A 65,060-nucleotide genomic window follows, 5' to 3' on the forward strand; every position below is an offset into this window, starting at 1 on the left:
GATTTGCTCTGCCTGTTGCACCGCATAGTTGCATAGCCAAAAAAGTTGGACAAATTCCACGTGTTCAGTTAAAGGGGTGAGGGTGGGTTGCTTCTCTGTTGATATTTGCTGCCATTTACTTTCCAAGCAGCTAAACCAAATAAGTCAATAAACAGAGCTTTTGGAGTACTTTTAATATTACTCTAATTGTTAGATTTATTTACTTATTTAAATTGTTTACAGCTGCAATTGAAGGCAAGATCCTGCTCTCCAGGTAACATATAGTAAAATAACCTCCCACCTTGAAGAAAAACAATTATAATCAATTTTTAAAAAACAACAGCAGCAGCAAGATACTGCTGGATGCTAGCTGGTGTGGATTATTGGTATATTATATATGAAAATCTCTAATATATTATATTTCTGGGGTTTCCCTGACTCTTTTTTCTTTTCTTTTTTAAAATTAGAAATAGTCATTTTGATGCTGTGATGCTACTTTGACAACTGCTGCAAACATGCCCACCAATTCTGCTCTTCACAGAGAGCAATGGCTCATAACTGGAATTTCCTGGCACACTCTTGCACCAATGTGAGGCAACCAAGGCTAACTGGACCACCTTTCAGATGCTAATGAGGAATAAGTTGGCACATCTTCCACGTTAATAAAATGTCTTGGCGACTCTACAAAAATTTGTAGCCCTGCTCCTACCTGGACTAGTCAGATCTATAAAATCCACAGAACTATCTAGCCATTTCATAGGTCTATGGTGCTACTGAGACTATAAATCTATAGGGTTTTGGTTTTTTTAATCTATAAGTCAGGGCAAGTCATATCGGGCAATTAAACATGGTGGGCGACCATCATGAGTGGCACCTGAACATGGCTTCCATTCAAAAAGCAGGAGTTCTGCCTGCACACAGCTCAAATGACTCTGGGGCATGACAAGGAGGGTGATGAGTGGCAGCCTGGAGAGAAGGGAAGTGGTAGTGTTGCTGCCCCTGCAGACAGTGGTGAGCAGGACAGGTGTCCTGCACTGGTTGGAGGGGGTGTTGGGAGTGGAGCAGCCAGGCAGAGGGGATATGTGTGATGGCAGGCAGGGGATCTGCCTTGGTTGGGTGGGATGTGGGTCTCTTGAAGTTCGGCACTGATCCCGGGGGAAAAACCTACTCTTTAGTGCTCAATTGGAGCTAAAAGGAATCTGGGTTTTCCCCGGATTGCCATTTGTTCTGATATATCACTAAAGAGTGGGTCTTCCCTTGGAAGGGAGTTGGGCAAGGGGAAAACTCATTGGACCTGTTATGTACTGAAGTTCTCATCCTGCGCCAGCAGGGGGATACTGTAGATAGTTTTCACTCAGGTCCACATATGCAAATAAGGAATTGAAAGTGACGTTCAGTGATTGGATAGTTACAGAAAGTTGTTACTGTTGTGTTGTAGTGGAGCTCTATATAAGCAGGCTGGCTGAACCCTTCAGTTCAGTTCTGTTCTGGCCTGTGAATAAACAAGAGCTGTCTGAAGAATCGCTGTGTCGTCTGATATGTTCACCCACAACTTAACAGGACCCATGCTTAGAAAGCATGGGTCAAGCGGGTAACTGCTAGGACTTGTGCTTTCTAGGCACAGCACATGTGGAAGTGTGGATGAGCCCTGTATACACACACACACACACACACACACACACACACACTTTACAATTTTTTATGTGCTGTAAGCTGCCCAGAGTGGCTGGGGAAACCCAGCCAGATGGGCGGGGAATAAATAACAAAATCATCATCATCATTGTCCAGGCATAAGAGATGGCGTTGGATCCTTGTGGTGGGGCAAGCTCTCCCCTTGCACCATGCCACAATCTGAGCACCGTGAGGCCTAGTATCTCAGAACCACAGAGTGAGAAGGGCCTTGTAAGCCATCCCACCCAACTCCTTTCTTGATTCAGAAGTTCCTGAGCTACAGCACCCTCCGACAGTTATAAGATCAGTGCATCTCCTTCAGATAACATCTCAAGCATCTCAACGCACACAAAACTAAAGCAGCATCTTTATTTCATACATAACAATCAGTATAAAAATGTTTATTACATAAGAGCTGTTTTGTGTACACAATATATTATATTGCTATAAGCCGATGCAAAGACTGCGCTCATACTTCATAGTTCCACTTTGTTTCCAATATATTATATTGTTTCAATGCCACAACTACACCGTATTCAATAGAGCATGCTGCAGAAATGGGAATTGGCTTTAAATTAAAAAAAGCTTTTGCCTTTATTAAACGGAACATGTAAGACTGCATCATGCCAAAATAAAAAATTGTTTTTTAAGGTATGTAGACACAAATCCAGGAAAAACTGTGGGTTCCAGGCCAGCGTTTTCAAAATCTCTCCCCAATTTTGGATAATCAATTTGTTCTGAGGAATTCCTTACAAGGAAAGGGGGGGGGGGGACTCCAAGTCAATAAAGAATTGAAATATAGTACAAAAAAGAAACCGGTCCAAAAAGCACTGAAAACAAGAAGCCTATATAACTGTGCTAGAGAAGTAAAACTTAAAAGGGATAGTAAATATCAGCTCAGTGGTTTATAACGAAGCTAGTAAAATTCAGGCCAGTAATCTTAAAATGTAATGAACAGCGTTTTAACATTCAACACATGAAAGGTTAATGAAGGCTATGAACTTTGTGTAACATAAAACGTTTCAGATGTTGGAGTTCACCAGATATAATTGGATTCAGGGGGCGCTTGCTTCTCCTCGGCCCTTTTCGGTGAAGGCGTGTATTGCCTGTGCTTGGTGCCTGTTGGCCTCAGGCCATTTGTCAGGTTGGCTCCATACCCTGAAAAACAACCCAGTTCAAGAGTGAGGAAACTACAAATGCAGCCCCCCCCTTTCACTGTGAATGTTTCACATGGAAATTTCAATATGGACTTTGCGCCGGACTTCACACAGTACTACCATGAGACAAACATTTATTTCCGAAAGGCGATTTTTCTTGTTATATCTATGGATCTGCCTTGACATGTGTACCCTGCAGTAAGGTAAAGGTTAAGGTATCCCTGACCATTAGGTCCAGTTGTGGCCGACTCTGGGGTTGTGGTGCTCATCTCGCTTTACTGGCCGAGGGAGCCGGCGTACAGCTTCCGGGTCATGTGGCCAGCATGACTAAGCCGCTTCTGGTGAACCAGAACAGCGCACAGAAACGCCATTTACCTTCCCACCGGAGCGGTACCTATTTATTTAATTGCACTTTGATGTACTTTCGAACTGCTAGGTTGGCAGGAACAGGGACCGAGCAATGGGAGCTCACCCCGTCACGGGGATTCAAACCGCCGACCTTCTGATTGGTAAGCCCAAGAGGCTCAGTGGTTTAACCCACAGTGCCACTCGCGTCCCAGTACCCTGCAGTACTTGGTCGCAAATCTACAGACAAGTAATCAAGAGGCAATTTGCTTGATTACCGCATTGGCCTGAATATAAGCCTCGCTTTCCCCCCAAATACTGACCGTGAAAAGTTAAAGTGCAACTTATGTTCACGACCTTATGGTATGCAGCCAGGAGCGCGGGGCAAACAGCGCCAGGAGTGCGGCAAAGCAGCGCCTGCCCCGTGCGTAGGCCCCCGTCCTCTCCCCCAAGGCTGGGAAGGGAGAGAGTGAAGAAGGGAAAAGGCCATCGGCAACGCAGCACATCTCTCTCCCCCCCCCAAATATGCAGCCAGGAGCAGAGAGGAATGGAGTGGCTGACATTTGGGTATTTTTCTTTTTTCTCTCCCCCCCCCTCCAATTTTAAAGGTGCGGCTTATATTCTTGTGCGGCTTATATTTGGGCCAATACAATATTCTACAGGGGTGCCAACTAGAATAAAATATTGGGGGACCCCAGGTCAGCCCCTCCCTGCATAATCAATCACATGATTGATTATCACTGCAATGCGCTCAAATGCACCTTTGTGTTTTTTTGTTTAAAGATTTTTTATTGATACAACAAGAAAAAAGAAACAAACACAAATGCCAAATTACACACAGGAATAACTATAGACACATAATTTTCTTAGCAAACAATATAACACATATTGGTCTTAACACTAAAGGCCCAACCTCCTGTCTATTCCATATTTCAATTTCATGATACTTACTGCCAATACACAAATGCACCTTTGAAGGTGACCCGGAAACTACAACTAATCCAGAATGTGGCATCTTGACTGGCGACTGGGAGCGGCCGCCGAGACCACATAACACTGGTCTTGAAAAACCTACACTGGCTCCCAGTACATTTCTGAGCACAATTCAAAGTGTTGGTACTGACCTTTAAAGCCCTAAACGGCCTCGGTCCAGTATACCTGAAGGAGCATCTCCACCCCCATCATTCTGCCCGGACACTGAGGTCCAGCGCCAAGGGCCTTCTGGTGGTTCCCTCATTGCGAGAAGCCAAGCTACAGGGAACCAGGCAGAGGGCCTTCTCGATAGTGGCACCTGCCCTGTGGAACGCCCTCCCACCAGATGTCAAAGAGAACAACAACTACCAGACTTTTAGAAGACATCTGAAGGCAGCCCTGTTTAGGGAAGCTTTTAATGTTTGATGCATTACTGCATTTTGATACTTTGTTGGAAGCTGCCCAGAGTGGCTGGGGAAGCCCAGCCAGATAGGCGGGGTATAAATAATAAATTAATATTATTATTATATTATTATGATGTGTCACCCCCACCCATTTGAATGGCAAAGTCCATCAGCGTTGGGAGGCCCCAGCCCCATCAGTTGGCTCCTATCACTCCCTATAACAGTGGTAGCCATCTTTGTTATTGGGATTGACTCCCATCACCCCTGAGCTTTGGCAGGGGCTAATGGGCGTCGGAGTCCAACAATGTCTGGAGGGTACCATGCAGGATATTCCTGATCTATATGGTGACAGCAACACCAGCTGATTCCCTGAGTGGATTCTGGTAAAGTAAAGGAAGACGTAATCTTAAAGTTGGGCTTTGAATGGCGGAGGGGTACCTCCCTATGGCTGTTTAGCATGACACAGGAAAAAGACAAAAAGACAATGAGACAACTAATGAATTGCTCTTAATAGATGATCTCAGGAGACTAACGTTTAAACTGTAGTGTATTTATTATATTTTTATCTTCTCCCACTTTATCCTCACAACCTGTGAGGTTAGTTAGCCAGAGAGAGAGAGAGAGAGAGGTCCGCTGCAAGCTCACATAAAAAGCGGAAATTATCAGGTAAGGAAATGGGTGGATTAAGTGCTGTCTAAGTGCAGCCAGAGTCTGCTAAATCATCTTGTATCTGAGTACACAGTGCCTAGTAGCAACCCTGTGCAATGGGATTGGTGGGGAAAGGATGTCAATAAACCCACACCACACAGATTGCATATTTTATGGAGGCGAAGAGTCATATTTTGTCAATGCCACTTACTTTTATTGCAGTGTCTTCCATGCCAGCCTTCTCGACACTGGCATGTGTTAGGTTCAATACAGATCCCATACGATCCACAACCAGGTTCACATACAGCTGCAATAAGACACCTACAGTTAATATCTAAACCAAGTGTTTCCTTTTGTTGAAGGGTCTTCCACAGTGGCACACTAATGGATACCCACTGTTTAGCCCAAACATTACAAAATCCCGAATCTGCTGCAAAAGCTTTTTTAGGAAAAGGTTGAGTTGATTGAGCACTTACGCTTTGAACAGAGATCTCCTTGGTAGCCTTTGGAACACTTGCATTTATTTTTACCGGTACATTTGCCTCCATTTCTACATGGCTGGTGGCATTTGCCTAGAAATGATAAAAAAAAAAAAAAAAGGATGATAGCACTGCCTTTATTGCCTTAAGTGAAATCCGGCCCAGCCCCATTAGAGTTGATTACAGATTTAACAGCAGTTATTACCTATGAGATGCAAATGGGACCACCCCTGTGATCAACAAATACTGACATCCCATACTCAATAGACTTTGTACCCAGAATATAGGCCTGGCTTGCACATTGTATTTATACCACAGCTTAGCAGGAGTGTGAGGGCTCCAAGAAAAGGGATCATGGCTGCTTTGCTCTTCCCCAGGTCATTCAGCATCTATATGCCCTCACCCCATGACTTCTGTATCCTTAGTAAACACCAATCCATAAACCAACAAACCAGACACCAGGCAGCCCAGTGTTGTGAAACCTAAAGCTCGTTTCGGCTGCCTGTACCATCTTTTGGTAGTTAGGAACCTCAAGAAGAATCTTTTCAGTCTGCTGAAAATGGCATAAAATCAGGACTCACTGATTTCACACTGATCCCCCTCAAGTCCTGCAGGACAAATACATTTTCCTGGATAAAAACATGTTCCTCCATTGAAGCAGGTCGTTGTGCAGTTTGCTGGGGAAGACAAAGCAAAAGTATGGGGTCTTTTCAAAAGCCAATTAAACCAAAGCCCCAAGGAAAGGATAATACTCTGATTTAATGCACTCAAATGTGGATTTGGAGGTACAGCATCTCTTTCACATGCAAGAAACTGCCATGTTCAATAAAAGGACAGCCTTGAACGAACTGTTCATCAGAGCCATAACTGTGACGGCAGGAAAATATAATTTTTGGTGCTAGGAATGGTGCTCAGGCTTCGCTGAGGCTGGCATCCTAAAGGGCAAACGACAAGAAAAATGAAACTGTCCCAGAATCATTGGGGCACATTCTAGGGTTAAGCTTTGCTGAGACTCGGGTAGGATGTGCTAATCAGTTATGGTTTCTCTCAGTTTTTCATTTTTCCAAACTTAATTTCAGTTCTCCATGTTTCTCCATCAGTTTGAGATTATTTCTTTTAAAGTCCTCATGAAAATTCAGCAGGATTTTAATGCGAATTTCTCCTAATATACACATTTTTGTATGCAATCTTCTTCCCCAACTATACTGCATTTTTTGTATGTCATTTTCATGAACATATGCATTTTAATGCACATTTTTTCTCAGTATATGCAATTTTTTTTCAGGCTAGAGCACAGTATCACTAAAATCAGAGAAGCGCAGATTTCGAAAAATGGCCATGTTTCCAGCTCACATATTGTTTCAGAAAGTGTGGGTTGGGCAGAGCTGCCTTTAAATGCTAACTGAATCAAATTCCTCCCCGTCCCTAGACTGTCAGCTAGGCTGTCCTGTCTGCTCTTCACTTTTCCTGCTCAAATGTTCTTGTTTGCAGTTCTCCCAATTAACTGGAGGTGAATTTTTTTTAAAAAAATCTGCTGTGAAAGCTTTGGTGGCTTAGCCTACTGAGTGAATGGTTAAAGCTCACAGGTCTCGTTGTAATCCTTTTTTTAAAGCATACCTTTGTCGCAGTTGATGCCATAGAAACCAGGTGGGCAAATACACAATCCAGGCATGACGCAGAGTCCACCATTCATGCAGTGCGGAGTACACAGAGCTGAATGGAGAGAATCAACACTATAGTGAGATGCTGGTACTGATGCAGAGACGAAAAACCTTCAAAGCATAAAGCACATTTTATCTTGCAACTCATACGACTCCTTAAGATGAACTGTCTCTTCTGCAGGCAAAATGAATTCAGCAGTAGTAGAAGGTGCCTGAAATCGGGTGTAATAAAATCCTTGAGTTTTGATTTTCAGACACCTGCAAATTACATTTTAAAATACTAATATTAATTTGTATTGCAGATTTCTTAGTTTGCAAAAATACACGCATTGTCGCTTTTTTCAAGTTGCGTTTTCTACAGATCAGTTACGTTTGTTGTGAGACATTAGTGTTGCATGCAGTATTAGGTTGGGAAGATAAGAGGGGGAAAGCGGGGAATGGTGATTGGGGTGGGGTGGCAATGCTTTTTTCTACTTAGCATATGTGTGGGGTCAGCGTCACTTGTGTGGGTTCTCTTTCTATTTGCTTGTTATATTTCCTTGGTGGTGAGAGAGGTTGGGGGTAGCCTAGTGTTAAGTTGTGGGTGAACATATCAGACGACACAGTGATTCTTCAAACAGCTCTTGTTTATTCACAGGCCAGAACAGAACAGAACTGAAGGGTTCAGCCAGCCTGCTTATATAGCGCTCCAGTACAATGCAACTGTAACAACTTTCTGTAACTATCCAATCACTGAACGTCACTTTCAATCCCTTATTTGCATATTTGGACCTGAGTGAAAACTATCTACAGTATCCCCCTGCTGGCCCAGGGTGAGAACTTCAGTACATAACACCTAGGGTGTGGTTGGTTGTCTTTGGTTGGCTGTAGAGAAATTTGTTTATGTGTGTGAGTGTGTGAGGAGGTAGCCATATTGATTCATATGCTGTCGTGTAAATAGCATTTTAGGCATCATGCTGCCATGGAAGAAAACTATGGGCTATATCCAATGTTAGCTGCTCGCTAACGCGAAGGCTAACAGGTGAGTTTTAATGTCGCTCCACAGGGGAATCCAATGCAGCAAGTTTGCCAGCGGAAACTCATTGCTCAACAGATGGCACCGTTTACCGTGCAACCAAGTTACTCTCAACCTGCTTGTGCATTTTATTGTGTGACTATGTCCTGCAGGCACAAAACCTTTCACCAGAGGAACAAGTATACCACTAATTGACTTTAACTTAGCACTGCATTGGATATAAACCGGTCAATTCATACTCTCCGACAGCAAAATCTGGTACATCATCTTCCTGGATGTCACCTTCTCATTTTCCTCACCGGACATTTAGGGAGCCATGATTTTGTACCACAATTTGTTGGGGGGGGGCATGGAGCCGCAAAACATGCATTTTGGGATGCCGCACGAGATCGCAGCCCAACCAAAAGCACTTTTTCATGGGGGAAATTGCATTGTGAAATTGAACAAGATCACAGCTCCCCAAATGGCTGCTGTTCCCTTGTGAGAGAAAAACAGGACGTCCCATCCACCCCTCCCCCGGACACTTGCGGGTTGTGTAAATTTGCTCATCCTTGTGCCCAAACACAACCAATGTGCGAAATGGGAGAAGAGACTACCGGCCCCCAATGCATAGATACCTTCAATGCTGTGAAGAAGAGACCTTTCTCATTATTATCACAAAGACCACCTATCTGGAATTTTTAGCTATGATTCCAGGGCCAGCTTCCAACTCTACAATTCGATTATTCCCTACAGTTGCTGGGAATCGTGGTCAGTGAGTGTGGGCTGGTTTGGGGCAAGTGTAGTAGGTGTGATTCTACTTCCTCCTTCTGGCATGTGTGAGGGAGTATGTGGGTCCAGCCATGTCGCCCTGAGTCTATAGTGACATGGGCCTGGGCGTGGTTAATCTTTTCATTTTCATTTCATTTACATATTTATACCCTGCTTACAGTCTCAAAGGCAAACCACTTCAACCTCGAATAATGATGGAAGAATAACTCTAGGTGCATGAGTGCTTCACCTAAAATAAATAAATATTGAGATACCCAGAATTGCCTGCCAAAAGCAAAACAGGGACAAATTACGGGCAGGGATTTACAAGGCACAGATTTGAGGAAACCCGAACTGATTCTGGCAAACAGGGCCCGCTGGAAAGGAGGAAAGGCTATTGCGCTCTCTCTCCCAGGCAGGCTGTGCCTCCGCACAGATGGAGACGCTTTCATGATCAAATTGGGACATTCTCTTCAGTAACAATAGCTGAGTAAAATAACTGTGGTACTTTTACAGCTAGTGTTCATTAGCAACAGCCTTTTACTTAATGTTTTGCCAGATGGACGCTCATTCAGTTGTTGGTCAGTCCTGTTCCGTCCTTTAAACCATTCAGCGGAGACTTCTTTATCTTTTTGTATAAACAATCTATGTTTTCTGAGAAGCCACAGCTCGTAAAATATTTTTCTTATGCGTTTAGATTTAATTTTTGGAAGCGGCCTAAGCCACATCTGAAAATCTCTACAAAACAATATTTTGAAAGGCAGCGACTGCTTGGCTGTTCTCGCAGTGTAAATAAAAGCGCATGAAATAATTGAAGCCTTTCGATTACCTTTTTCGCAGTGAGGACCATAAAATCCATCTGGACATTCGCATACATGCCTTTCATTGCAAAACCCGCCGTTCCTGCATCCTCCAGGACATTCAGCTTCAAAGAAGATGGTAATAATTATTGGATGAATTGAATATGTGTTGTGTGAACAGTCTGATTACAGTCTGAGGTAAGAGCATCATAGTCTGCTTGAGATGGAGCAGTGGGAGATGCCCAGAAAGTTAATCCCAGTGTCCGAATGATGGACATTTTGGTAGTATAAATTGACTGAGATGCTCAAATAAAATGTACAAGAAACTAGATATTCACAGGCTGAGGCAGCAATCCTAAAGGAGGAGAACTGAAGGCAAATGAGCTGCCACACCCAACACCCTGCTGGGCTCTTTGACAGGGTAGAAGTGAAAGGAGAGTAGTGTTATAAAAAAAAACCAATCCCTTTCCCGGGCTTTTATTTTCCCTTTAATGATTCTCCTCACATTGGAATGCCCTGATCCATTCCCTTTTTGCCCCACCAAAGTAGGAGTTCAGATATTGATGAGGCTAGGGCCAGTGGTGGGATTTCAAACTGTGTGAGACCAAAATTCGGGTGCCCCCTGCCTCTCACCTTCTGCTCTGAGTCATTGCTGGGCACCTCCTGTGGCAACCCTCTCAGCTTGGTGCCCCGTGTGGGTGAACTGGTTGCACTTCCCTAAATTTGCCTCTGATAGATCCAGAGACATTTCCATGGAATAGGATATACAAAGTCAGATTACTCTCAAAGAGAGAGGTCAGATCTATCCTATTGCTCCGGCGGGGCCCATCTGCCCATGGGGTGAGCTGAGACAGTCACCTCAAGTGGTGTAACACTAAGAGGCAGTACCCCTGAAGGTTCCACAGCTTCTCCACCATCTCCAGTGGTGAGGAGAAGTGGTGGTAGCAGCGGCGGCGGCAGCTTCTGGCGAGATTTCACCAAAATCTCACGAGATGTTGCTGGAACCTACCGCTGCCTTTGGGGGAGGGGTGGAGTGGAGGCACCTTCCTATTAAGCCTCTGGCTGCCCCTGACCTCCTGAGATGCCCTCCTAAAGACCGTAGAATTGTAGAACTGAGGAACTTTCCCCCTTCCCTCCCTCATCCCTGTAACCCTCCCCCAAAAAACTCTCATCCTCATATGTATTCATAGTAGAAATTGCATCTCAGGTTGTTTCTGGTCTGACAAATGTGACCCGCTATTCCCCAGATGTGTGAGGACAATGACAAGACAGACAAACTTCCCTTCCAAGGGCAGGTTCTGGTTACCTTGCTGACATGTCTTAAAGAAGATGGCGTTCTGTGGCGTTTGGAGTATGGTATTGCCTTCCGAATTCATGATAATGACCGTTACATCAAATGCCGCCACGCCATCTTGTTTCCCAAGGCAGGGAAATCCAACCTGGACAACTAAAAAAAAGGGAAGGGGACAAAGTGCGAAGAAAAGAAAAGATGGTCTTACTGATTATCTGTGAAATCCGGAAATTTTTAAAAAAGACATTCCATACCAGTGATAATCTACCGATAAATAAGCAAAACAAGTACTATGAATAAACAGCTGATCATATTGCAAAAGTGCTACAATAGGTGCAAATGATTAAATTATCTCGTCCAATGCACTGTGGTACCATGGTGATTTTTGAGTCAAACAAGCTGCATCTACACAGTTCACGGAACTTCTGTCTCCGTCCGTCCCCCAACTAATTGTACCAAGGGATGTCAGTTATCAACAAGACATGTTAGGGTAGTGGCACTGCTTTTAGGCACTGTTTTTGTGGCACTTATGTGCTGCTTATGTACACCTAACCAGTGTCAGAAACAGGTATCGGTCTGATCAAGGAGAGCTTTCCTTGTGTTCTTATGACTGCCTTGTGCACCAATGTGAGCAAACCTTGGAAGCTACAATCAATAGGGTAACCCTATAACTGGATAACTGGATTCTTGCTGCCCACCATTAAATTATTCTGAGTTCATACTCCCATTCTTAAAATAAAGAAATGGACCGGTCAAGTCTCCTTTTAAAAATAACATTTTCAACAACACTGACAAAATTCTTCACACTCTGCACTCATTGAGTGAATGATCTTAGCCTTCCATGTCGGGACATTTCCAATCTTGTTTGCAGCTGGGACTTGTCTTTGGCTGTGGCTGACAGATCATTTTCTTTTGCTCTGAGTGATGCTTAAAGAGAATTGGTCAGGGCTGCAACATAAGATCCTTCCTATGTCCCCGGATATCCAGGCAGCTCTGTCACATGTGGATATAGATCTTTTCTAAAGTACAGTCCTATACGTAGCAGAAGAAAGTTCCATTGAGTTCAATGGAATATACTCCCATTGAAGTTTGCAACTTTAGTTTCTTCAGTGCAACCATGGTTGCAGGGCAATGGTTTGAAGATGCAGGATGCAGCCACTGGCGGTAGAAGAAGAGTGCGGGGGGAGCACACCACCCCCGGCAGCGCGAACCTGGTGGGGTGCCATCACAGCTGCCCCACCCACCCACGCTGGACACTATGCCCCTGCAGGCAGCATGCCACGCCCCTGGGACGCATGCCAGCCCCCCGCCCCCCCCCCCCGATGCCAGAGCATGAAACTCCGCCATTGGATGCAGCAAACCTTGCTAAAACTAAGCAGGTCTGACTGGTCTGACACCAGGATGGTACACAGCCTAGAAATCCTTTGTATGACGCCCTGGGTTGCATCATGGAAAAATAAATAAATGCAGTAACATAATCCACACTTTGCTTTAAATGTAAATCTCAATGTAACAACAACAATTTTATTATTTATACCCTGCCCACTCTGGGCGGCTCCCAACAGAACAGTAAAAACAGAATAAAACTTCAAACATTAAAAACTTCCCTAAACAGGGCTGCCTTCAGATGTCTTCTAAAAGTCGCATAGTTGTTTAATTCCTTGACATCTGATGGGAGGGTGTTCCACAGGGCGGGCACCACTACCGAGAAGGCCTTCTGCCTGGTTCCCTGCAACCTCACTTCTCGCAGTGAGGGAACTTCCACAATGTTAATAGAGAAGAAGCACCAGTGAAGTCTAAATGTTTCTATTTCTACTCATTGTTGTTGCTTAGTTGTTTAGTCGTGTCCAACTCTTCGTGACCCCAAGGACCAGAGCACGCCAGGCACTCCTGTCTTCCACTGCCTCCCGCACTTTGGTCAGACTCATGCTGGTAGCTTCGAGAACACTGCCCAACCATCTCGTCCTCTGTTGTCCCCTTCTCCTTGTTCCCTCCATCTTTCCCAACATCAGGGTCTTTTCCAGGGTCTTTGAGGTGGCCAAAGTATTGGAGCCTCAGCTTCAGGACCTGTCTTTCCAGTGAGCACTCAGGGCTGATTTCCTTCAGAAAGAATAGGTTTGATCTTCTTGCAGACCATGGGACTCTGAAGAGTCTCCTCCAGCACCCTAATTCAAAAGCATCAATTCTTCGGCGAACAGCCTTCTTTATGGTCCAGCTCTTACTTTCATACATCACTACTGGGAAAACCATAGCTTCAACTATACGGATTTTTGTTGGCAAGGTGATGTCTCTGCTTTTTATATCTTTTAGCAAAAAAAAGGCTACCGGTACGTTAAGCAATAGTTCTGTCATTTCCTCAAGGAATTGGAGAGAAAAACTATAAAAGATACCGGTTTAAACCAAAGGTGTTAAGTGTTCTAAATGCAACAAATAGATGGGGATGGCTGCCTTTAATGCAAACTTTCTTTTAACTACAAAGAGCCAATGGAAGGCAGTAAATCTGGAGTATTTTAATGAGGAGAAAAGCCTGGTAACCCCAAAGCCTTGGAATGCTGTTTTGTGGTTGTTTCATTTGAACGCTGCTTGAGATTAATAGTGACATTTATCTGCTTTCTTTATGACCAGCTTCTCATTGATGCTTTTTGGAACTGCACCTATTAGGTCCCCCTCCCTCCGTACAGCACATTTTGAGGATTTTACTGCAAAATACTCTGCTAATAAAGATATTCTGCTAGTAAACACCAATCTATTTTTTTTGGGGGGGGGGTGATCAGCTCACTGTTTCTGCAAACAAATACTAATTGCAAACAGACACAATAGCATCATCATATGAAACGTAAACCGTTCTTCATTATAGATGCCATTTTGTATCAGTTCCATGTCATACTTTTATTTGGCTCAAAGGAGCCATGAGGTAAAGTGGTCATAGCTGTCAAATTCTTGGGTGTTTCTTTCCCACTCACAGGCCACAGAAAACGTTATTTGCTGAGCTGCATTGTTTCAGAATAACCGGCTCCGCTGAGACCTGAATGACTAATGTGTCATGTTGATGCACACACATACATTTCAAACTCAGCTTACTGAATAATACTACTGCAAGCCATATGTATTAACTTAGCGGGCGCTTATTATTCAGCGCAGCCTGTAAGTATATTTGTATGTCTGCACATGCTCGCCATATGGAAACAAAGTCTACATCTCCAAAGCAGTCTTGGAACTCAAGTCACCAGAACTACAATTAGAGCGAGCCTACTTTCATTCCATTCAGACCTCCCAAAAGGAGAGGAACAAGGAGCCTCTTTCCAAGACTGGACGAGGAAGAGAGCTGAGACTGAGCATTCCAAAATGGTCAGTTGCTGAAGCAACTTCAGAACGCACAAAACCTGATCCTTCCACAAGTCTTGCCCGATTTGCGTGGGAAATCGTGTTTCACAGCTCCGTGATTTTGCTGCTCTGCAGGCCTGAAGCTCGCTCACTCCTTCTTTCATCCCTTTCAGATGTGGAACATGAGATAACTTTGACAGCAAAAGTTCAAGAGCTTTTGCGGTTACCAAGCTATCAGATCATCTGACACAAACAAGTTTGTGGCGGCAGATGCAGCAATCGCAAAAGACCTTTCCCATATGTATCTCTCTCAATAACTTGCAATTTGAGGGAAAACGTGCAGTCTACACAAACAAACCAGCACTGTATGGATGCATGCAATGGTTGAAACACCAAGTTAATGGCTTGCTCGTGGGGAAAGGGCTCTGGTAGATCCGACACCAGACACAGACCTTTCCCAGAATCCCAGACACAAACATTTGCAACTGGAGGCAGTTCCCACATTCAGCTGAGAGCCATTAAGTGATATAAATCATGGAGCGATGCAGTTTTAAGCGATATACATGTATGTGTAGGGACGCAGGTGGCGCTGTGGGTTAAAGCCTCAGCACCTAGGACTTGCCGATCGAAAGGTCGGCGGTTCGAATCCCTGCGGCGGGGTGCGCTCCTGTCGTTCGGTCCCAGCGCCTGCCAACCTAGCAGTTCGAAAGCACCCCCGGGTGCAAGTAGATAAATAGGGACCGCTTACTAGCGGGAAGGTAAACGGTGTTTCTGTGTGCGGCTCTGGCTCGCCAGAGCAGCGATGTCACGCTGGCCACGTGACCCGGAAGTGTCTGCGGACAGCACTGGCTCCCGGCCTCTTGAGTGAGATGAGCGCACAACCCTAGAGTCTGTCAAGACTGGCCCGTACGGGCAGGGGTACCTTTACCTTTACCTTTACATGTATGTGTGAATCAGCCCTTGTGGGATGGCCACCAAGAGGGAATCTGCCAGATTCCTCCTGAGGGGGCAACAATTCTATGTAGCAGCTGCAACATATGAGATTCGAGATATGGGTTGTCTCCATTGCAGATACAGTTTTGGCCTCAGTGCAAGACGCATTGTAGCTTCTGCGCATGGCAACTTCGCAGAAGCATAGCCAGTATTGCACTAGTGCAGTCTGCAGGTTATGTGCCTGACCAGTATTGCTGTTGTATTTTTGTATTTCATTTTAGATCTTCTTGTGATTTATGTGGAAATTGTTCAATTTGGTTGTGTAATTTTTAAAAAATGTTTTATTCATTGCTTATGACTCCTTTTGTTTTGTTGTAGTTACGTATTTTATCCATGTTCTAAGCCGCCTTGAGCATGGTTTGAACCAGGGCCAGATTTAAGTTTGATGAGGCCCTAAGCTACTGAAGGTAATGGGGCCCTTTATATGTCCAGCTGTCCTTTGTCAACAACAAATTGCCGCTGTTTTTTGTGTTGAATATGTGCTATATGGTAATTTATGGACCTAATGGGTATCTAAAGCCATTTGCACATAACAAATAGGAGCCTACACAACACAAAATACTGTTGCTGTATGTAGGTTTTTTATCTTATATTTTGGAAATGTACATCCAGGTTTTTTTTCCTTTAGTTTTTTTCCCTTTAATTTTTTTTTGGGGGGGGGGCAAGAGAGTGGGGCCTTAAGCTATAGTTTGTTTAGCTTATACGTAAATCTGGCACAGGATTGAACTGGGGAAAGATGGCACGCAAATAAAATTATGTCTGTTTGTGTGTATTTCCCTTCAATCACTTGCTTGACAGTGTGATCATTTGTTTTTCTTACAAAAATACTATACAGTAAGAAAACTAATCTTTTCCCTTGAGCACTTCTCTCCCCCCCCCCCCCCCGGGCCCATGAAGAACCTTATTGGTTGCCAAAGTTTACTCGTTACTGCCTTTTTAAAGTTTGAGGTCTTTGCCACCTGGCAATTAAATACTTAATCTCTAATTTTGAAACACACACACACACACACACACACACACACACACACACACCCTTTTCAGTCTGGTACATCAGTAAAGTGGATAGAAACCACCTTGAAAACCATTTTGCTCCCGTCATCGTTCATGTCCGCTGACTGGAACCACCAACTGTTATTTGGCTACTGCTACGGAGATGCCGAAAGCTTATAATAGTAACGCCTTTGTAAGCATTGAGAGTAGGAGTCACATTTAACTTACATATATTTTATGCTTTGCACTTTGGACTGGCTTTTGCTAGACTGCACCCATTAGCAATACTAACAAGGTTAGCTTGTACAGAGAAAATACATAAAAGATGCTATTCATTAGCTGTTTCAGAGGAGAAGTTACATTCTCTTGATCACATATTATTTATACAAAATAAATATTCAGCATTATGGCAAACCTTTCCTCTAACAGATCAGTTTGACCTATAATATTATTTTTTATTCATTATGAACCGTAAAATTACCATATTTACTCGAATGTAATGCACACCTTTTTTGGCCAAATTAGGGTGTGCGTTAGATTTGATAAGGGTGGCGCTGTGGGTAAAAGCCTCAGCGCCTAGGGCTTGCCGATTGAAAGGTCGGCGGTTTGAATCCCCGCGGCGGGGTGCGCTCCCGTTGTTCGGTCCCAGCGCCTGCCAACCTAGCAGTTCGAAAGCACCCCCGGGTGCAAGTAGATAAATAGGGACCGCTTACCAGCGGGAAGGTAAACGGCGTTTACGTGTGCGGCTCTGGCTTGCCAGAGCAGCGATGTCACGCTGGCCACGTGACCCGGAAGTGTCTCCGGACAGCGCTGGCCCCCGGCCTCTTGAGTGAGATGGGCGCACAACCCTAGAGTATGTCAAGACTGGCCCGTACGGGCAGGGGTACCTTTACCTTTTACCTAGATTTGATGGTGCATTAGGTAAAGGTAAAGGTACCCCTGCCCATACGGGCCAGTCTTGACAGACTCTAGGGTTGTGCGCTCATCTCACTCTATAGGCCGGGAGCCAGTGCTGTCCGCAGACACTTCCGGGTCACGTGGCCAGCGTGACATCGCTGCTCTGGCAAGCCAGAGCCGCACACGTAAACGCCGTTTACCTTCCCGCTAGTAAGCGGTCTCTATTTATCTACTTGCACCCGAAGGTGCTTTCGAACTGCTAGGTTGGCAGGCGCTGGGACCGAACGACAGGAGTGCACCCCGCCGCAGGGATTCGAACCGCCGACCTTTCGATCGGCAAGTCCTAGGTGCTGAGGCTTTAACCCACAGCGCCACCTGCGTCCCTTGATGGTGCATTAGATTTAAGTAAATATGGTATTTCCTTGCAAACCCCCCATCTTTGAACTCATAAATGCATACAGATCCACAAACCTGATGCCTGGTGAGGTATTGTTCCAAGCAGAGGGATGTTCACAGTTGGGTCAGCCATTATGCCTTTATCCAATGAGCGCAAGGACAGGAATTCATAAAAGTATTCAGCCTGCAAGAAAATGAATGCATAAGAGAGGTTCATTTTTATCGCATCGGGCTATCTGTTCTTCATGTTCATCTAAGGTGAGCAACACAACTCATGCTTGCAATCATATGTATCAACGAGTAAGCTCCAATGAGCATAGGAAGACTTACCTCTGAGTAATAGAACTGGAGATGGAACATTGGATTGGATTTTGGGCTATTTACAGATATTGTAATTTATTTATTTATTTGCATTTCTACTGTTTTGTTTTCTTTAAAAAAAAAATCACACATTTAACGTACGAGTACAAAGGAACAGAATAACACTTACACGAAGGAAACTACTCTGTTCATCACAAATTATATTCAACCAAGTCCTTCTCAGACTAGACCCTTTGAAATCAACAAACCTAAGTTAGTCATGTTGGTCATGAATGTTCTGTTAAGTGAACTTGTAAGGTCAGTGGAGATATCAATCCTCAGTTGTTGTTGTTTTTGGTAGATTGAAACAGATACTTGAAGGGTCTTAAGAGACTGAGGGGTCCACCACTGCATCTGTAGCCTCATGCCAGCCGGGACAGATAAATCAGCCGGGAGCTGTGTAGCAGGGCCCAAATCGGGTCCCAAGCCATCCAGTGGGGCCAGCTCAGAATCCAGCAGATCCCAGGCAGACTCAACCCTCCCTATCCCCCCCCCAATGTCATTTTGCCATTCATATATTGAATAAAGTACTTCAAAATTGTAACGAGACATTTCCTTCCTCAAAATTTTTTTTTTCATTCACCCTTCATTGTTGTTATTTTGGTAGGGATCAAATAAGAAATCTGATAAGCTGACAACTGTCAGAGGCTGCAATCCAAATCCCTTGTGCTGGGCAGTAGCAGCACTATAATAAAACAGGGTGGAGCACAGCAGGGGCAAAGTATATTTCTAAGGTAAAGGTAAAAGTAGAGGACCCCTGGATGGTTAACTCCAGTCAAAGGTGACTATGGGGTTGGGGCGCTTTCAGGCCGAGGGAGCCGGCGTTTGTCCACAGATAGCTTTCTGGGTCATGTGGCCAGCATGAATAAACCACTTCTGGCACAACAGGACACTGTGACGGAAACCAGAATGCACGGAAACACCATTTACCTTCCGCCACAGCGGTACCTATTTATCTACTTGCACTGGTGTGCTTTTGAACTGCTAGGTTGTCAGGAGCTGGGACAGAGCAACGGGAGCTCACCCCGTCGTGGGGATTCGAACCGCCGACCTTCTGATCAGCAAGCCCAAGAGGCTCAGTGGGTTAGAACACAGCGCCACTTGTGTCCCTATAGTATATTTCTAGGACCCAGGTCCTAGAAAACAAGGGCAAATGTTAACGACAGGAGTTCAGAAATGAGGGGGGAGCAGGGAAAGCTGATTGTTTGGTGTGGCACTCTGGTAAAGGAGAACTAGACAGGACAGGGGTGTCCCTTTGTGCAGCCCTGCAGGGTTCTACCCATGAAGCTACGCTGCCCCAGAGCTCCTATTCCACAAAATGTTGGGTGGGAAGAAATGCTGCTAATGGGGTGCCTGCTGCTGGCAGTACACATCTAAACAGGACATTCTGGGGGTGGGGGTGGGGAGGGTTGAGTCTGCTTGGGATCTGCTGGATTGTGAGCTGGTCCCACTGGCATCACTGGATGGCTTTGGACCCAATTCTGGCCCTGCTGCACAGCTCCCGGCTGATTTACCTGTCGCTGCCTTCTGCCCAAGCTGGCATGAGTCTACAGACACAATGGTGGACCCCTCAGTCTCTTAAGCCCCTCTGCTTCCTGGCTGGTGTGTGGATTGCAGTGAAAATGCCACCAAATGCCAACTATTAAGTACTGTTGAATTTCAACCATCAGATATTAAATACTGGTTGATGTCCCACCAAGTCATGCTCAGAATGGCTGAAGTCCACCGATTTTAATATGTCTACTCTAAGTATAATCATCAGTTATTGAAATACCAGATATTCAATATCTGGTGAATAGTTGGCAAGCAAACTGCAGAGGGATTAAAAAAAACTATACGGTGGTACCTCAGGTTAAGTACTTAATTCGTTCCGGAGGTCCGTTCTTAACCTGAAACTATTCTTAACCTGAAGTACCACTTTAGCTAATGGGGTTTCCCGCTGCCGCCACGCCGCTGGAGCACGATTTCTGTTCTCATCCTGAAGCAAAGTTCTTAACCTGAGGTACTATTTCTGGGTTAGCGGAGTCTGTAACCTGAAGTGTATGTAACCCGAGGTACCACCGTACAGAAAAATTGGCACATATTGAAGTGGAAAAGGGAAATAAAAAAATAAAATCTGTCAACTGTCTCTCACTCAAAAGATCTACTCTTTTGCCCCTATGTGTAGCACTGAAGCCCTTAAACCTTTTGGTACTTGGTAAGCAAGTGAAAATTTGCCTAATGGAGGCAGAATGCTCCACTCAGTAAAGGACATTTGAGAGAAATAAAGTGAAGAATAGGAAGGTAGCAAAACAGGAGATAAGAGGTGAAAACTACAGCTAAATTTCAGGGTAGGTTTTAATACAAGGCATGCAGTTTTTCCATGCAATGTGGAATAAGCAAACTATCCAAATGGTCTGTACAACTTTGTTTATGAACACTTGTTTTAAAAACAAAATAGTCTGCTCAGAAGAAAAATAATTGTTTTGTTTCCTGTCGATCCCTACGAAGCCATGGCATCAGAGCTACGGCCGTACTGTCTGTTTCTCATTGTTTCAGCTTTGATGTTTTAATTATATCAAAACCCAGGTTATAATGGGCTTTGTGATTAAAACAATGTGTTCTTCATAGTTTGAAAACAACAATTGGTGAGTCAAACCAGCAGCTCTCTCCATCTTAGCGCTGCTTTCCACTGTGCAATTCTGCCGTAGCATTTTGGAAGGTAGCTGGGAGACCCGACATAGAATAGGTGAAGATCTGAGCTGAGTCATTCTTAAGGGAGAGCCATGGGACTTATATGAAGTTGCCAAGCTTATCTGTACAACAACCCTGTGAGGTAGGTTACACTGAGAGCTAGGGTAACAGGATGATGAGTTTCAAGGCTGAGTGGGGATTTGAATCCAGGTCTCTGTAGTCCTAGAATCATAGAATCATAGAGTTGGAAGAGACCACAAGGGCCATCGAGTCCAACCCCCTGCCAAGCAGGAAACACCATCAGAGCACTCCTGACATATGGTTGTCAAGCCTCTGCTTAAAGACCTCCAAAGAAGGAGACTCCACCACATTCCTTGGCAGCAAATTCCACTGTCGAACAGCTCTTACTGTCAGGAAGTTCTTCCTAATGTTTAGGTGGAATCTTCTTTCTTGTAGTTTGGATCCATTGCTCCGTGTCCGCTTCTCTGGAGCAGCAGAAAACAACCTTTCTACATCCTTTTATGTATTTGAACATGGCTATCATATCACCCCTTAACCTCCTCTTCTCCAGGCTAAACATGCCCAGCTCCCTTAGCCGTTCCTCATAAGGCATCATTTCCAGGCCTTTGACCATTTTGGTTGCCCTCCTCTGGACACGTTCCAGTTTGTCAGTGTCCTTCTTGAACTGTGGTGCCCAGAACTGGGCACAGTACTCCAGGTGAGGTCTGACCAGAGCAGAATACAGTGGCACTATTACTTCCCTTGATCTAGATGCTATACTCCTATTGATGCAGCCCAGAATTGCATTGGCTTTTTTAGCTGCCGCGTCACACTGTTGGCTCATATCAAGTTTGTGGTCAACCAAGACTCCTAGATCCTTTTCACATGTACTGCTCTCAAGCCAGGTGTCACCCATCTTGTATTTGTGCCTCTCATTTTTTTTGCCCAAGTGCAATACTTTACATTTCTCCCTGTTAAAGTTCATCTTGTTTGTTTTGGCCCAGTTCTCTAATCTGTCAAGGTCGTTTTGAAGTGTGATCCTGTCCTCTGGGGTGTTAGCCACCCCTCCCAGTTTGGTGTCATCTGCAAATTTGATCAGGGTGCCTAGTAGTCCTAAGGGAATGCAGCCCTCAACAGAAAAAAAGTTTGCCTACCTCTGTAGCTTGGGCTAGTGGGTGATCTCAGCAATTGCTTTATTCCACACTTGTGGTTATTGCTTCCTAGCTGTAAGAGGAATGGTGCAAGAATCTTCCTGCTCCAGACTATGGGCAATAGATTCTTTCCACCTGAGAGGCCTGTATTGCAGATCAGGAGATGCTGTTTTCTGGATATACCCCCAGCCACTCGCTGTTCCTTTCAGGCCAATTGAGACTGTATGCACTACAGATGTCTACAAGCAGGTTTGAGATGTTGTTGGGAATTAGTGCCATGCCTACTGATATCACAGTATTGAAGGCACCCTACTCAGGCTGCCTCACAGAGTTTTCATTCTACACAATTCTTAAGATAGAGGAATGTCGGAAGCTGCCTTATAATGAGTTAGACCATTAGCTAAGCAGCGTCTGCACTGACTGGTGGCATCTCTGGAGGGTTTCCCGACAGGGATTTCCACCAGTCCTACCTGGAGTTGCCAGGACTTGGACCTGGGATCTCTGCTTACAAAGCAGATTGTCACTCCCTGAGCTATGGCCCTTGAAAAATAAAGGAGATTGTAAGAAGTTGCTTCCTCCATCAAAGTTTGTAGGTTTCTCACACACAATTAAACTATCACTTCTTTTGCACATTCCAGATTTTCTTCCGACTAGGTGCTCCAATAAAACAGTAAAAGAGGGAAAGAAAAGACTCATAGGCACACAGAACATTTTTTTTCTGGGAGTGTACCAAATTGCAGTTTTATTTTGAAGAACAAAAATACAAATAGAGATTTTATTCTGAAAGGCAGGGGAGATCATTTTGGGAGATTGCAGCTGGGAAGTAGTTTATTACTAAACAAGCACATGCCTGTCTACACAGACGGAGTCCCATTTATTACCACAGGGCTTACTCCCAGGCAAACACAGCCTTAAGGATTGCAGCCTTAAGCCAGCAATGTTACTCGAAGAAGATGATGTACAAAACCCAAAGGATGGATTCTCACCTATTTATTTATACTTTTTCTCTGCTGTGGAGAAAAACAAATCATGTCAAGCCTGCTGCAATTTTCTTTTCATTTGCAAGATTAAAGGGAACGAGCCTTTGGGGCAAAATAAATAAACACATCTTTAGAACCGTGTGTAAATATACAGGTTTCCGAGTGGCATCGCTGTAAATTAAAAATGTATACTTAAAGATTTTCATCTGTCAGAGGCAGAAGTTTACCTGATGTGATGAGAGAAGAGTTCACAGCCGATGGAGAGGAGCCCCGAACCCTTTGAATGGTAGGAAGCACAAATTGAACATGCAAGGTCATTTTGGCCATGCTTCAAGCTAGGGAGGCCTTTGTTCTTAAGGCTCAGAAGACAGCTTTGAAGTTTGGGATAAAACTCCTCTAGCACACCATTACCAAAGAACAACCTTTTGATTATGATCTCATGAAAGTATAATCAATAACTTACATAAGTGAAAAGTGTGGCTAGAAGCAAAGGTTTTGTAATTGGACCTTTATTGGTTCCACGTGCTGCCCTACAGCTCGCTGCCTTGCACTGCTTTATAATAAATATCTACCTCCCAGGCCCTGCATTTTTAAAAAACTCTCTTTAAAATGATGAAACTTCAGCAGCTACTGTCAGCCTTGAACATATCCAGGCCATAAGTGCAAGGCGCTTTTTTAAGATGCGAAATACCCTTGTCAAAATCTAACCTAGAAAAGATAAATAAAGAGCAAAATGTGGGTACTGTATTTTTTACTCTATAAGACTCACTTTTTCCCTCCTAAAAAGTAAGGGGGAATGTGTGTGCATCTTATGGAGCGAATGCAGGCTGCACAGCTATCCCAGAAGCCAGAACAGCAAGAGGGATCGCTGCTTTCACTGCGCAGCAATCCCTCTTGCTGTTCTGGCTTCTGAGATTCAGAATATTTTTTTTCTTGTTTTCCTCCTCCAAAAACTAGGTGCGTCTTGTGGTCTGGTGCGTCTTATAGAGCGAAAAATACGGTATTTTCTCCCAAACATTGGGCATGTATTATGTCACTGAAGAGGTGCTCTTGTTTTGTGAACAGACATTTTGATAGATATTATGGGCATGATCCAGTCCACCACGAGCACAGCACCCAGGCATGGAGGATTCTGTTGCCTCAGCAGAGCCTCCCTTTTCTCTTTCTTCCACCTACAGGTAGACAGACAGCTTTGGGGGGGGGGGGTCATCCATCTAATAAGGGAGCAATGGCAGGTAGCTCAGCGGGGGGAGGAAGTGGTGGATGGAGCAGTGCAATGTGGGAAATGGAGTCAAAAACATGAACCAGAGGTAAAGTATTCTTGTTAGGATGGAAAAGAGCAGAGAAAACAGGGAGACGAAGGATGATGGACCAGGGAGACAAGGTGAGGGAGGCGGAAGAAAGGTAGCAAATCTTGAGATCCAGAGAGCTACATGCTATTTTGCAACTGAGTTTCAAGCCTGCACCCAAATCAAAGGAGGCTGCATATGTTAGACTAGTGGAAAGGTTAAGAGCTATTTTTGAGAAGTTGTTCATCTCTTCCTTCTCTTTCGACACCTTTTCTCGACTATGCCCTGTTTCGTTTTTCTTGTTTACAGTTGCCGCCATGGTCTTAGACAGCACTGATTCAATCCACCCTGCCAGTTGAGGTGGTAGCTGCTCTTGCTGTAATTTTAATCCTTCCCCAAGTAATAGGAATGATAAACTTGATCAGCTCGCCTCCATTACTCTGAAAGCTAATGAGCAATAACCATTTCACACACCCAAACAACACCCTGAACTCAGCTAGCAATAATGTGAATCTGTCCAGCGACACAGGCAGAAGAGCCTTTCTTTCATGGGGACCTGCCCTTCTGCCTTACTTAATCTACACCTATGGTGCAATTCTGTGGTGATTTAAGAGGGTTTTCTCCATTGTCTATGACTCAATAAGTATTTCTTTCATGATACTAACCAATGCATCAGCACACAGCCACAATCTTCCCTGCACACTGCCATTGACTGCACTGACTACACAACAAACATGAATTCTGAATGGATGTCTTCCAGATAGGTGTTCATCATTATGTGGGTGATACCAGCTCTACCTCTCTTTCATATCAGAACCACTGAAGGCGGTGAAGGTCCTGTGTGAGTGTCTGGAGGCGGTTGGAGGATGGATGGTGGCTAATAGACTGAGGTTGAACCCTGACAAGACAGAAATACTGTTTTGGGGGGACAAGAGGCGGGCAGGTGTGGAGGACTCCCTGGTCCAGAATGGGGTAACTGTGCCCCTGAAGGACCAGGTGCACAGCCTGGGAGTCATTTTGGACTCACAGCTGTGCCCAGAGCAGCTGGACTCACAGCTGTGTCCAGGGCAGCTGTCTACCAGCTCCATCTGGTATGCAGGCTGAGACCCTATCTGCCCGCGGACCGTCTCACCAGAGTGGTGCATGCTCTAGTCATCTCCCGCTTGGACTACTGCAATGTGCTCTACGTGGGGCTACCTTTGAAGGTGACCCGGAAACTACAACTAATCCAGAATGCGGCAGCTAGGCTGGTGGCTGGGAGCAGCCGCCAAGACCAGTCTTGAAAGACCTACATTAGCTCCCAGTATGTTCTGAGCACATTTAAAGCCCTAAACAGCTTTGGCCCAGTATACCTTAAGGAGCGTCTCCACCCCCATCATTCAGCCCGGACACTGAGGTCCAGCTCCGAGGGCCTTCTGGCAGTTCCCTCACTGCGAGAAGCAAAGTTAAAGGGAACCAGGCAGGGGGCCTTCTCGGTTGTGGCACCCACCCTGTGGAACGCCCTCCCATCAGATGTCAAGGAAATGAACAACTATCTGACTTTTAGAAGACATCTGAAGGCAGCCCTGTTTAGGGAAGTTTTTAATGACTGATGTTTTAATGTACTTTTAATCTTTTGTTGGAAGCCACCCAGAGTGGCTGGGGAAACCCAACCAGATGGGTGGGGTATAAATAATAAATTGTTGTTGTTGTTGTTGTTGTTGTTGTTGTTGTTGTTGTTATTCGGTTTTTACAGACGGTGTTTCAGCCACCACACTGAAACTGAGGTAATCATCAATCAACATCAATTACCACATAGTCTCAGTCATGCAAAGTATGATGCCACACACAGCCTCCAAAAGAATACTTTTGTCATAGTTAAAAAGACCAGCAAAGGAGACTCTGTCATCACTGGGAACAAATCCGACTACATACAGGAGGATGAGGAGAAGCTCTCCACCACATTTTACAGGGCCCTGTCCCCAAGAGTAACTGAGGGAACTCCACAATGTCCTTCTACATTCTACACAGGACAAATCTGACATCAGAAATGACAACATTCATTCTCCAGTGGTGGAACATTTCAACCATTTCCAAGATTCTGCAAGTGACATTTAAGTGGCCATCCTGGAACAAAGAAACTTCAAAAGGGAACTGCAAAATGAAACCACTGAATTACAATGCACACAGGGGTCTATTGCTATCACATGTAGACAGAACTGAGGCAAAGGATTTTCAGCATATTGTGTTAACAGGTCGATCATGATAAACTGGTAGATCGTGGGGTGTTCCTGGTAGATCCTTGGCCCCTCAGTGATCTCCCCTCCCCCCAAAAAGGGGGGGACACAACTGTGGCTTCCTTAAAAAAGCTCAACCATTTTGCCTTTCCCAAAAATGCTCAACAACTTTGGTCCACCCAAAGACAATGGGTAAATCATAGATCACTGCCAGTTTTTTTATACTGTAAGTAAATCGCAGTCTATTGGGAGTTGTATGTCCCTGGTCTATGGCATCAATAACGGGTGGCGCTGTGGGTTAAACCACAGAGCCTAGGGCTTGCCGATCAGAAGGTCAGTGGTTTGAATCCCCGCGATGGGGTGAGCTCCCATTGCTCGGTCCCTGCTCCTGCCCACCTAGCAGTTCGAAAGCACGAAGTGCAAGTAGATAAAGAGGTACCGCTCCGGCGAGAAGGTAAACGGCTCTGGTTCGCCAGAAGCGGCTTAGTCATGCTGGCCACATGACCCGGAAGCTTTACGTTGGCTCTCTTAGCCACTAAAGTGAGATGAGCGCCGCAACCTCAGAGTCTCAGAGCAACTGGACCTAACGATCAGGGGTCCCTTTACCTTTAAGTATCTAATTATCACTGTTTGTACTACTGAGTATTTCATTTTCCTCTGACACACCCTAACCATGCATGCATATACAGTACCTGCAACTCAGGATAATGTTTCATACATCTGATAAAGAGGACAGTAATCCACAAAAGCTTGTGTCATAGCAAATGTGTTAAGACTTTAAGGTGTCACAAGGCTCTTTGTTGTTTAGGATAGCTGTAGTCAGCACTCAACAAACATGATTGTGGGAAGTGGCTCTTAGAGCAGAGATAGGCAACCAATTGTTGTTGATCTACAGCTCTCACCAGTGCCAGCCAGTATTGCCCAATGGTCAGGAATTTGAGCAGTTACAGCAGAGTAACATCTGGAGAGCCACATGTTCCCCATCCTTGCCTTCAAGGCAACAATCCCATAAGCCAGCCTCCCCCCCCCCCTGGCTAAATATAATAGTCAAGTCCAGAAACAAGCTGGGTTTCAGCAAATGATCTCAAAGATGGAAAAAGCCTGTTTCTCAAGGTGAAAACTCTAGACATGGAGGAATGAATGTGCGTTTGAAAAGGAAGACTATTTATTTCGTGCCAAAAAATGAACTTTTGAAATATGCCAACTAGTCTGGATACTGCATGTTTCTGTCTGCTTGCGAGTCGGAAGAAAATTGAGGAGAGGATATGGTGACTCAAAATCATTGCAAGCTCCTCAGCCTTTCGTGAGACTTTAACGAGCTTCTGATAGCGCTAGAAGACTGAAAAGACCTGTGAGTAAATATGCACTGAAGTGTAATCCTTTTCATGAATGGCTAGATGAAAACCTGCCCTATTCTAGGATACTACATTCCATTCCCCTGCCTCCTTCCACCCTTGCCAGTTTTCTGGTCTCCCCCAACATTCAGCCAGCATTCCATGCCCCCTGAGCATCCTCACTGAACTATTTTGAGGTTTCCACCAAAGAGGGGTAGTTCTGAAGATGCCTTGTTGTTGTTGTTGTTGTTGTTGTTGTTTAGTCGTTTAGTCGTGTCCGACTCTTCGCGACCCCATGGACCAGAGCACGCCAGGCACTCCTGTCTTCCACTGCCTCCCACAGTTTGGTCAAACTCATGCTAGTAGCTTGGAGAACACTATCTAACCATCTCGTCCTCTGTTGTCCCCTTCTCCGTGTGCCCTCCATCTTTCCCAACATCAGGGTCTTTTCCAGGGAGTCTTCTCTTCTCATGAGGTGGCCAAAGTATTGGAGCCTCAGCTTCACGATCTGTCCTTCCAGTGAGCACTCAGGGCTGATTTCCTTCAGAATGGATAGGTTTGATCTTCTTGCAGTCCATGGGACTCTCAAGAGTCTCCTCCAGCACCATAATTCAAAAGCATCAATTCTTCGGCGATCAGCCTTCCTTATGGTCCAGCTCTCACTTCCATACATCAGTACTGGGAAAACCATAGCTTTAACTCTGCAGGCCTTTGTTGCCAAGGTGATGTCTCTACTTTTTAAGATGATGCTGTCTAGGTTTGTCATTGGAAGGTGCCTTACTTTGGCGTTTTTCCAAGCCTGCTGGCGTTTCCATTCCCTTGTGCATGGATGTTGCCATTTTGGCTGCAAAAGAATGGGCAGTTGGAGAACAGAGATCACGGTTAGTATATATTATGGAGCAGCCAACATGGTGCTTTCTGAATGTTGTGGGATTGCAACTCCCATCAGCCACAAGCTCACTTGATTGGAGAACAGCTATGAGTGTTGAAAATGGAGTCAGACTGCAGAAATAAGTTGATGTTTATCTGAAGCCCCCTGCCCCATTCCTCCCCTGCCTGCTGCTTGACTGATGTGTGAATATAGGGAGATGGGAAAGGTTTCTCTCAATATTTTCTGTGTTTTGTACTCTGTACCTAAGAAATCTGCACCTATGCTCTCTACCTTGTACCTAAGAAGGATTTTCTATATTCCCTGTACCTTGGATCTAAGTAAATTTCTGAGCTAATTTGATTTCTGCAAAAGAGGGCCCCTCGTTTCTTCTTATTTTAGGAATGCAAGGTCAGCTAGCAGCTAGCAAGAGATAACCAGACCTGTAAGCCAGAGGCCTCTCGCTTTCTATTTTAGGAATGCGAGATAGCAAAGGAGACAATGCAGGACGCTTAGCTAAAATAGGGAGGGCTGCTTAGAAGGCTAGCAATAATAGACTTACTGTTTTATATGTTGGTAGTCTGGAGGGCGTTTGGGGGAGGAGGGAGGGAGTTTTCTCAAGGTATAAGAAACTCTGCAGAGGCGTATTTCGGGGCAGCCAGTCTCAGACGTGATTCTGCTGGCTGTCTCTCTGTGCACAAAGAATAAACTGCTTTCCTCCAAAGAAGAATCTTTCCTGGTGCTTTCTTTTGCTCTCTCTCTGGATCTGGGGACGCGGGCTAACATTCCCTGGCATGGACTAGGCTCAGCCTACATCTTGGTTCCCTGAGCGGGAATCTGCCCCACCTCAGAGGGCTGGGGAGAGCCAGGCTCGACCTCGGTGGACAGCTCGGATCGGCAATTGCAGGCTCCACGCGCACCCTGCCAATTTGTGGGGGGAGCCAGCCATACCGCTCCGGAGCAAGGACCCAGGTCGAGGGAGGAAAGAGGACGGCGCCGAGGGGACAGGTCCGCAGCGGAAAAGGTAAGCTCCACAGGGTATAGGTGGGAGCAAGCTCCACAAGGATAGGTGTGAGCAAAAAGAGAGCCTGATCAGCTCCGCCAGCAGGGTAGAAGAAGTGCCACTGGTTTTGGTGTGCCCAGAAAAAGCAGCAAAGGGTGCTGCTAGGGCCCCGGTCGAAGTCTAAGCGCTGCCGGTTATGGTTGGTTGTTGGTTTTGTGCCCAGAAGAAGCAGTAAAAAAGGTGCTCTTGGGCCCCGGTCGAAGTTGTGAAGCACTGCCGGTTGTGATTTTGGTTTTTGGGAAAAGAAAAAAAAAGGGGTTGGGGGAGGTGCATGGGTTTTTCTGAATGTGCGTGTGGGGACACTCCAGTGAATGTTTTGAGTGTGTGAGACGTTGAAAGCAACGTCTGGCCTGTGACTGAGTGAAAAAAATAACGTTAGGAGGAGGGAGTGTCCCAGTATCCCAAGTGTCCAAGTGTTCCAGGGTCATGGAGAAAAAGCAGTAAAACAACTCCCATGACCCCCCTGCAATGCTTCCCTGAACAAATTGAAAAGATGCCACGAAGGGAGAAGATTGGGGATTTTAAAAACCTGATGAAAAAATAGACTCCAACACTTATGTGGAGTTCCTAACCGTCTCCCATGGCTTAAGAAAAGTAGAACTGTGATTACCTGTGCCATGCCAAACTGTGCCCAGTATGGCAGCAAGTACAAGTTAAAAAGCCAGCAGTTTTGCCAGTCCCAGAAGAGAAGTCCCAGAAGAAAAGGAGGAAGGAATAATTAGCCCCCCTCCACCCTATGCAGCAACTGCACCAGGGCTAAATGAGGTTTCCCCTACCCAACCCCCAAGAAAAGAGACTGAGGGAGAAAAGAAAGAGAAGAGGAAAGTGAGGAAGAAGGTGGTATAGAGAATGAAGAATTCAGAAGGTGAAGTGGACAAGTAGTCCAAAAGAGTGTTTCAGTATGTAGAACCATGTGGCTTCTTGAGTTCTAGAAGCAGCACAATGCAAGGATGTGAATTGGCAGACAGAAAGAAACAGAGCAGAAGGCTTTGAGAGCCGCATGGGACAGAAATGTTAAAAAAAAAAAAAAAAGAGAGAGAGACAATTAAACCCGAGGGATCAAAGAACCCTGGGATTACAATACTGACCATTGAGGAAATCTGCAAGATAAATGCCCTCAGGGCAGCGGACAATACTGATGTTGCAATTGAGGCAGCTAATAGTTGCAATTGAGGCAGCTAAAACTCCACTTTGATGGCCCCACTCCACTGAGTGTACGACCCCCTGGAGTCATCCGATGCCCAGGACCACAGACCTCCAAGCACCTTAAATCAGAATCCTTCTTTCGAAGAGGACCTGGCCAAAATAATTAGGGGTTTGTCTTCAAACAGCCAGAAAGCCAAAAATGCAATCTCAGAGCGAGCGAGGGTGTCCACGGGAGGGGCAGAGAACGCTTAGGGAAAAAGCCAGTGCGCCATCTGCAGGCAAGAGGGTCACTGGAAAATGGAATGCCCAAAGGCCCCACGCCCGACACACCCCACTCCCCACAGGGTGGGAACAGTAACCAAAGTTCCGATGCCTATGTACCCAGCCATGAGCCTCAGCATTACAGCCACAAGCCCAGCTCTGAACTCCAGAAAAATCAAGGCAGAGGGCAAGAACAGGGATCAGTGCAGGGATACCCCATGGCCTGAACCCCACCTCTCCAGTCCTGAGAGACGGAAAAAACTTACTAGGATAAACCAGGCCCAACAAACGCAGGTTCCCAGAAGCTGCCTGGCCCTGGTCCAACAATGGTTGCTCGGCACACAGAATGAGGTTTCTGAAAATGATTTGCTCAAAGACTGTTGCAGAAGCAAGTGAACTAACTGTTTCTCATTCATGCAAGTAACAGGACATCAGCCCCCCCCCCCTTTGTGCCAGGCGCTTGGAGGTAGCTTCAGAGCGTTATCTTGAAGGGGTACAGTTAGGGTTACCCCAGAAAGCCCTAAAAACTGTTTGTGAATCCCCCCCCCCCCCCGCCAGGCCTTGGCGTACGCATTTTTAAAACTGCATATTCCTCTAAGACAAAAAGCATGAGCTAAGCAGTCTTCTCTGTAACAAAAACGCTGTAACAAACCCAGAGCTGAGAACAGAAAAGCTTTTCGCTTCCCAGATCCAAATAACCTTGGTCCTGGTACATTGACTTGCAACATACTTCTGGGAACAGAGCCAGAGAACGAAAAGCAACATTTCTATGTAAGAACCTGTAAAGGGGGAGAGGAAAAAAGGGGTTTGAAAAAAAGGATAAAACCTGCTTGTAAAATGTTTTCGGTGCGGCCTGTCTTTTGTGAACTGAATCACACAGGTGCCTTCTGCCCCTTCGGATGGCAGAATAAAACGCTCTTTCTCTGGATTAACCCCTTGGTGTCGTTTGGCTCCTTTTGTCTCTGCTCGGGTGCAACAATTATTCCTACCCATGGATTAATAAGGCTACAATCTCTTGGCAGCTATTCCAAGAAGGACACTGCTGCATTCAGCCAGCTACCCTGTTGCCGGTAGGAGAAGGTGAGGAACAGATGCACGATCGCATTGAAGTGATGGATGAAGTATATTCCAGCAGACCTGACCTAAAAGATGAGGCAAACCCCCACTGGCCTTCATGGTTTGTAGATGGAAGCAGCTTTGTTGAGACTGGACAGCGGAAAGCAGGCTATGCAGTGGTAGCCCTGGAAGACCAGGTGATCGAAGCAAAGTCACTCCCACCTGGAACATCGGCCCAGTTGGCAGAGCTAACTGCGCTTACCAGAGCCCTGAGCCTGGCAAAGGGACAGAAGATAAACATTTATACAGATTCTAAGTATGCATTCCTGACTTTACATGCCCATGGAGCCTTATGGAAAGAAAGAGGTTTGCTTACCTCCAGAGGAAACCAGGTGGCCCACCCACAAGCCTTATTGAACCTTCTGGATGCTATATGGGAGCCTGAGGCAGTGGCAGTTATCCATTGTTATGGACACAAGACTGGACCAGGGGAAGTGGCCAGAGGAAATCGATTGGCAGACAAAGTGGCCAAAGAAGCAGCCCGGGAACTGGCCCCCGCCTTGGTTATTGGAGCACTGGTCCCAGAAGAGATTTTAAGCACTACTGACAAGCCAGCTTATACGAAGCAGGAAAGGGACACTGCAGACGCTCAGGAGTTGACGTTGTCCAACGAAGGATGGTACCTTACCCCTGATGACAGGATATGGATTCCAGAGTCCCTTTCTCGGCAGGTTACTCAGAGATACCATGATTCAACCCACATAGGACCAGATGCTACAACCAAGCAGCTGGAAAAATGCTTCTATATAGCCCACCTTTACCAACTGGCAGCCCAGATCTCCAGGAAATGCCTGCTGTGTCAAAAGAATAATCCCAGAGCCGGACCACTGGCTCCCCCAGGGATTCAGCACAGTGGAACTGCACCTATGGAAGATCTTGTCGTGGACTTTACTGAATTACCCCGTTGTGGACTGCACCGCTACCTGCTGGTGGCAGTGTGCACCTACACCAGATGGGCCGAAGCATGGCCCACAAAGACTGAAAAGGCATTTGAAGTAACCAGGTGCCTGCTTAGGGAAATCATCCCTCGCTATGGACTGCCAAGGTCCATAGGATTTGACAATGGACCAGCATTTGTTCATGCAGTCCTACAGGGACTGGCAAAAGCGCTCCAGATCAACTGGAAGCTGCATATTGCTTATAGACCCCAGAGTTCTGGAAAAGTAGAGAGAATGAACAGAACTCTAAAGAATCAGCTGTCCAAGCTGACACAGGAGACCGGGTCTAATTGGGTGACCATGTTGCCCTTGGCGTTACTCAGGGTCCGCAGTTTCCCGTCAAAACGGACCCATCTGTCACCCTTTGAAATTGTATTTAGGAGACCGGTCCCATATGTCAGAATATGCAACTGAATAATTAAGTCCAGATATTTTTCCGAGTTTTCTTTTGTCTCGACAGGTGGACCCAGGCTCGCAACCCCTGTGTGTTGGCTGCATCAGTTCGAGCCAGGTGACGAAGCGTAGGTGAAAGACTGGCAGCAAGCCCCCCTACAGCCTTGCTGGAGGAGACCATACACTGTGCTACTTTCTACACCTACTGCTGTGGAGGTTGCTGGCATCACCCCATGGGTCCACCCTACTCAGTAAAGAAAGCCATTTCAAACTGGACAGTTACACCAGATCCTGAGAACTCCCTTCGGCTGATTATCTCCAGATGCCTGGCAGACGACCGCCCTGCTGGTGTCACTCCGGAGGCTGATACCTCTACGCACGGCTGAAAAATTGGATGGGAGGGGCGCCCGCGGGCAGCGTCCCCAACGTAGAAACTTGCTCTCCAGCAAATTCAGAGGCACCAATGGGACTTTTGGTATTGGATCCAGAACCCCTTGATATAGTCACCCCAAGTGTCAGGCCATTGCAGGGGTGGACATATTCCTGTGGGTGCATGCTGATATATGAAGAGGGAAGAGCCCCTTTTGGGTATAATATCTTGAAGAGACAACACGAGAGCCCAGTCCACCCACAAGGGATTGTAGGGAAATTGCTCCATATAGTAGGTGCCTCAGCAGAAAGGTGGAAAGTTACCCCTGAGGCCCAGGAAATAGTTGAATACGAGTATCAGTGGGCCCTTCAGCTGTAAAAGAAAACTAGAAATGACCGCCGAGTATTGGTGGGAGGAACCATGGAGATATTGGGTTTGGTGGGTAGGAGTGATATGTACCGCTCTTGTCATATGTATGCTCTTGTATTTCTGTTGGCATGAACGGTATCGTATTTGTGGGAAGAAACGTAATCCATCTATACCTTTGATGATTCTCCTTTTCTTTTTAGTTGGAGAACCCACATGTGTATTGGCACAGGCAGGAAAAAGTCCCCTGACCTCCCTTGCCGACATTTCCCGTTTGATGATTGAGTGGGGTGCCCATAACTCCTACAATAGGTGGTTACAAATGGCTGAAATGGAGCATGTTGTTTCAACATTTCAGACCATGGCGAGGCTATCCGTGATCTGGCAGCAAGCATTGAAAAGGTGGCACATGTCCCTGTACAAACTTGGGAGGGCTGGGATATGTCTTGGTTGGATAGCATCTTCCCAGGTGGATGGATGGGAAGGATATTTACTATGGTGATAGGCCCAATAATGCTTTTATTGCTTCTTTGCTTTTGTATACCCTGCTTGATGCAATGCTTGCAAAATATGATGGAGAAGATGATGTCTCGCATGATGGGACCTCGCGTGATTGCTTTCATGAGAGATTATAGACCCCTTCCCCAGAACGAATCTAAGTAATAGATTGTTCAAAAGAAGAGGAGGGAGTATAGGGAGATGGGAAAGGTTTCTCTCAATATTTTCTGTGTTTTGTACTCTGTACCTAAGAAATCTGCACCTATGCTCTCTACCTTGTACCTAAGAAGGATTTTCTATATTCCCTGTACCTTGGATCTAAGTAAATTTCTGAGCTAATTTGATTTCTGCAAAAGAGGGCCCCTCGTTTCTTCTTATTTTAGGAATGCAAGGTCAGCTAGCAGCTAGCAAGAGATAACCAGACCTGTAAGCCAGAGGCCTCTCGCTTTCTATTTTAGGAATGCGAGATAGCAAAGGAGACAATGCAGGACGCTTAGCTAAAATAGGGAGGGCTGCTTAGAAGGCTAGCAATAATAGACTTACTGTTTTATATGTTGGTAGTCTGGAGGGCGTTTGGGGGAGGAGGGAGGGAGTTTTCTCAAGGTATAAGAAACTCTGCAGAGGCGTATTTCGGGGCAGCCAGTCTCAGACGTGATTCTGCTGGCTGTCTCTCTGTGCACAAAGAATAAACTGCTTTCCTCCAAAGAAGAATCTTTCCTGGTGCTTTCTTTTGCTCTCTCTCTGGATCTGGGGACGCGGGCTAACATTCCCTGGCATGGACTAGGCTCAGCCTACATGAAAAGGCAGGTTTGTGGGCCATGAAAGATTGGACAGTGGGCCAGAAAAAGCCCAGGGAACAAAGACCATACCTTCTGAACAGGAAATAGAGAAAAGCCATTGAAATCATGGAGTTCGAGGAAGGAACATGCAGGGATCGAACCTGCAACCTTGACGTTATCAGCACTACACTTTTACCAAATATGCTATCCATGCAGGGCAGGTTTCTTAGTGACTATGCATAATGACTGGAGAATTTGCACATTGCCTGGAGAACTCAGCAGATCTAATATGCACATTCCCCAAGGCCTGCCAGAGGTTATGTATGCATTTTCACCAGGAAATGTGCACAATTCCTTCTTTGTGGAAGGGTTTTTTGCACATTCTCTATGAGGCCTGGTGAATGTGTACAATGGATAGTTGTGGTGCACATTATTCACTCAACTTGCATCCCCCTCTAACTATATATAGCATAGTTTTTTATATATATATGCACATGTACACACAGTGGGAAATGTAAATATTGGGACTAAGGAGTGTTCTAGTTATTGATATATTGAGTGTTCACTATCCTTCCCTTGTATACATTTGTGCTTTGCATAGAATTGCCAGGGAGGGAAGCTGTAAAGATTTAAGGAGGACATTATTATGAAGGGGTGTTTGGGGTTTTTTTTTAAGTACTAAATAAACTATGCACTTGGGAAAACAGCAAAAGTTCTATCCATTTGTCTTCGATACATTCATCATAAAAGCTACTTTACTATCATTCTTATAGACTATCGATATTTGAACACAAAAAGTCAGTTTAGGGTTCTTGTAAACATCCAAATAACTAAAAACATGTATCAAGCTACCATTTGACAAATCTACACGGATGGAGTTTTGTTTTTTAAACAGAACTATATTTATTCTCTGTTCATTTAAGATGATGAAACAGTGGTTCTTGTCTGACTCAAGCTTGGAGTTTTTGATGTATATACTTTAATCCATGTGGTATACATTCTGCAGATGAAATGTGCAGGAGATCAAACTCCATTATCACAGCCCACGACTATGAGAGGGCAGGGGGGTGAATTGTTAGGATTACTGGGTAGTAAACCATAAATTACCCCACTAAACCCATAGCGGAAGGGGTGGATTTTGAAATGGCAACTAGACTGGCACTGCCTTTTCTCTCTTGGTACCTAGTCTTCAGAACTCTTTTGACAATAAGATAGTAGTCCTTAGCGCATCTTGGGATGCAAATTCAAGAGGGGCTTATGTAAATATGTTTAGGATTAATTGCTGGTATCCAAGTTATAATATCCATCTTATGTGGCTCACATTATATTGCTCCTGTTTAGTTTTTGCACTAAGTGTGCAATGTTAACTATAAGCTTCAATTGTGCTACAACTACTATTCGTTTTCCATTGTGTGATTTGTAACATTTGCACACCTGCTATCAGAGGAAGTACTGCTACAGCAGAGTACAATTTTACAAAATGCTATTACAAACTTTTTAAAATGGGTATATGCTGGGGAGGAAATCATTTGAAAACTGAATGGATTTTCTCTCTCAAAAAACTTTGACAAATGAAGGGAAAAGAACCTACAATCATATAAAGAAAAACTGCAAAACAAAAAAACAAAAACAAAAAACCAAAGCAACCATTTTGCATTTAGTATTTCTAAGTGAGGTACATAAAAAAAAATCATATGGAAAATGAAGTACTAAAACTGAACATAAACCAAAACACTATCATGAAATGCCTGCTGGAATAAGAATATATTTTCCTTGTGCCTGAAAGTCATCACAGATTAATATAGAAATGAGCTGGAATGGGTTTGTGAATCAACACATTCAAAATTTACACAGAACAGAGGTAGACTGATCCTCCATCTCTACAGAAGTCACTTATGGTTGCCATGGCAGCTGTAAGCAGGTGACCTCCTATGTGCCACACAATGAGTACCACAAGAAGTCACCTCAGCAGGGTATCCTAACGGCCTCTTGGTACTTTGGAAAGTTGCATGTGCTATAATAATAATAATAATAATAATAATAATAATAATAATAATAATAATAATTAATAATAATTATTATTATTTATACCCCACCCATCTGGCAAAGTTTGGTAGTTATTTTTCTCTTTGACATCTGGTGGGAGGGCGTTCCACAGGGAGGGCGCCACTACCGAGAAGGCCCTCTGCCTGGTTCCCTGTAACTTGGCTTCTCGCAGTGAGGGAACCGCCAGAAGGCCCTCGGTGCTGGACCTCAGTGTCCGGGCAGAACGATGTGCTAATGCACCTTGGTCTGCCAATGGTATTAAAGAGGGAATTGCGTTTGTAGCATATGCAAAGCACAGGAGTCTATGGTCAATGTGGCAGCCACACCACCTCTCACTTGCGCCGGTGCGGCTACCCCTCATACCATTTGCTCCCGTGGCTGCAAGCCTTGAAATCTAAATGTTTCCAAAATAAGAAAAGCAACTACACCCTCCCCACCGCCCGGTTTACAGCACTTTCCCCCATTGGTTTGGGAAATGCACCCGCCAAAAAAAGCCTAAATCTCACTGAAGCCGGTATTTGCCAAAAGTTTGTTACCGTGAAGAAGAGGGTGGAGGAAAGAAGAGGAGGGTAATTCTGCAGTTTACAGATATGCCATGTAAATGACTGTGCGAACCAGATGTAGCTTACAAGGTACCTAGTAACTCATCTCTGCTGAGCAATAAAGCTTTTCTGGCAAAAGTTTGAGAAATTTACTGCTGTTTTCTGTCAGCAGCTACAACAGATGGCGGGCACATGCCTGCCTTGCTAAATGAAGTGGGATCTCTACAGCACGATGCTTTGATCTCCGGTGGCAGGTCCACAACACCGAGATGCAAAATACCACAGCAGAAGCAGAATCTAAATATTAGAGCTTCAGAGCTTCGCTTTTGATACAAAGACCCTCGTTTCTTTCTTCCCTTTTTAATTGTGTCCATAAGCATGTTCACATTCCACGTTGCCGCTCAAGTATGGAAGTCAGAAAAGATTTTATTTTTTTCTCCCTGTCTGGTGACAGGAAAGCGGCGAACATACCATTCAGGCACAACTGCCCCCGTCATAACTGTCTGTGTGTAGCTGCCCGAGTTGGCTGTTGGATAAACGGTGGCAGAAAAATGCAAGAAATAAATATGAAACATTGAGGGAAATGTTATGAACGAAAGGGTGGCTTCAGAAAGGAAGGACTCCTATGCCAAATCCACTCAAGGAAGAGGGTGGCTTATGTTCGCTCACACTTTCTTTGGAACAAATATTTGAACCGAAGCCCACTGCCACACTTTTGTTTAAATGTTAACAGCACCTTGGATGAAATTTTCAAAAATGGAGAGGGGGACCAACGGCCTCTTGTGCCAACAGTGCATTATAATAGACAATCCCTTTACCTTTGTGAAGGAGGCTAGGATAAAAGGGGTCAACCGTGGCAGTCAAAATTCCTTTCTTCTCCTCAAACTGATTTCTGATCTAGATAATGTACACATCCATAGAAACTCAGGTCGGGCGACATTTGTTACACACTTGTTGAAAGAGTTGGGTTTGTTTAGCCTAGGTAAGAAAAGATCGGTGGCAAGTATGATAGCTGCCTTCAAGTATCTGATGGGCTGTCAAAAAGAAGATGTAACAGATGTATTCTCTGTTGCTTCAGAGGGCAGAACTGGAACCAATGGATGGAAACAACAGAGAAGCAGATATTAATAGAAAGTCCTCATTAAGGGTGGAAGGATCTGTCCATTTTGGATCTCTCCTATAATTTTAAATACACCTAAACTGACAAATGTCTCAACTGTATTATCTTCAGTGGTTTGCTGTCAGTGGACTAGGGGGACTAGGCCAGTCCCCTAAATATTCCTGGTAAATTAGAGAATTAAAGTATTAAAGTCTGGCCTTTTTAAAATTTATGTATGCCACTACTGCGGCCCGTGTTTTGTTAGCCCCAAAATAGAAAGCAAGCGAGGCCCCAACCAAAGAAGAATGGCAACGTAAGTTGACAGAATATGCGCAGCTTGCAGACTTAACATATAGAATAAGAGAACAAGAAGAACATACGTTTAGAGAAGACTGGAAAACATCTATTGAATATATGGGAAATAACTGTGTACAGCTGAAAAGGCTGGCAGCATTAAGATAAATCCCAACAGTGTAACTAAGTTTTGATGGATGTAACAATGGGTTACTGAATGGTATAGTTTTTGTAAAATACGCAGGGATTTATGATATGCAAAATGAAGCATGGAAAGAGAAGAAGGGAAGTTATTGATATCTTAAGGATGTAAAAATGAGTACTTTAAATTGTAAAACAGAAAAATTAATAAAAATTATATATATATACAGTGGTACCTCAGGTTAAGTACTTAATTCGTTCCGGAGGTGTGTTCTTAACCTGAAACTGTTCTTACCTGAAGCACCACTTTAGCTAATGGGGCCTCCTGCTGCTGCCGCGCCGCCAGAGCATGATTTTTGTTCTCACCCTGAAGCAAAGTTCTTAACCTGAAGCACTATTTCTGGGTTAGCGGAGTATGTAACCTGAAGCGTATGTAACCTGAAGTGTATGTAACCCGAGGTACCACTGTATATAAAATAAAGTCTGGCTCCTCCTTCCCAAAACCCAGGAAGCTTCTGCCCAGCTTAGGGACTGAGTCGAAGAGCTCTCTCGTCACCTTCCCAAAGCCCGCCCTGCTTTGGGAAGCTGGCAGGAGGGCTCCTGCATCCTGTCAGAGACCTGGTGCCTCCTCCCCAAAACCTAGTTTAGTGAGGGCTGCACTATGCCCATGTACGTGCCGTTGGCCCCCCACATTCACCTCTGGCCCTAACTGGCGCCTCTGGCCCTAATTGTTTCCCTACGAGAGATTTCACCGCATGCCACTGATTATCTTCCTTGGATGAAAAAGTGAGAGAGGCTTTGCAGCAAACAGAGCCTCATGCTCTTGACCCAGGGACAGGGAGCTCCCCGGGCTGGTAGGAACAGACGCCTGCAGGAGACAGGGTACGCTCTTTCCCTCCCAGTACGGCTAAGCACAAGACAGTTCAAGCTTGAGTCGGGGCACCTGAGTGATGTTTGTGGTTGGGCAGTCAGACCGATACCTCAAATATATACAGTGGTACCTCAGGTTAAGTACTTAACCTGAAACTGTTCTTAAACTGAAGTACCACTTTAGCTAATGGGGCCTCCGCACTGCCGCCGCATGATTTTTGTTCTCATCCTGAAGCAAAGTTCTTAACCCGAGGTAATATTTCTGGGTTAGCGGAGTCTGTGACCTGAAGCGTATGTAACCTGAAGTGTATGTAACCCGAGGTACCACTGTAATCAAGAAGAGAGAGGTGTTCCATTCATCCCGCACACATATCTATCCCAGATGTTCATTTGATTAAGAGATGGCGAACCTCAGGCCTGGAGGCCAAATGTAGTCCTACAGGCCTCACTACCTGACCACAGGAGCACCCCTTAGGCCAGGATCTTTCCTTTGGGGACTCACCTGTCCAGCTCTGCATTCTCTTAAACCCACCCAACAAGAACACTGCAAGTACTAGGACCCAGTGACTGAGAGAGAAGCTAGCGACAGTAGGTCACACTTGAAGGAGGTATCATTATCTGTCTCTACACCGGGAACTTCAGATCATATTTCTAACCACGTTTAATGGAACTCTTTGAAATAAACACCATCCCTGATGTAACTCGGCCAATTATCTGCAATAAGCAAAATCATACATGAGAGAAACTATCATTCAAAAAGCTTCAGAATTCTAAGAATAAGCAAGAATTGCAGCCAGTAAAATAGATGATTGAACTTGTGTACCTTCATAAGTAGAATCAAACAGTATATAGAGTCATAGAATAATAGAATTGTAGATTTGTAGTTCAATGCATTGTAGTTCAATGCAGGAATCTCAACTGCTGTAAAGACATCCAGTCTCTGCTTAAAAACAGAGTCCACCACCTTCTGAGGGAGTCCTTTCCACAGTTAAACAGCTTTTACTGTCAGACATTTCTTCCTGATGTTCAGCCAGAATCTCCTTTCTTGTAACTTGAATCCATTGGTTTGGGGGTCCTACTCTCTGGAACAGGAGAAAACAAGCTTGCTCCATCTTCCATGTGACAGCCCTTTAGATATTTGAGGATGGCTGTCATATCTCCTCTGTCTCCTTTATTCAGACTAAACATACCCAACTCCCTCATTAGGCTTGGTTTCCAGACTCTTTAGCATTTTGGTTGCCCCTCTCAGCACAAGCTACTAAGGAGCCAATGTGAACACTAACAAAGTTGGAAACCAGAAAACTAAAAGTATCTTCTCAAAGATGAACTGAACATGTAACAGACTTCTAAACTTTCATGTGTGATCTTAAAGGAGAAGCAAAAGTAGAAACTAGTTCCCTGAATCACATACACAATATCAAAAACGGCACAAGAAATAGCACAACAATTTCAGTGATTCTTTACTCATCACAGAATCCTTCTGAAGCAGTAATTAATAGGTTTTTCACTGCAGTCTAGCTACCAAAGTATAACCGTACCAGATTAACAATTCTAGAAGCTCCATTTACAGAAGATGATGTAATTAGCACCTCAAAACATGAGGACCTGATAGCTTCACCACAGAATTTTACAATAAGTTTAAAGAGTAGTTAAAAACAAGTAGAATAAATGAATTACTTAACCTGAAAAATCAAAGACAGACGTGTATATAGTAGAAACGATTCACATTACCTTGCGCCTATCATCTAATATCACTCATCAACCAGGACTTTAAAATATGGACAATTATCACTGGAAAACTTAAAGAATAATATACCATATGGACTAAGACCAAGCATGCTTTATTAAAAACAGAAAGACTTATAAATTGTATTGCGATAGTCCCATTTGCATCACAAGCAATTTCGGGTGACAAAAAAACACACCTTTGATTGAGTGGAATGTGGTTTTCGATACAGAACCTAGGACTAATTTAATCATAGAATTGTAAAGTTGAAAAGGACCCCAAGGTTTGTCTAATCCAACCCCCTGCAATGTAGGAATCACAGCTAAGGAATCCCTAAGAGATAGCCGTCCCACCTTTGCTTAAAAGCCTGCAATGAAGAGGAGTCCACAAACCCACTGATGTAGCCTGTTCCATTGCCAGACAGCTCTCACTGCCAGAAAGTTCTCCATCGTGTTAAGGCAGAATCTCCTTTCTTGAAATTTGAATCCTTTGGTTTGGGTCCTACCCTCTGCATAGCAGAAAACAAACTTGCTTCATCCTTCATGTGACAGCCCTTCAGATATTTGAAAATGGCTCAAACAAACAAACAAACAAATAAATAAATAAATAAATAAATAATAATAATAATAATATATTTATACCTCACCCATCTGAGGTATCACATCTGATTCTTCTCTTCTGCAGGCTAAGCATACCCAACTCCCTCAACCATTCCTCATAAGGCTTCTTTTCCAGATCCTTTAGAATCTTAACTCTGCTCTGCACATGTTCCAGATTGTCCATATCCTTATTTTAAACAGTGGTGCCCAGAACTGGACACAGTAACTCTGTTTTTAAATTATCCCTCCCCAGTTCATTACTCAAGCACCCTAATTATGTCAACATATCAAGTAACATTATATTGAAAGTATTTTGTAGTGCTTGTCTGATAGTATCAGAAAATGATTAATCGAACAACGCATTTTTATTCAGTCTCTATTGTAATAACGTTGTAATGTTACTCAGTCTCTTAATGTTATTTGCCTTTGAACTTAATAAAAATGGAAAATATGACAGTGGCATTTTAGGGGAAACTTCTCAGAGCTAATATAGTTTAAACCACAGTGTTCAGTACGTAAGGCTATAGTCAACAGCACTAAAGCCCTGAATTATCACTGCTTATCTTGGTAATATTGAAGACGTGAATAAAAAAACCCCTCATCACATCAAAAAATTATTTTATCAATCTACAGGTGGATTATCAATGGTCACGTAATCACAATGATCTTGTTATTCCGCTGGAAGGTTAGCGGTAGTTTTTCAAATTTGGCACATTGTTACACATTTGATAACTAAATGCAGCCACCTTCATGAAAAGCCAGTGATAAAGAACTGTATTATCAACCCTAATACTAAGAGACTGGTCCATAAAGTGTTTGAATTTCTTTCTGACAAAAAGAACTGGATCACAAGCAAACATCTTTGCCGAAAAAACGGGGGAAAGACCCAAAGAGTCTAAGCTTTATGTGAAAACAAGAACGGAACGGATTGCTCAATAATGTCCCATCAGCATTAATAATGACAAACCAGAGGAAAACTCTTTTAAAATATCTACCAGTGGCACCTCATTCTGTGTAAACGAAGCAAAATGTATCACTCAGCCTCAGATTTATGCTGGTGGTGGCAAGCATCAAAGGCAGATTGCATGCATATTTTTTGGACAAAATTTTTCAACTATTATACAAGAGGTTACAAGTTACCATTTTATACCCAGTCTCAAAGTGGCTCTTCTGTGTTATTTAAAAACCAAAATTTTACAAGCCGGTGCACCTTTTGTGTTATGTTTAGCCATTAGTAGCTATGGACAATATTAGAAACCATGAGAGAATAATTAAAGAAAGTTTGGGAAACTGCTTCGTTAACAAAACCCCCATTCTTCTCCGTGGCCAGGTGAAACATATAAAATTCACAAGACAACAATTTGACTGAAGAAATGGTCTTTATTGTAAATTACTGGAACAACAAATTTCAGGACAATTTACAACCTTTTGTCTTTTCTTTCCTGTGTTTTGATGACCTTGGCTTTTACACAACTATTTTTCATATTTCTCTATGCTAGCATCAATCTGATCAGACTCACATGATCTCTGTGCCCAACATTTTCTATTTTTCATTACCAAACTCTCACTTTTAAAGAGTTACTGTATTCATGTATGTGAGTATATTTTTCTGTTTCTACTGCTTACACTCTGAGATCCTGTAAATTTTCTGCATTTTTGAAATAATATAAATATACTTAAAATTATTTATAAAAATAGAAAATAAAACCTACAAACTAACACAACAAATTATAGCAACGTTCAAACAGGCAGGGAGATTAAACTGCTCTCATTTAAGAGCTTGGGAAAACAGAAAATGTTTTGCACTGCTCCTGAAATTATAATCATGAGAGCATCGGGTTGGCATGGGAGACCCAAGTGATAACCCATAAACATTTTTGCAAACCACTTGGAGGTTTTATTACAATTAAGTGGTATGTAAATGGGATGCAGGTGGTGCTGTGGGTTAAACCACAGAGCCTAGGACTTGCTGATCAGAAGGTTGGCGGTTCGAATCCCTGCAACGGGGTGAGCTCCTGTTGCTCGGTCCCAGCTCCTGCCAACCTAGCAGTTCAAAAGCACATCAAAGTGCAAGTAGATAAATAGATACTGCTCCAGCAGGAAGGTAAACGGCGTTTCCGTGCGCTGCTCTGGTTCGCCAGAAGCGGCTTAGTCATGCTGGCCACATGACCCGGAAGCTGTACGCCGGCTCCCTCGGCCAATAAATCGAGATGAGCGCCACAACCCCAGAGTCAGTCATGACTGGACCTAATGGTCAGGGGTCCCTTTACCTTTACCTAAATGTTGTGAAATAAAGAAAGAGCACAAAGTAGGGCTCCTTCTCAACAGACTTCTCAAGGTCCTCACCAGATTGTGGAAATGAAGCAGAAAAATACTCATTCGTGGGAAAGTTAGAAGTGTGATAGCAATGACCCTAGACATCAGTCTCATTCAGAGGTTAGGAGAGCAGCTTTAGTGCAGTGGGGAGAACATCTGCTTGGCATGTAGAATTCAATTCCCAGCATCTTGAGATAGGCTGGAAAGGACTCCTGCCTGCCACCCTGGAGAGCTGCTGCCAGTTATAGAATTATAGAGTCGGAAGGGACCAGAGGATCATCAGCTCCAGCATCTTGCAATGCAGGAAAATGTAGCTGTCCCATACGGGGATTGAACCTGCAGCCTTGGTGTTATTAGCACCATGCCCCACCCAACTGAGCTACCTCAATGTAGGATGTGCAGGCCATTTGGCCTCACTCCTGGCACTCTGTGTGCTAAGAGACCCTCTCCTGGCATTTGCTTGGATAGCTGTGCATGCAAATATCTTCCCTGCAGACATTTATGCTATGTGCGCAGATGGCAGGGACATGGCTTCCCAGTATCATGGCATGGGGGGGGGGGTAGCAGCTCAACATGGCATGGCTTCCATGTTGCACAAAACACTAGAGCGCTAAGGAGAAGCAAGATGGTCTCCAGGAGAGCAATTATGTCTGCAACAAGTATCTGAAATTGCCAGAAATGGCTCGTGCTTTTCAATGCTCACAAAAAATGAACAGGAATCGAGGCAGTCCCAAAATAAACGTGCTGTTCCTCAGCCTAGCTGGTCTTCATCTCATGCTCTTGTGTGTCCAAGCCCACTGACATGTGAATCCATTGAATTAATTTGATGGACATTTGGCAAGGGGATCCACATGAAAAAGTGAGCTTAGAGCAGAACGTTATAGAAGAACTATGAGAATTATGTCACACTCTGTTGAAATGGATGGTGATATCAGAATGCATGAAAGCTCACTGAGATAGTTGCTCATTTGCTTTAGAGGAATCATAAAAGCATGAGAGTGTTTAAAGGGAAGGAGATACTAAATGCATTTCTTCATTAAGAAAAAAAAAAGGATCAGCCAATCTTATGTGCATCCCATTTAAATAATGTCCTGCTTCTTGAGCCGATTCTCAATTAGCTCCAGAGCCAAGCTGCAACCCTAAACACATTTAGGAAAGAGCAGGTCTCACTGAACACAATGAGGCTTACTTCTGAGTAAATGTGCATAAGATTATACTGCATGTTAGCCATGCTTTAGATGCACTTGAAATTAGTGAGACTTCCATTAAGCACAACTAGCTTCCCCCATTGATATCAATGGATCAGAAGCGTTACTAACTTAACATGGATCCAACCATTGCAAACAATGTGCTTATTAATTGTTTGGACAATTTCTTCTTCTTTTTTATTCCACCTGGAAAATACGTGTCTATTCCCATAATTTCCCCCAGTGCCCTGAAGGCTTTTATGCAGATTCACCATATGTTGTCATGATGTCAAACTGCACATGTGCGTGTTCATACCAGGCATTCCTACACAATTTGTAGAGGTTTGCTGGGTGTACAGATGCCAGTGCCCCAATCATTTGCAAACAGTGCTTTGCAAATTTGCCTGGGCAGAGTAGTTGTCTCATAGTACCTCCCTTGGTACAAACATATTGAATGCATAGTAAAGGTTGAAGGTCTTCATTTTATCTATGGGTGCCATATTGAAGCCACATGTGGACAGGTAACAGCACTGAAATCTAAGATCTAGCACAACGTAGCGAGTAAGGTCACAATTCTATGTGTGCTTTTTCCTGCAGGTAATCCCCACTGAAGACAGTGGGGCTTGCTTTCGATTTGTGGAACAGACTCCCATGAGTGGTGATAGATCCTCTTTCTTTGCAGACTTTTAAGGAGAGGCTGGGTGGCCATCTGTCATGGATGCTTTAGCTGAGATTCCTGCATTGCACTAGATGACCCAACAGGGTCTAAGATTGTATGATTAAACATGAATGGGTAGGATGGTGCAGTATGTGACTGAAGCAGCAAGAGCTTCAAAGCTTGCCTCTGCCACTCACTAGCTTTAAGCAAGGCACTTTTTCTCAGCTCCAACCTCAGATCTGTAATGGCGGGTAGCAACAGGCTCCATAAGTCAAATGATTAGCCCATCTACCTCAGTAGCTTTTATCCTAACTGACCACCTCTACCTGAAGCTGTGCAGTCTGCCCCCCATCCTGATTTATTACAGGCGACTTGCAAAGATGATTAATATTACTTACATGAAGGGCCAGTAGTGATGTATGGAAGTGAGAGCTGGACCATAAAGAAGGCTGATCACCAAAGAATTGATGCTTTTGAATGATGGTGCTGGAGGAGACTCTTGAGAGTCCCATGGACTGCAAGAAGATCAAACCTCTCCATTCTGAAGGAAATCAGCCCTGAGGGCTCACTGGAAGGACAGATCCTGAAGCTGAGGCTCCAATACTTTGGCCACCTCATGAGAAGAGAAGACTCCCTGGAAAAGACCCTGATGTTGGGAAAGATGGAGGGCACACGGAGAAGGGGATGACAGAGGACGAGATGGTTGGGCAGTGTTCTCAAAGCTACCAGCATGAGTTTGACCAAACTGCGAGAGGCAGTGGAAGACAGGAGTGCCTGGCGTTCTCTGGTCCATGGGGTCACGAAGAGTCGGACATGACTAAACGACTAAACAACAACAACATGAAGGGTCTTGTGCACTGGAAAAGCACCTTATGAATGGCAAATGTAATTGTTAAATGCTTCCAAGAATGGAGTGTTATATAAAGCATAAGATCAGCTATCTTACAAAGCTCTGGGCTGCTGAGTATTTTGCCTTTTAAACATTCTAGTTGTGTGCGTGTGTGTCATGTTTTCAGCACCTTTCCATATACACCTGATAGTTTCTGAATGAGATTGTGAGCTATTTTCCACTTTAGGAACAAAGTTTCATAGAAGATGGAGAGGAAGAGAGAGAGAGAACACTGTATACTTGTGCGTGTCATAGATGTGATTTATTAATATTTCTTATGACAGGTGATTCAAGGAACCACTTTGTAGTGACTTTTTGGCACATCACTGAAATATTTTCCGCGAATATTTTCATAAACTAAATATTTGCTCCAGTTAAACATGCAGCTCTTCTCCCCTCACCGGTCAGAAGTTGCGCTCCTCTTTGCCAACTTTTCCCAATCCCAGACTCTACTTACCCTTCCAGTTGCTTGCCAGGTGAAATTCATAGAGTGGATATTGACTGGGATGGCAGGCATCCTTTGCTGGGCTTTCCTGAAATCGTGGGTGAAGGGGGCCATCTTCCCCTCAGAAACAATAAGAATATCCTCTTCAAAGCCTGTAAAGCAAAACCAATTAACTCAAAACAGGTGGGAGATTAATCGTAATGGAGGATGAAAAGCAAATGTTTTTTTTTCCGCTGAAGCTTTCGCAGACAGGCAAGCGAGACTCCTGTGGGGAGGGGGGGGCGCTTCTGAAATTTCCTACACGGAAAGCACTTCCGTGGAGGGAAAAGGCGGCAAACCTTATGCAGATCGCCATGCGTGACAACGGATGCACACATATCTTCGCGTACACAGGCAAGGAAGCCGCAATTGGCCACAGCACACTGGCGCTCTGCAACAGGTCCATGTGAGTGGGAGCACCGTGACAATGCGTACATGTGGCTTTGATTGTGAAAGCATGGGGCTGCTTTTGGTGCGGGGGGGGGGGGGGGAGATGCACTGCTGCAATCATCGCACATGATCTAGTTGCTCTCCCCCCCCCCCCGTTTCTCCTTGAGCTGCACAGAAGTGCTTTACCGTGCAGAAAATGTGGCACAGATGAAGAGGCCCTGAGATTTCTCCCTCTTCCGCCCCTTCCCTTTTTTTTCAGGGCACATATAAGAACTGGAACATTTAAAGAATTCGGCACAAGCTCATGGGCTGTTTCTTCTCTCCCCCCCCCCCAAGTCCTTAATGCTAATCCATTCAAACTGAAGGTCAACATCCTATGCACATTTATGGGGGAGTAAATCCCACTTAATACAGTGGAAATTAATCAGAACTACCAGACGGGCAGAAGGCAATTTAGCCCCCTTAGAACCAGACAGAGGGCCTTCTCGGTAGTGGCACCCGCCCTGTGGAACGCCCTCCCTTCAGATGTGAAGGAAATAAGCAGCTATCTTCTCTTTAAAAGACATCTGAAGGCAGCCCTGTTTAGGGAAGTTTTTAATATTTAATGCTGCATTGTTTTTAACACTTGATTGGGAGCTGCCCAGAGTGGCTGGGGAAACTCAGCCAGATGGGCGGGGTATAAATAAATTAATTATTATTATTATTATTATTATTATTTGTGATGGCTGCCTTAGCTTCATTTTCAGAACTTTGTTTAGGAGAGACAGTTTGGGCTAAACTTTGGAGGTGGGCGGGTGAATCAAAAGGGGACTGACAGGTTTCATTAAGGTCCCCCACTCACTTTCTCCTTCATCGTTCCAGCACTGCCTTGCTTCCAAGTAAACTGAGCATAGGATCGCTCTGCAAACAGACTTGGACGGCAAGTGGCACTGGACAGACCTATGTCCAGCTTTAATGTGAACAGATGAAGCTGGCATCAAATTAGGCAGGCTTACGACGCTTCCAGATGAGAGTGTTTATGGTGAGATCACAGAATGGTGGAGATGGAAGGAACCACCCCCAGGGTCATCTAGCCCCCTGCAATGCAGGAAGCTTTTGCCCAATGCGGGATTCGAACCCACAACCCTGGGATTAAGAGTCTCACGCTCCACTGATGGAACTGCAAGACCAACGCTCCTCCTCGCAGCCTCCGCACCAGGGGCGTGGCGGGGAGGGGGCAGGCAGGGGGACGGCTGCACTCCCCTAAACCAAGCAAATAAATAAAAATAATTATTAAAGCAGAAATTGCAGAAAGAGGTCGACAATTTTTTCCCTGAGCACTTGCAGTCAAAAGAAAGTAATTCAAAACAACTGTTGTGGAGGCCATTCATTCTGAATCTGCTAGACGGAGCCACGCAGAGGATGGTGGCAGGTGGGTGTCCGTCCGTCCGTCCCCCCAAACATAAATCCCGGCTACGTCCATGCCTGCGTTTGGCGTTCATGTGAATGGACGAAACCGGCATCCGATCAAGCAAACTTTCGCAGCTTCCAGACTGGGGGGTGTTTATGGCGAGGTCATAGAACGAGAGAGTGGGAAGAGACCCCACCGGGTCATCTAGTCTGACCCCGCTGCAACGCAGGAAAAACTCCGCTGCAACGAAGGAAAAACTTTTTTTTTTTTGCTCAACGCGGGGCTTGAAACCCACCACCCTGAGACGAAGAATCTCACGCTTCGCTCCTCCTCGCATACCACGTCCTGGCACCCTAATGCCACCCCCAGGCTCTCATTTAACTTTCCCCCCATGAAAAACCCCATGACTTTATTGGTGCTGCTAACGAACCCGATTGCCAAACAGCAGCAGCAGCAACAACAATAATAATAATTTATTATTTATCCCCCGCCCATCTGGCTGGGTTTCCCCAGCCACAACAACCACCTGATGTCTTTTCAGTTGCCACAAAACTGTTGCGTGGGGGGGACGGGACCCCGTGGCTGGTTTTGCCCCCCACCCTCCCCGCAATCCGCGTGGGCGCGGGGCTCCTCCCGCCGGGCGCCTTACCTATGAGCACGCGGGCTTGGTGCGCCTCGATCCACAGGTAGAGCGTGTCCTCCTGGCGCGGGGCGGCGCGCGCAGGCGGCGGGCTCCCCAGGCACAGCCACAGCCAGAGCGCCCAGCACAAGGCGCCGCCGCCGCCGCCGCCGCCGCTTCCCCTCCTTCCCCCGGCCATGCGGACGGGCAAAGTCCTGCTTCGGAGAGCTGCTGGCGCGCTGCTCGCTCTGTCCTTCTCCTTACAACGCACGCTTCTCCCAGCGCCGAGGCGGGCTGCTTGCTTGCTTGCTTGCTTGCTTGCTTGCTTGCTTTCGCCTGCTGCTGCTGCTGCTGCTGCTGACCGAGGTGGGTTTGCCTCTTGGCAGGCGCCGCAGTTGTGAGCGGGACTCTTCCGAGAGGGGGACGTGCCCTTGTGGGGGAGAGAAGGAGAGCCAAGTGCGGGGAGGGGGGAAGGGAGCGGTGCCGCTCAGCTCCGCCAGGGGGCGCCGTGGCACCGAGGACGGAGAAGCGACACTGGCCAGGGCGAGCTATAGAATTATAGAACGAGCCCCTCCAACAGGAAAATAGGGGCATCCTATGCCAAAGTGAGGAGGAATTAAAGAACCTTTTAAGGAGGGTGAAAGAGGAGAGCGCAAAATGTGGTCTGAAGCTCAACATAAAAAAACCCCTAAGATCATGGCCACTGGTCCCATCACCTCCTGGCAAATAGAAGGGGAAGAAATGGAGGCACTGAGAGATTTTACTTTCTTGGGCTCCATGATCACTGCAGATGGTGACAGCAGTCACGAAATTAAAAGACGCCTGCTTCTTGGGAGGAAAGCAATGGCAAACCTAGACAGCATCTTAAAAAGCAGAGACATCACCTTGCCAACAAAGGTCCGTATAGTTAAAGCCATGGTTTTCCCAGTAGTGATGTATGGAAGTGAGAGCTGGACCATAAAGGAGGCTGATCGCCGAAGAATTGATGCTTTTGAATTATGGTGCTGGAGGAGACTCTTGAGAGTCCCATGGACTGCAAGAAGATCAAACCTCTCCATTCTGAAGGAAATCAGCCCTGAGTGCTCACTGGATGGAAAGATCCTGATGCTGAGGCTCCAATACTTTGGCCACCTCATGAGAAGAGAAGACTCCCTGGAAAAGACCCTGATGTTGGGAAAGATGGAGGGCACAAGGAGAAGGGGACGACAGAGGACAAGATGGTTGGACAGTGTTCTCAAAGCTACCAGCATGAGTTTGACCAAACTGCGGGAGGCAGTGGAAGACAGGAGTGCCTGGCGTGCTCTGGTCCATGGGGTCACGAAGAGTCGGACACAACTAAACGACTAAACAACAACAAATTCTATCACCCCCCCCCTTCGTGGATCACTGCCTTATGGAGGCGAAGGGGCTTGAATCACTCCAAGAAGCTATGAGTTATGCCGTGCAGGGCCACCCAAGATGGACAGGTCATAGCCGAGAGTTTAGACTCAATGTGATCCACCTGGAGAAGGAACTGGCAAACCACTCCAGTATTTTGCCAAGAAAACTCCACGGACAGCTTTGAGAAAGAAAGTGAGAGTTTCCAAGGCATGCTCTGGTTCATAGGGTCACGGAGAGTCGAACAGGACTAAGACGACTAAACAACAATTCCATCATCATCATTTTTACTATTTACACCCCACCCATCTGACTGAGTTGCCCCAGCCCATGGGTAGGCAAACTACAGCCCAGGGGGCCAGATCCTGCCTTCTAAATCTGGCCAGCTGACGGTCCGGGAATCAGCGTGCTTTTACATGAGTAGAATGTGTCCATTTTTTTAAAGTACATCTCTGGTTATTTGTGGGGCATAGGAATTTGTTCTTTCTCCCCCCAAAATATAGTCCTGCCCCCCACAAGGTCTCAGGGTCAGTGGACCAGCCCCCTGCTGAAAAACTTTGCTCACCCCTGCCTCTCTGGGTGGCCTCCAACAGATTAAAAAACACAATATTAAACATTAAAAAACCCCAAAACGCCCGTATGCCTTCAGATGGCTATAGGGTCTGGTCTGTTAACTCCACGCCCTCCAAAATTTCTCCGATGAAAATAGGGACGTCCTAAGGAAAAATGGGACATATCTGGGGCATGGGCGTAGCTGGGGAGGGCAGGGGGGCAACTGCCCCCCTAAATCAATACAAATCAGATGTTCTGCCCCCCCAAAGCCTGTCCCCTCCCCCAACAAAAATTCTGGCCATGCCCATGTTCCAGGATCAAATCAGAAACCGGGAGGGCTTCTGTAAATCCAGGACTGTCCCTGGGAAATAGGGACACTTGGAGGGTCTGTATAATTGTAGGGACCTCAAGGGCCATCTAGTGTCCCACAGCAATCCCTGGGTGGGTTCGAACCACCAACCTTCTGGGGTTCACAGCCAGATGTACTGAGCCATTGTGCCCCTGGATAAATATTATCATAATAAAGTTTCCTCGGGCCACAACGTAAAGACACCGTCCTTCCGCCCCTCCTCCTCCCGCAACACGTGCTTGCAGGCTTCTCTAAGTAAGTCGTACTCGGAGACGCAGACCCGTTAAAATCCATGCCCTTAGGTGAATTCCTTTTATTTCAATGGGTCGGGTCCGGAGTATCACATCTTCTCCACCACCCGGCAGTTTGGAAGGGGAGAGGGACACCGCGCGGACGCAACAGGGAGCTGGAGCTCCCACGATGAAGTTTAAAGCCGCTCGTGACAGGTGTCAATCATCAGGGCCATTCCGGCAGTCACTGGGGCTGTGGATTGCCCCTAGGCTTGGAGGGAGAGTTTGTCACTGCATCGTCCAGATTTTCAGGTGGTCTGCGAGCGCAAGCAGTTTGGGCTTCCCCTCCATCAACTCTCCTAAGTCTGTCCTGGAGGGCTGGAACCCCAGAACAGATTTTAAGGAGGCGCAGAAAGCAGAAAGACGAATCCCATTGCACAGCCCTAAGGATTTGCGCTAAGGGGAATCCTTAGCTGGATACCGACCTTGATTTTTCGCATACATTAAGTAGTTGACAAATGGATGCTCCGGTACATGCCATTATTTAACAGGCGTTTATGCATGCTTAACTGCTGTTGGTGTAACGTGGCCCTCTAGTGGTTTATATTCCTAATAACACATTCTGAAGACAATTACTACAATCTTGCGCACCTATTGAGTCTCAGCCACGATAAAATAAAGCTGTTCCGTGACTATGTTACTCATCAGTAGATATCTTGCATTTCCTCCCCGCCCACCTTAAGAATGCTGCAGACTTTTAAACATCTAACCATGGGGTTTTCTTTTTAGCATAAGATGCTGGTCTAGATTGAAAATCACTCTTGTTTGTAAGGAAAGTCTCGTCTGACCAAGCTACAGTTTGTAGCATTGAAAGGGAAGCATTTTTATGAACAAGTACAGCCACACCCCTAGAATTCTTAGGACTACTATAATATTTCCCTTGCTCAGTGTCTACATATTCTGTCTTAATCATCCACTAAAATATGTGTCCCTTGCAATAACGCCACATCAGCTTTTAAGTATTTTTCGTTTCGAGAGCACCTGTTACCTTTTCCTAGGAGAAGCGATGCAACATTTCATGTAACAAAATTTAAAGTTATAATAAATCTGTTACTGTAGCGATAAAGTATCTGTCAACTGCATGTGAAGAATATATTATTACTGTCCCGCACCGCAACATTCTTAACATCTCCTAATGCCCAGGCATATAACACAGCTGCTGAAAATCTATATAAATCATAAGTGAAAAGGCATGTAATTAGATACTTGTGGACAGTCAAACTAAACGGGGGGTGCTGCCCCAAAATTTATTTTGCACATACGCCCGCAATGAAGTGCTACTGTGTAGTCACGCTGGTGTTCTGCAAGAAAAACAACAGAGAGACCAGCTAGACTGGTAAAGAGAAAGCGATTTATATGCATTGTATGTGAGATACAACTTTGTGCCACCAGATGGAGATGTAGAGTCTCATTTTTCTCTACTTGTTTTCCCTGTTTAAATTTACAATGCTTTGAACTGAAACACTTCTTTGATGTGTCTAGGTCCAGCCAGAGTCTTCTGGCATCTTAAAACCTATTATTTGTTGGTTTTAATTTCTTTATCTATGAATGAACTTGTCAGCTGCTTGCTGCACAAAAGGTTTTCTGAATTACCTTCATCATATGTAAGAGAATAAGCATGAGTAAAAATATATAATAAAAGCATATTGATATAAAACATATGTACGCCAAAACACATGCAATTCATTACACACACACACACACACACACACACACACACACACACGAAGCAGCCCCCAATCCCAGCAAAAAAAGGGTAGTAAAGGACTCCTAGATGGTTAAGTCTAGTCAAAGGCAACTATGGAGTGCAGCACTCATCTCACTTTCAGGCTGAGGGAGCAAACTGTGCTGGTCTCGGGGGGGGGGGGGGTTACTGTGCAGCGGGGTCTGAGTCCGGTCCTGGGTCAAGGGTCTGGAGGTTGTCTGTCAGGGGCGAAGCGAGGTCCAAGGCAAGGAGCCGGGCGTGGTCAGGAACTCCAGAAGAGCAGGTCAGGGTGCTGGCAGGAACAGGTTTCCAGCAATGTTGCTCCCACAACCTGGGACTGGGCTGACTGGCCTTTATCTCCTCTGGGGCCTAAGGCGGTCCTGGCCCACAGGTGACTCACCTCTCCTGGCCTTAAGGCAAGCACTCCTCCTGATAGAACTTACCGTATTTTTCGCACGATTGGACGCACCGGACCATAGGACGCACCTAGTTTTTTGGGGGAGAAATAAAGGAAAAAAAATTTCCCTTTATTTCCCCCCCAAAAGCAGGTCAGGGAAACCGAACCAGGTCGAGGAACAGCGGGATAGTGGCGCTGCGCCTCCCTGCTGTCCCCCGAGCTTGTGGGGCTGGCTGATGTCTGCCTAGCGCGTGGGGCGCTCTGCTTCAGGGCGCCCCACCCGCCGGGCGGCAGGCTGCTATCCGCAGCTTGGGGAGCCTTGCGGGGAACTGCTGCAGGGCTCCCCACGCTGCGGATGTATGCCTGGCGCGAGGGGCGCTCTACTTCAGGGCGCCCCTCGCGCCTGGCGGCAGGCTGCTATCCGCAGCGTGGGGAGCCTTGCGGGGAACTCCTGCAAGGCTCTCCACGCAGCGGATGTGTTCCCGAAGCGCCGGGCGCTCTGATTTCAGGGCGCCCGACGCTCCGGGAAGCAGGCTGCTGTCCGCAGCTTGGGGAGCCTTGCGGGGAACTGCTGCAGGGCTCCCCACGCTGCGGATGTATGCCTGGCGCGAGGGGCGCTCTACTTCAGGGCGTCTCTCGCGCCTGGCGGCAGGCTGCTATCCGCAGCGTGGGGAGCCTTGCGGGGAACTCCTGCAAGGCTCTCCACGCAGCGGATGTGTTCCCGAAGCGCCGGGCGCTCTGATTTCAGGGCGCCCGACGCTCCGGGAAGCAGGCTGCTGTCCGCAGCTTGGGGAGCCTTGCGGGGAACTGCTGCAGGGCTCTCCACGCTGCGGATGTATGCCTGGTGCGAGGGGCGCTCTGCTTCAGGGCGCCCCTTGCGCCGGGCGGCAGGCTGCTATCCGCAGCGTGGGGAGCCTTGCGGGGAACTCCTGCAAGGCGCTCCACGCTGTGGGTGTGTTCCCGAAGCGCGGGCGCTCTGCTTTCAGGGCGCCCGACGCTCCGGGAAGCAGGCTGCTATCCGCAGCGTGGGGAGCCTTGCGGGGAACTCCTGCAAGGCTCTCCACGCTGCGGGTGTGTTCCCGAAGCGCGGGCGCTCTGATTTCAGGGCGCCCGACGCTCCGGGAAGCAGGCTGCTGTCCGCAGCTTGGGGAGCCTTGCGGGGAACTGCTGCAGGGCTCTCCACGCTGCGGATGTATGCCTGGTGCGAGGGGCGCTCTGCTTCAGGGCGCCGCTTGCGCCGGGCGGCAGGCTGCTATCCGCAGTGTGGGGAGCCTTGCGGGGAACTCCTGCAAGGCGCTCCACGCTGTGGGTGTGTTCCCGAAGCGCGGGCGCTCTGCTTTCAGGGCGCCCGACGCTCCGGGAAGCAGGCTGCTATCCGCAGCGTGGGGAGCCTTGCGGGGAACTCCTGCAAGGCTCTCCACGCTGCGGGTGTGTTCCCGAAGCGCGGGCGCTCTGCTTTCAGGGCGCCCGACGCTCCGGGAAGCAGGCTGCTATCCGCAGCGTGGGGAGCCTTGCGGGGAACTCCTGCAAGGCTCTCCACGCTGCGGGTGTGTTCCCGAAGCGCGGGCGCTCTGCTTTCAGGGCGCCCGACGCTCCGGGAAGCAGGCTGCTATCCGCAGCGTGGGGAGCCTTGCGGGGAACTCCTGCAAGGCTCTCCACGCTGCGGGTGTGTTCCCGAAGCGCCGGGCGCTCTGCTTTCAGGGTGCCCGACGCTCGGGGAAGCAGGCTGCTATCCGCAGCCTAGACACGGCTAGCGGAGCGCTAATCCCGAAGCTTGGGGCGTGCAGAGCTCAGCGCGCCCCAAGCTTCTGGGTGCCGGCAAGGTCTCCGCTAACTGGGTCTCCCACGGCTAGCGGATAGCTTCCTGAAGCCTGGAGAGCGAGAGGGGTCCGTGCGCACCGACCCCTCTCACTCTCCAGGCTTCAGCGAAAGCCTGCATTCGCTCCATAGGACGCACACACATTTTCCCTTGCTTTTTAGGAGGGAAAAAGTGCGTCCTATGGTGCGAAAAATACGGTAGTTCCCTCCACCTCTCTGCCCTGAGCCTCTGCAGCTCAGGAGAGGCTGGAGGGTTACTGGACCCAAAGGCAGCCTCACCTTCTCCTGACAGAGCTGGGAGAGGAGCACCTGTAGGCAATGGGTCCTCAATCACTCCCGGAGCCAGAGTGGATTCATCTGGTGTCTGCTCCTGAGGATCCGGCACAGGTGCAGGCCCTTCAGATTCAAGCCCCTGCCCTGGCTCAGCCGGCCCTGGAGGCGGGGACTCCTGTGCAGGCTGGAATTCCTCTGGTTCAGCCTCTGAATCAGATTCCCAGGCCATCACAGAGCCAGTGTTTGTCCACAGACAGCTTTCTAGGTCATGTGGCCAGCATGAATAAACCATTTCTGGCACAATGGGACACTGTGACGGAAACCAGAGCGCACGGAAACACCATTTACCTTCCCGCCACAGTGGTACCTATTTATCTACTTGCACTGGTGTGCTTTTGAACTGCTATGTTGGCAGGAGCTGGGCCAGAGCAATGGGAGCTCACCCCGTTGCAGGGGTTCGAACCACCAACCTTCTGATCAGCAAGCCCAAGAGGCACTGGCGGAGGAAGAAGAGTGGGGGGGGAGCACACCGCTTCTGGCAGCGCAATCCCAGTGGGGTGCCATCACAGCTGCCCCCCTGCCCACGCTGGGCGCCACACCCCTGCAGGTGGCGTGCCCCACCCCCAGGACGCGCACCCTGCCACCACACCCCTGCAGGTGTCAGCTTTGCCTTTGAGCCGCTGCCAACAACTGGGCTCAACCTCTTCAGCCCCAACTGGGCCAGGCGAGCTGGGAAAGCACTTCCAGAGACCTTCCACAGCAGGGAACCAGGTCTAAGCGCAATGGACTCACAACTTTGAGCTGTGAGCACCAAACTCAGTTCCAAAGTCAGCGGAGCACAGCAGAGTATGAACTACACAAACGATGGCTCTGAAGCATAACTTTATTCTTTTACAACTACTGCAAAACTAAAATAAACTAACATGGAGGCACAGGTTGATTCTGTATCCAGGGCAGCTGTCTACCAGCTCCATCTGGTATGCAGGCTGAGACCCTATCTGCCCGCGGACCGTCTCGCCAGAGTGGTGCATGCTCTAGTCATCTCCCGCTGGACTACTGCAATGTGCTCTACGTGGGGCTACCTTTGAAGGTGACCCGGAAACTACAACTAATCCAGAATGCGGCAGCTAGACTGGTGACTGGGAGTGGCCGCCGAGACCATATAACACCGGTCTTGAAAGACCTACATTGGCTCCCAGTACGTTTCCGAGCACAATTCAAAGTGTTGGTGCTGACCTTTAAAGCCCTAAATGGCCTCGGTCCAGTATACCTGAAGGAGCGTCTCCTCCCCCATCGTTCTGCCCGGACACTGAGGTCCAGCGCCGAGGGCCTTCTGGCGGTTCCCTCATTGCGAGAAGCAAAGCTACAGGGAACCAGGCAGAGGGCCTTCTCGGTAGTGGCGCCCGCCCTGTGGAACGCCCTTCCAGCAGATGTCAAACCGATCAACAACTACCTGACATTCAGAAGACATCTTAAGGCAGCCCTGTTCAGGGAAGCTTTTAACGTGTGATATTTTAGTGTATTTTTGGTTTCTATGGAAGCCGCCCAGAGTGGCTGGGGAGGCCCAGCCAGATGGGCGGGGTATAAATAATAAATTATTAATTAGTATTATTACTATTATAACTAAAAACTATCAGAGGCTACCGGACTGCATGAGTGTTACAGTTGTTTAAGCAGTCATCTTATCTCTACACAGATAACACTCAGACTCTTTTTGAGTCAGGCTGGAGCGGAAGAAGCGATGAGCAGATTCCGCCCCCTCCTTTCTGGAAACATTGTCAGTAGATTCTTGCAATGGGAGGGGTGAAATATCCACAGCTGGTGGCGCGCCACGCCCCCGGGAAGCACGCCAGCCTCGCCCCAACCTGCTCTCCGCCACTAAAGCTCTGCCACTGCCAAGAGGCTCAGTGGTTTAGACCACAGTGCCACCCACTCCCTGCTCCCAGCACAACCAATAGGAAACATCATTGTTGTAGTCAATCAAAAGCTTGGAGTGGGGGGGGGGGACTTTTTTTTTTAACCTGCCACTCAAAAGACATAACCAAAGGCGCCAGGTGAAGCTGTCTCGCTCCACAAATGGGGAGCCACAATTGCAAAGGCCACATCCTGGAACAGTTCAGTCACCAGAGCCCGAAACTCTTAATCTCAGGGGCATGGGCTCAAGCATGATGTTGGGCAAAATATTTCTGCATTGCAGGGGGGTTGGACTAGATGCCTGTGTGGTCCTTTCTAACTCTGTGATTCTATGAGTGGATCCTTTGTTATTATTCCCCAAGCATCCTTCAAAGCAGGAATCCAGAGAATGCCTTCATTAAGATCTAATGGTCTAAGAAGGTTCATATAGGCCATGGGTAGGCAAATTAAGGCCTGGGGGCAAGAACTTGCTCAATTGCCTTCTAAATCCGGCCTGCGGACTCTCCAGGAATCAGCGTATTTTTACATGAGTAGAATGTGTGCTTTTATTTAAAATGCATCTCTGGGTTATTTGTGGGGCATAGGAATTCGTACATTCCCCCCCCCCCAATATAGTCCGGCCCCCCACAAGGTGTGAGGGACAGTGGACTGGCCCCCTGCTGAAAAAGTTTGCTGACCCCTGATATAGGCTAACAAATCTGTAAGCCTTTGAAGTGGCAAAGCACTCTTTGTTGTTTTCAGAAATCCTATGTCCTACGGTTTTCTGTCTTTACAACAGCCCTGTGAGGTAGGTTAGACTGAGAGTCACCTAGGTTTCAAAACGTCACATGCTTGGAGAGTTTTCCACCTGCTATTGTTGCTGTCAGCGTTGCCCAATCAAAACGTATCACCACAAATCTGGTTTCCTCCTTCAACCTCATGTACATCTGAAAGTATGGTAGGTGGGGAGACAATCTCTCTCACCATTTTATGATAAACAGGGCAGTTATCTGGATGGGTGAGTTCAGAGGGCTAGTAGACACCAGAGGAGGCCCTCAAAGGTGTTACTGCGCCACGCTGGCAACCCAACCTCTATCCCCTCATCGCATTCCTTCTTCAAATACTTTTTGTTGCTAAGACACAGCAACTTGCCCAAGCTTTGATCGGAGCTTAATTCAGATTGGTCGTATTTCTTGCCTGCTGCCATTGTTTTTTAACGATGTTGTAAAATGTGTTCTAGTCTCTACGTTTGTTTCTGAAGACCAAACACCAGGCGCAGGAGAAAACAGTGCAATTGTGCGTTGTTCCAATTATGATGTCAGCCACTTGGAAACAGAGACTGAGAAGGGGGACATACATTATAAAGTAGTAAAATAAAAAAAAGGTCTTCTCCGTTTCAGCTGTTTAAAAAAAAAAGGTTGCTACTGCACTTGAGCTTCCCATGTAGCCGACATATGATTTCTACAAGCAGCTGCCTATAGGGATCGCAGCTGCACTCCAGATGTGGGTGTCAGCGAGTGTTTTCCCTGTCAGCATCCACAAGTGAAGTGCCTCGAGTGCACTGGACTTGTGACTTGGGTTTCAATCCCTTGCTTAGCTGTGTAGCTCACTTTGGGTGGCCTTGGACCAGCCCTATCCTCTCAGCCTAACCTATCTGACAGGGTCATTGTTAGGATAAAAATGGGAGAAGCCTACATATTTCACTCTGAACTCTTTTTGTGGAAGAGCAGTCTGGAAATCTAACAAATAAAATGTTCTCCTTAAACCCCCAAGCTTTTTCTGGATTGACTCCTTCCTTCCCCCTGGGTTGTCCGAACCCTGGTTTGCCTTCTGGGCTAGGCCAAACAGAGGCCCTCTGCTTTCCCTGGAGCAACTAAAAAGGCCTTGAGAAACTATGCCGCCTCTGAGGGGAAAAATGAAAACGAAAAAGGTGGGAAAGGAGATTGAATTTAGTTTCTTGGTTCACCGATGTCTGCTGTCCTTCAAAACTTTGAGGCTTTGCTTGCTAGGCATCATGACCAGTTAGAAGTGGATAGAGAAATGAGAAACACTGCTGTTATCATTTCCTTGACTGGGCCTGATAATTCAGTTCACTCATCATGTTGATTTTTAATGGGTCCGTGCAAACAACATAAGGTTCCTAAGATTCAGGGACAAACTAACAGCATCGGTTGCAATGGCTGACTTGTAAAATCCTTTTTTGAAAAAAAAAAGTTTTGAAAAATATATTGAATCTGCCATCAGCTCACCATCGCCATCTAGTGTCACATTTGCATAATGCACTTAAAACTCACTTAAAACATTATACAGTATATGCAGCTGTATAGCTGAGTCCTTTCTGTGTTTGTCCTCTGCAGGGTCTCCAACTGTTTTTGGACCACAACTTCCACCATCTCTACCTAGCAGGACCAGCATCAGGAATGATGGGAATTGTAGTCCAAATACAGCTGGAGACCCAAATTTGGGAAACCTTGCTCTACTATACCATAAGGTGGTACACTGGTGCCCCCTGGTGAGGAAACAGCTAAGCATGGTAAGTGTATAGGAAAATTGGTTGTTGCACCAGCTCTGTTAGTCTGTTGCAGCAAAAACAACCAAGGATCTCATGGTATCTTAAAGAATAATTTACCATGTTGCAAGAAACCACTCATCAGGAACAGAAAGTGTTATCCTCAGTTGACAGCTTTCATGCTAACAATGCAGTCAAGTGACACATTAAAATTTACATCTATGCACAATGACCATCCACAATTGTAATCACTGGTGGTAATGCAATACCTTAACACTAAGTTAATTACCATTAAGAAACGATTATCATAGCTGCTAGAACTGAACCTGATGACTGAGTTGCAATTTCACATTTTTCACACTGGCGTTTCTCTTTGAAGATATTATTTTGTTCAAGCACAGCCATTTCCAGCAGCGGAACGGAAAACCTTCTGTTTCTGAAGCAAGGTTTGGGATGGGGTTTCATTCAGCCCAAGTCCCAAACTGTCTTCAGATCTCTAGGGAGCAACTTGGCTGGCATCCAAGCAGAGAAGAGAGCCGGCTGCTGTGGACATAGGAGGCTTCTGTTCTCTCTCAACAAGCTTGGGGTGGAGAATTTCTGGCTTGTATTTTGCAACTGCTCTCTCTGCTCAACATTTCTCTTCTTTTCAGGGTGTTGGGGTTTACGGTGTAGGGCTACAAGCAAAGAATGCAAGTCACCCTGGGCTGAGGAAGGGTTTCTGAAAAACACGCTATTGGGAACTTCAAGTTAGAGCCGTATTCTGGACAGGGTTATCAAATGCCATGATGATGGCTAAATGGAATGGGGTTTCCACATGTAGGGAGCCAGCCAAGCCCCAGATCTGCCAGGATGAACTGAGTTTGGAATAGATTGGATCGCTGGCTGAGTCTGAGCTCAGTCGGGCAGAGAGAGACATCCACCTGTTGCAAACTCTGCTCCACTGCGTCATGTGACCTAGCAACCCAGTAGAAGTTACAAAAAGGCGGATGTAAGTCAAACTCAATTTTAAAGGGTTGTTTTCCCTCCAAAAGGCTGGGTGGGGCTGAATTAGCTGGCAGCAGCCACACTCCTGATAGGAGTTTGAAACAGGGGTAAGTTACACTGGCATAAATTGCCCTGGCATAAGTTGCACTGGCTTCCTGCAGTTTAGTGTTGTATTTTAGTGTTTTGTTGGAAGCCGCCCAGAGTGGCTGGGGAAACCCAGCCAGATGGGTGAGGTATAAATAAATTTATTTATTTATTTATTTATTTATTTATTATTATTATTATTATTATTATTATTATTAGATTGCTCTGCCCAGGGCAGTATATCTGCCACAGAGTATCTGGTTGCCAACAATTAAGAAGGATCTCCACAAGTGACTGGATGCTGTGGAGCTGAGATGGACGTCTGCTCTGACCCATCAGGACTTCTCTTATATGCTTAGCCTCTGCAGTAGGCTCTCTTGTGGTATCCTCACTGCCTCCCAAAAGTGATCTTCCCTTTCACTTGCTCAACCCCCACACCTCCATCAGCTATGTGCCAGTGCAGGAGAGTCTTCTTCTTCTTTGGTGATCACTTGTAGCTGAGTAAGTTTGTCTTCCACGAACATGGTCTTAACGGTATGTCCGTAAGTGACTGTGGAGGCCAGTTCTGGATCCACACGTCCTTCCACAGTGGGGACATAGCTTTCCGGGCAGGAGTTGTTCACGGTGAGGGTTTGCCAAGCGTGCCTTCCTCTTAGCACCTTTCTCCCTTTCATCCTGAGTTCAAGCGTCTTCAAAGCCCACAACACCTTTGGTAAAGGCTGTTCTCCAATTGGAGCGCTCACAGGCCAGTGTTTCCCAGTTATTGGTGTTAATACTATATTTTTTAAGATTTGCCTTGAGAGAGTCTTCCAACCTCTTTGTTGACCACCGGCATTACGCTTTCCATTTTTAAGTTTGGAATAGAGTAGTTGCATTGGAAGATGTTAATCAGCCATCTGAACAACATGACCAGTCCAACAAAGTTGATGTTGAAGAATCATTGCTTTTGACACTGATGATCTTTGCTTCTTCCACTACACTGGCGTTCGTTCTCCTGTCTTCCCAAGTGATGTGTAAAATTTTTCGGAGACACCGTTGATGGATCTTTTGAGGAGTTGGAGATGGCCTTTATAAGTGGTCTGCAAGCTGCTGGGAGGAATGTAAGTGATGAAGAGGGGCACTGTAGGCATCGCATCTCAGATTGCCTATGCTATGGTTGCAGTGCCACTGCTTTACATGGATGTTGTGGTTGCTGCCAGAGGCTGGGCGAGTGGCTTGAATGTCCTTTCCCATGTGGTAGCCCTGCTAATGACAGAGGTTCTCTAGGCTAGCCTTACCCAACCTTGAGCCCAAGTGTAGGTGAACTACAGCTCCTGTCAACTCCGGTAGCATGGCTAATGGTCAGGATGATGGAAGTTGAAGTCCAAAGGCATCTGGGGACCAAGGCTTGGAGAAGGCTGCTCTATGCTCTGGTTGCTTGCCCTTTGACCTAAGGTGGCTTAGAACAGCAGCATGACAGCCACAGAAGTATATGGTAAACAAATTAAGGAGTCGGTCTCCAAATGCATGTGGATAACGGGGTATGAAAAGGCTAAACACTGTTGCTTAAGCCATTGATGTGGTATGTCAAGGAATGTTGATCACCCAGCCACCAGGAAAGGATGAAATGCACATGTCTGGTCTAGCTGCAAAGCCAAAGAACTTAATGCCTGTTGAGAGCCAGTGTGGTTTAGTGGCTACAGTGTCTGACTAGGACCTGGGAGACCAGGGTTCATAATCCCCACTTGACTACAAAGCTCACTGGGTGACCTTGGGCCAGGCACTGCCTCTTAGTCTAACCTACCTCACAGAGTTTTAAATTGGGGGGGGGGGGGAGAACCATGTATGCCACCTCAAGCTCGTTGGAGAGAAAGGTAGGATATAAAAGCAAGCCAGCAAACAAATAAACAAATAAATGTCACCAGCTGCATTTTCACATAATTTGTCTTATATATAAAAAAGGTAAATTATTTTAGAAATGGGACTTACAGCAAAACACTGCTGTGTGCAGTGCTTTTGTTTAGGCT

At 46.1% G+C, this 65,060-nt stretch overlaps 1 protein-coding gene across 1 annotated transcript; it reads right to left on the reverse strand.

Moving 5' to 3' along the window:
• Positions 1 to 2,005: 2,005 nt before the first annotated feature.
• On the reverse strand, positions 2,006 to 51,265 carry WIF1 (Wnt inhibitory factor 1). Its single transcript, XM_028746906.2, has 10 exons — positions 50,854 to 51,265; positions 48,398 to 48,537; positions 17,848 to 17,956; positions 11,188 to 11,328; positions 9,911 to 10,006; positions 7,273 to 7,368; positions 6,237 to 6,332; positions 5,653 to 5,748; positions 5,388 to 5,483; positions 2,006 to 2,808 (listed from the first exon to the last, which is right to left on the reverse strand). Exons 1-10 carry the CDS (start codon positions 51,020 to 51,022, stop codon positions 2,687 to 2,689), a joined length of 1,161 nt encoding a protein of 386 aa, XP_028602739.2. The 5' UTR covers positions 51,023 to 51,265; the 3' UTR covers positions 2,006 to 2,686.
• Between the last annotated feature and the right edge of the window lie 13,795 nt (positions 51,266 to 65,060).

This window comes from Podarcis muralis, chromosome 10 (genome assembly GCF_964188315.1).
Source record: "Podarcis muralis chromosome 10, rPodMur119.hap1.1, whole genome shotgun sequence".
In the NCBI taxonomy this organism is placed as follows: domain Eukaryota; kingdom Metazoa; phylum Chordata; class Lepidosauria; order Squamata; family Lacertidae; genus Podarcis; species Podarcis muralis.

What these genes read in the sequence shown, in the direction of transcription:
- WIF1 (XM_028746906.2), bottom strand. Translation starts at nt 51,022, where the DNA reads ATGGCCGGGGGAAGGAGGGGAAGCGGCGGCGGCGGCGGCGGCGGCGCC. An exon ending in CCTGGCAAGCAACTGGAAGG is followed by an intron (nt 17,957 to 48,397) that starts GTAAGTAGAGTC and finishes ATTTTCTTGCAG; the next exon opens with GCTGAATACTTTTATGAATT. An exon ending in TGGCATCAACTGCGACAAAG is followed by an intron (nt 6,333 to 7,272) that starts GTATGCTTTAAA and finishes TGTCTTCCCCAG; the next exon opens with CAAACTGCACAACGACCTGC.